Here is a 72,089-nt window from a genome sequence, read left to right on the forward strand (position 1 = left end):
GAGATCTCTCATGTCTCTCATTAAATTTATTCCTAAGCATTTTATTGTTTTTGCTGCTATTGTGAATAGAAATATTTTCCTTTATTCTTTTTCAGATGTTTCATTGTTAGTGTACAGAAACATAACTCATTTCTGTATGTTGATTTTGTATTTCGGAAACTTGCTGAATCCACTGATTAACCACTCTAACCATATTTTGGTGGTGCATTTAGGATTTTCTATATGTAAGGCACATCACCTGCAAATAAAGGAAATTTTACTTCTCCCTTTCCAATTTGAATGCCTATTATTTCTTCATCTTTTCTGATTGCCCTGACTAGAACTTCCAACACTATATTAAATAAAAGCAGTGAGAGTGTGAGGCTGGGCCAGTGGTGCAGCGGTTAAGTTCACACATTCCACTTCAGCATGCCAGGGTCCACCAGTTCAGATCCTGAGTGTGGACCTAAACACCACTTGTCAAGCTGTGCTGTGGCAGGCATCCCACATATAAAGTAGAGGAAGATGCACATGGATGTTAGCTCAGGGCCAGTCTTCTTCAGCAAAAATAGGAGAATTGGCAGCAAATGTTAGTTTAGGATTATTCTTCCTCAAAAAAAAAAAAAAAGGTGGAGAGAGTGGGCGGATGTCTTTTTCCTGATTTTAGAGAAAAAGCTTTCTTCTTTTCACCATTGAGTATGATATTAAGTGTGGGCTTCTTGGATTTGGCCTTTACTATGTTGAAAAATGCTCCTTTTATACTCAATTTATTGACTATTTTTATCATGAAAGGATGTTGTATTTTTCAAATGTGTTTTCTGCATCTATTGAGATGATCATATGATTCTTGACTTTCATTCTATTAATGTACTGTATCAAATTTATTGATTTGATTATGGTGAATGATATTTGTATCCCAGATACAAACTCACCTGATCATAGTGTGTGATCCTTTTAATATGCTGTTGAATTTGGTTTGCTCATATTTTGTTGGGAATTTTGCTGCTGTAGTTGAGGGATATTGGTCTGTAGTTTTCTTTTCTCCACTGACTGGATAATTTCAAACGACTTGTCTTGGAGTTCACAGGTTCTTTCTCCTGCTTGATTGAAACTGCTGTTGATGATCTTTGTTCATTTTTTATTTAGTTCACTGTATTCTTTAGCTCTAAGAATTCTGTTTCTTTGGTTGTCCTCATCTAAACAAAATAGTTTCTTAAATTTTTTTTCAGCTTTATGTTTGATTCTTTCCATGATTTCTGTCTGTGTTGAACTCCCATTTTGTACATATATTGTTTTCGTGATTTCATTGACTTGTCTGTGTTCGTTGATAGCTCACTCAGCTTCCTGTAAACAATCTAATTTAAATCCTTTTCAGACAATTCATAGATTTTTTACTACTTTGCTGTTCGTTGCTGGAAAGTTATTTTGTTCCTTTGGTGGTGTCATATTTCCTTGATTTTTCATGTTCCTTGAAGTCTTGGATTGGTGTTCATATTTAAAGAAGCAATCACCTCCTTCAGTCTTTACTGAATGGCTTTGGGAGAGAGATAGCTTTGTCTGTCAGTCTGACTGGGAATTCTGAACCTTCTCAGAACTTTTTTAAGGATATCTCTGCTCCACACATCTTGTTCCCACTTGAGGGAATTTTGTTCAGATTATATATCATCTTCTCTTGATCTCACAAAGCCAGACTTAGTTTTGAGAGTCTCCCATTTGCTTTCCCTAGGGCGGAGGCTTGAAATGTGTCAGTTTATGAGAATTCTCCTAAACTCACAGATTAGATCCAGTATTTTACATTTGCTCAATAGATGTCTGCAAACGATCGCTCTCACCATCAATGGGACTGCACATCTGGAGCCATCAGGGTAATGAGAGTGAAGTGCCTGTAGCATGGGGCATCTTTCTGTCACTGGGGGTGGTCTGCAGGCAAAGTGTCCTCAGTGGCTTGTGGGAAAGCTTTCTACTGGAATACTCAAACGGTTTAGTAGGAAGAACCATGAAGTGGTTTGTAGCAACACTTTGATGAGTTCTGAGCTCTGGCTGTGATCCTAGGTTCTTCTAGCCCCTCAGCCTCACAGATCTCCTCAGTAATCTGAGTAAAGCAGAAAGAAATGGGCCTCTCGGGCAGCATCCTGCATGACTGGAGAAGCGAGATGCTCAGTTACATGATCACTCTTCCTGCCATAGTAGAAATCACAGGTCAATTTGCTCTCTCTTGGCACTGAGTTATGCTGCGTTGGGGGAGGAGGAACACAGACAAAATGAAACTGTTCCTTTTACCCTCTTTGATGCATCTATTCTTGGAATTATTTTTCCCATGGTCAGTTGAATCTTCTCCATTGGAGTCCCGGATTCCCAAAGGTACTCTCATTCCTTGGTGGCTGTCAAAATCAATTTTCTTTGGAGGTGATGATAGTAGAGAACTCCTAGGCTGCAATCTACTGATGTCACTCCAGAAAAGAATTTCTTATGATCAAAAAGCTCAAAGGGACCTGATAATGATTAGTGGAGGAAATTGGAACAACATAAGAGTAGAAATCTAGTCAGGATCTTGGGGTCCATGTCAGGCAGTGTAGATTTTAACGTACTGAAAAAGAAAGTTACTAAGTATTTTGTTCAAGAATGTCATTCTTTGAAGTAAACTTTTTTGAAAATCAGAAAATTCATATGTGGAATCTGTGTTGCAGGTGTGCAAAAGTGAAAACAGGAAGATCAGAAGGCTGTTGCGGTTACTCTAAGTTAGATAAAAAACAGCTAGGTTTTGATTCATGATAATGAAGACTGATAAAGGAGAACAGATTGATTTTTATTTGGGCATAGAATTTATAGATATGATGATCAATTGAATAATTACTTAATCCTATATTTTATTATCCAGTTATTCTTATAATGATAAAAATGATAGTGTTAACATCATATATTCCTACTGATTAATTACTTGAGGAAAAAAATCAACCTTTTAAGCAAATGTTTATACATGAATTTATTGTAGCAGATATATTTGATCCATTTCTACATGCGACAGTGGCTTCCAGGTGTGGGAATCAAAGCGAAATAAAATAAGTTTACATTATAAAAGCTCTCTTCAGTTTAGAAAGCAAAGAAAATAGAATGGATATTCTGGAAAGAAAGGTAAGATTATTGTTATCTTCTTCATGTCCTGCTTTTTCTACTCTAAGATACCTCTTCTCAACATAACATTAATCTAAGCTAGAATCAGAACTTGAACTCATACCTGCAGTAATTTAAAAAAAATTCTTCTTTTTCTCTGTAAGATAAATGTGACTTAGCACAAAGAGCGCCTCATTTAGCAATAGTATATTTGGATTTAAATCTTCTCTCTGCCTTAACACCTCTTACAGTGCACATATTATCTCCAGGCAGTAGATGATAGCATTCTTCGTGTCTAGAATATCTAGTAAAGTTACGCATAAGAGAAATTCTAGAGAGACAATTATGTTCAAATGAACGTCAAATAAAACCAGAGAAAAAGATACAGAAAGCCCAATCTTAATTAAATATGCATCATATGATGATGCTTTAGAAATTATTTTAGATTTGTGTTTAACTTTAAGCCTCTTTATTTTCATATCCACTAAGAGAAGTGATGAAACATTGATTATGAATATTTCCTTCCTAACTCATTTTATTGACATTATCAATATTTTCTTTATCAAAGCAGTTGTTTTTAATTGTAGTGAATAATACAAAGTACGCTGGTCAAAGTTCAGCCCAAGCTACTATAAATGGTTGAGATAGTCAAGGAAGAGCTCTTTGCTTTGTGAACTTCACGCACTTGGTTTAAGCCCAGGTTTTGTTAGAGCAGGAGCTGATCATGAAGACTGTACAAGGTTTATGTGTCCTTTTCATGCTTAACCTGTGTTTCCTCGACTCTGGAAGGACTGGGAAAGTACTTGTATGGCCCATGGATTTTAGTCATTGGATTAATTTGAAAGTCATTCTGGAAGAACTCCATCTTCGTGGGCACGAAATAACCATCCTGGTACCTTCACCCAGCCTTATGATGGATCATACCAAGATTCCCTTTAATGTAGAGGTCCTTCAACTTTCAGTAACTAAAGAAGTTCTCATGGAAGAGTTCAATACTGATCTCTATTCAGTTATTTTTGAACTTCCAAGACTTTCATGGTGGGACATGCTAACAAAACTGGCAGAAATGAACGAGAGATTTTTCAGGACACTCAAAAGAGTATGTGACAGTGCTATCACAAATAAGGAGTTACTCAGCAGGCTACAGGCAGCTAAGTTTGATATCTGCATTTCTGATCCTTTAAGTTTTTGTGGGGAGTTGTTGGCTGAGCTTCTCAATATTCCATTTATATACTCTTTTAGGTTTTCTGAGGGGAATGTCATTGAAAGACTGTGTGGTGGACTTCCCACCCCTTCTTCATATGTTCCTGGCAGCACAACAGGACTGACAGACAACATGACTTTTGTACAGAGGCTGGAGAACTGGTTATTTTACACACTGAATGATATGATGTTTTTATATTTTCTTTTTCCAGAATGGGATGACTATTATAGCAAGGTTTTAGGTAAGAAAAATCTGCTTGCAATACGGATTCTTATTTCACATGTAAAATGTAAATATTTATCTGAGTGTATACAAACTTTAAAAAGGCAGTTTTAAGTGAGGACCCAAATTCCTGTAGGTCTTGGAGTAGTGAAATTGTGACTAAGCAGTGTCTTAGTTGTTGCAAGTGGAAAAAATATCATTCTTTTGTTTGTTTGTTTTAGATGATTTAATACTTACAACATATCACAGAAGGAATATTCTTTATGTTTATACATAAATCCTACTTGCTGCTACTAATTTTTTTGAGTATCTGGAAAACCCCCATCTAACAGTGTGCTTTATTTCCAACACCTTGGACTTTTTCTCTCCCGTTTACTTCTCTTATACACTCTATTTTCTTTCTGATTAACTTGCTATTTCTTAGCCTTTCTGTTTGCATCCTATCTAGGCTTAGTTTCACATTTGCAGGGCTTGTCATATGGTGAGCACAAAACTAGAAAATAAATATATCTTGGTTTCATCTGCTCTTTTCTCCCAAAGAGGAAAAACATGGAAGATATTTCTGTGAATGACCTTGTTTCCAGATTTTTTAACTTATCTCACTCTTTTGTTGTTCTTGCTCTACTCAAACATGCAACAAATATGAACTAATGAGCTTTAACCTCAAGTGTAATGTGTCTCATTATTTCAGCAAGTCTGTTTACTCTTTCCTTTTGCATAATTGGGTATTTTATTTAAAAAAATTGTTCATATAGTTGTGTTAAGAATGATGCTGCATAAGATATTATTTATCTTTGAGGAAGCAGTACCCTGATTACATTATTTAGAGGGGTTTTTTGAGATATAATTGACATAAAACATTACATTAATTTCAGGTGTACAACATAGTGATTTAATATTTGCATATATTGTGAAACGATCACTGCAATAAGTCTAGTTAACGTGCATCAACCAGAGTTACAATATTTTTTTCTTGAGATGAGGACTTTTAAGATCAACTTTCTTAGCCACTTTCAAGTAGTGACCATGCTGTACATTACATCCCCAGGACTTACCTATTTTAGAAATGAAAGTTTGTATCTTTTGAACAACTTCATCTTGTGCTAAGACTCCAACCCCTACATCTGACAACCACCAATCTCTTCTCTGTATCTATCAGTTTGGGTGGTTTATATTGTTTTTTTTTAGACTCCACACACAAGTGATATCAAACAGTAATTGTCTTTCTGTTTCTTACTTACTGCACTTAACATAATTCCATCAAGGTTCACCCATATTGAGGTAAAAGGCAGGATTTCCTTTTGGCTCATGGCAGAATAACATTCCACTATGTGTATATATATATATATATATATATATATATATATATATATATACATACACACACACACACACACTCACATATATATAAGGTATTAGAGGTATATATATAATATCTTATATAAATAATATATTATATAAATGTAATACTATATATAATATAAATATTCTATATATAATTATATAGAATATACATATTATATATATATATAACCACATTTTCTTTATCTATTCATCCATCAGTGTACACTTAAGTTGTTTCCTTATCATAGTTATTTTCTTTTCTTTGGATATATACCCAGAAATGGAATCACTGGATCATATGGTAGTTCTTTGTTTAATTATATGCAGAAGCTCCATACTGTTTTCCACAGTGGTTGCACCAATTTACATTCCCACCGACACTGCATAAGGGTTTCTTTATCTTCTCATTCTTCTCATCATTTGTTATCTTTTGTCTTTTTGATGATAGCCATCCTAACAGGTGTGAGGTGATATCTCATTGTGGTTTTGGTTTGCTTTTTGCTGACGATTAGTAATTTCAGAATCTTTTCATGTACTTGCTGGTCATTTGAATATCTTCTTTGGATAAATATCTATTCAGATCTTTTTCTCATCTTTCATTTGGATTATTTTTTTATTTGCTGTTTAGTTGTATGACTTTCTTATATTTTGGATATTAAATACTTATCAGATATGTGGTTTGCAAATATTTTCTCCCATTTCCTAGGTTGTCTTTTCATTTTGTTGATCGTTTGTTTTGGTATGCAGAACCTTTATAGTTTGATGTAGTCCCATTTGTTGATTTTTAATTTTTCTTTCTTCTGCTTTATGCAACATATCCAAATAATTATTGTCAAGAGTGACATCAAGAAGGCTTTTCCCTATATTTACTTCTAGGTGTTGTATAGTTTCAAGTCTTACATTTGAGTCTTTAATCTATTTTGAATTAATTTTTGTGAGTGGAATAAGATTGGGTCTAGTTTCATTCTTTTGCATCTGATATCCAATTTTCCAAGCACTATTTACTGAAGAGAGTATTTTTTCCATTGAGTATTCTTGGTTTACTTGTGAATTATTAGTTAACTGTATATACATGCATTTATTTGGGGGCTCTGGATTCTGTTCCATTGGACTGTGTCTGTTTTTATGCCAGTATCATATGGTTTCGATTACTATATCTTTATAACATAGCTGAAATCAGGAAGTGTGATTCCTTCAGCTTTATTATTCTTTCTCAATCTGGCTCTGGCAATTCAGAGTCTTTTGTGGTTTCTTATGAATTTTAGGATTATTTTCCTTGTTACTATTTAACAAAGTATCTCTAATACCTTATCATTACTAAAGTTTAAGTGTATTCTTAAAAAATATTAAAGAGCCAGCCCTGATTGCCTAGTGGTTAAAGCTCAGTGCACTGTGCTTTGCTGGCCCAGGTTCTGTTCCTGGCTTGGAACCACACCACTCATCTGGCAGGAGCCATGTTACGTTGGTGGCTCACAAAGAAGAACTAGCAGGTCTTGCAACTAGAACATACCACTGTCTACTGGGGCTTTAGGGAGGAAAAAAAAGAGGAAGACTGTGAACAGATGTTAGTTCAGGGCGAATCCTTCCCAGAAAGAAAACAAATACATCAAATTTTCCTTTATACTTGTGATCTCTTAAAAGAAGCAACATCCTTTTTCCTTTTTCCTGGTATCTGTTCTAAATTTTTTATGAGAAACTATTTCCTCACCAACTCACAAAATCTATGAGTGTTTGTAATGAAGTATGCTGCCTACCAAGATCCCAGATGTTAAGGGAGGCATACGGCCTATTGAAGGCCAAAACATTGCATTGAGACTTTTTCTGGATTTTCTGTGACAGAAGCAGGTACTTATTTCTTCTAGACTTGACCCTAAAAAAAAATGTGAGCAGAAATTCTTGCACCCATCACTTATGCATGGTCAGAGTTCAAGCAGCAAAGGAAAAACTGAGAAAAGATAACTTAGAATTTCATCTTGGAGACATTTTCTGAGTCAAGGATTAGGCTGTGGCTCTTCTACCACTGGATCTAAATTGTTTATTTACTTCTGATTCCAGCAGTTTCATAGTCACTTTGGGAACCTCTTACATAGTGAAGCATTAATGATAGGATATGACTCTGTCTCTGAGTCTTTCCTCACTCTTAGGACCCTATAAATATTCTTTCTAAGAATATATCAATAATCTAGGACAAAGGGAGTCTTGATAAACAGAAGGAAAACATTTATTTTAACTCTCATAAGTTTAAAAATGCTTTTAGCTATAGATTATCATTTGGCTATTGAGAATTTAGGATCTTCATTTTATAATGTGTTCTAGTATATTTTCCAAATTTTTAAAAATGTAACTCACAACTCTTATAGAATTAGTAAGAGAAACATACTATAGATAAATTCAAATCATCCAGGAGGGAATCATTAAGATCGCAAATCTGGTTCAAAAAATATTTGGAGAAACTATTTATAAACACTTTGGGGATAAAACAGTAATGTTAAGATAATACTGCTAGGTTAGACACAATACTGGTTAATGTCTTACAGGGCCATAAAATTATCGTTTGGGGTGTGATCTTTTCTACCAGACAGAAATATTCAAGTTAACACTTAATGTCATTGTATTTAGACTCAAAAGTCCATGGTAAATCAGTAATAAATAACAAAGTAAAACATAGGCACATTCTCCTAAAGAATTAAGTAATCCTCCATTCGTTATTCCACTATAACCCAGTATGCTATCAAAAGAGCATGCTGTAGTTTCCTTTGATTTCCAAATTTGGAACATTTTCTTGTAATCTCTGTGAAAATCCATTGTTCTTCACTCTTCTTGTACTCTATTGTCTTCATTTCAATAAGGTGCATTAAGCACACTAGATTATTATCTAAGGAGGAGAGATTTAACAGGAAAAAGATATTATCTTTTTATGAAAGAGAGTGAATCAACCATATGACTCTGTAATTTTACTCCTAGGTATATATCAAAGATAAGTGAAAATATATGTACATGTATACTCATAGGAGCATTATTCATAGTAGCCAAAAAATGGAAGCAACCCAAATGTTCACTAACTGATGTATGGCTAAACAAAATGAAGTATATCCATACAAAGAAATATTATTCAGAAATAAAAAGTAATGAAGCACTAGGGCAGGCCCAGGAGCATAGAAGTCAAGCTCAGCCATGCTGCTTCAGCTGCCTGGAGTTCACTGGATCTGATCCTGGATGTAGACCATCACTCTGCTTATCGTGCCATGCTATAGCAGGCATCCCACATATAAAATGCAGGAAGATGGGCACAGATGTCAGCTCAGGGCCAATCTTCCTCAGCAAAAAGAGAAGGACCAGTGGAGGATAGGATAGGAGTAGCTCAGGACTAATCTTCCTCAAAAGAAAAGAACAAAACAGTAACACAGTGCTGATATTTACTACAACATGGATGAACTTTAAAAATCTTAGACTAAGTGAAAGAAGGTAGCATATAAGACCATATAGTGTATGATTTCATTTATATGAAATGAAATAAGATTATTTTGGAATAGGGAAATAGCAAAAGAAAGTAGATTACTGCTTTTCAGGTGCTGGGAAAAGGGAGAAATAGAGAATGACTGTCAATGGATATGGGATTTCTTCTGGGAGTAATGAAAATATTCTAAAATTAAATAGTAGTGATGGCTACATAGCTTTGCAAACATACTAAAAATTACTCAACTGTGTATTTAAAAGGAAGACGTGTGTGGTATATAAATTATATCTTAATAAAAATTCCGTAAAAATGAAGAGGTAGTGAAGCATCACGCAAAGAGAACAAGATTATACTCATCGCTGGCACCAATAAGACACCAAAATGTGATATGTTCTGCATATAAAACTGGGAATTGCATACCATTGTAATTCCCTGATTCAAACTCATAAAGTATTGATATTTGCTTGTGATGTCTTATACAGATAAAATGTGCTGGTCCGTTCAAAATCCCTCATATATTCTGATCAAAACCTCAGTGCATTTAGGGGGCCACCTGGTGGTGCGGCACTTAAGTTCACACGTTCCACTTCTGCAGCCCCGGGTTCACCACTTGTGATCCCGGATGAGGACATGGCACTGGTTGGCAAGCCATGCTGTGGCAGGCGTCCCACATAAAATAGAGGATGATGGGCATGGACTTTAGTTAAGGGTGAGTCTTCCTCAGCAAAAAGAGGAGGATTGGCAGCAGATGTTAGCTCAGGGCTAATTTTCCTTAAAAAAAACCAAAACAACACAAACTTTAGTGCATTTAGGACATCAAGGAGAATATGCAAAAAGCCGTAATATAAAAAACCATGTAGTAGTTATATTTCCTTATTTCGGGAATACTGAATGGATATTTCGAATGACACCAAACCTCTGGATAAGCTTTCATGTACCATAGTAACTAAATGGAATTTTAAAAAGAGGCTCTGTCTCCAAACTACAGGAAAAAGATTTAATTCAGAGTCACTAATTTGAGTTCTCTTTCTGTTAATGTTTAATGGCTGCCTCTTCAGTTGAAAGGTACCCGTTTTGTACCGTGTGCCAACTAAAAGTGTCAGAATAGCAAATATTTTGCCCCCAGATTGTTATGCAGTGCTATATCTTCACCAAAGAGGACAAAGTCTTGTGAAACAGGAACTTTCATTTTGCATAGCAAAGTAGATAATCACCTTTTAAAAACTTATTAAAAGATTTCCATTCCTGGTAGGATGTAATTAATTATGGAAGCACACTTGAAAACATTAGAAAAAGATGGGAAAATTACAAAGGTCATTTTTCAAAGATATCAAAAGTCTTTCGGAGGAACAAGGGTGAGATAAATTGGAATTCCAGAAGTGGAGGAGACACTGACATTGTGAGCTGAGGATCACTGCCTGAGATCCCTGTTCCTGCTGGGAGCATTTGCCAAATCTGAGCAGGGACTAGGGCTCAGGCTTAGCACAAGCAGAGAGACTGTATTGTCTGCAGGCTTTGGCCTTGGTCTAGACTGAAATCCTTGTTTGGTTATTCATAATCTCACTATGGTATAGTCTTGGTTGAGGGAAGGCCAGTTGATTTCACATGTGTTACATAGGACTAAAATTGGTTCTTTAAGAATTTTCTTAGAAAATTGGATAGTAAAATATTTTCCACTTACTCTATCTTTGCTTTTCCCCTATCATCCTTCATTTTTCTTCAGGAAAACCCACCACGTTATGTGAGATTATGGGGAAAGCTGAAATGTGGTTGATTCGAACTTCCTGGGAATTTGAATTTCCTTACCCTTATTTACCTCACTTTGAATTTGTTGGAGGACTACACTGCAAGCCTGCAAAGCCCCTCCCGAAGGTAATTAAATGTCCTCATGTTTGCTTCCTCAAGTATTTGTCTTTTGGAATGATTTCTGGTTTCTTATTTATAATATTTAGCCATCAAAGTGAAAACTTGAACACAGGAATTAATGGTCATTATCCTCTTAGACTATCATACCGCCATAAGTAACTTGTAACATTATCATGACAATAATTAGTGATATTCATCAAGTATGCCACATATTTGATAGGAATGAAATCCCTAGCCCTGAGTTAGTGGAATCATAAAGTATTCTCTGGGCAACGACTATGAACTAAAGTGTCATGGAGCACTTCCAGGCTCAACACTTAATTGTCAAGTCCAGAGACTCCAGAATTCTCTTTTCCTTTGTTATGTCAACAAGTTGTGTTCCAAATATTGGCTACTCTGCCAATCTTAATTCTCGATTAAAGAATATATGTAGGAAGTGCTGCTTAATAGATGGTATTATGGCATAAAAAAGAAATAAACTGTTCTTTTAATCGACTGAGATTATGTAGATGCATGTTATTTAGCATCTCCTCATCATAGAAATGAACAATAGTGAGGAAATTATAATAATTTGAGAATCCATCAAATAGAGATATGACGGTCTATCCAAAAATTTTTGGCAGAAGTTTAGTAATGATGAACTATTTGATTTGAATAGAGGAGAGTAATTAGATTAGAGAGAGAATGGGGAAATAGGTTAAGAAAAACCAAATGGGTAATACTGAGTATTCTTTGCTTCAAATTTAAGGGCAATGAAGGATCAATGCACGATTTTTAATCAGTAATGTGATATAGCTTACCCTGTCATAAATATTGGCTATTGAATTTTTTGGAATGGACCAAGGTTTAAAGCAGGGAAATGAGGTAATACAGTTGCAACAGTTCCTGCATGAGATTACAGAGATACGAAGTATAGGATGTTAGTGATTATGAGCAGAAGTGCAGAGATTTAAAAGGCATTTACAAAGAAAGTCAATAGCATTTTTGACTGGCTGGAGGTGGATGTGAAGAGAGAGACTTCAAGAGTGAATGCTTTGCTGTATGTTTCTTTGTATGTCTTTCCTTTATTGTTTTTTTGCATGGGCATTTAAATTTTGACAAGTTAAATAATACTGGAAATCCATTCTATATTGTTCTAAACCATTGCTTCTGCTCAGAAATAGTCACTTAAATATTCTGGGCCTTCTTCACATTATTTCATACTTTTGGATGAAAGATCCATACACTGCAAAGATTCAATTCTAAAAACATAGAAGTCACCAATTGGGACAGTGTTAGACTTACATATATGCATATTTGATATATTTTAATAATTCAAATATATTTGGAACCCTCCTATTGCATTATTATTGATCCAATAGCACCCTTATATGTATTTGTACATTTATGCATTTATTTGTTTCACCAACAGTGTCTCATGAAGAATCTATCTGATGTTTTTCGTATGACCTTTAAGAATACTCAGAAAGGGTCAGAATTGTATAGTATTTACCATGGAATCTTATTTCCCCTGTCTCCTCCTGCCAAACCACAGTAGGGCCTTGGGGACACTACAAAAACACAATCACAATCTTTATTCAAATAATGCACAGGCTTTTGTGCTCATGAAAAAATTGATTCCTGAGTCTATGATGGCAGTAAAGATTCTCTAATATGGTAAATTGTTTCATGACATTTAATTTTTTGAATAATTCCTGTTAAATTTTGGTATCAGAATATTTCAGGATTTTCAATAATATTCCTAATTATAAAAATCTGATTAAGAACACTAAATCTACATGTTACATACAACCTCAAGAGGCAAAGTGAGTGTGCAAAGTAACCCATAGTGAGGGTGACAGTTAAAGTAATCATCAGGTTTGAGGCTTTAATAGACAGAAACATGATGGGAGAACCTGGTAAAACTTGAATCTTTCCACAAACAATAACCATATTTGTGTGCTGTGTTGGAGTTAGTGTACGAACAATGGAAAAATGACTAATAAGTGGGAGCCCTTTTGTTAACTGTATTTGTGCCTTACTCTCTATGCAGTAAATTAGTCTGGATCATTTTTTTAGACTCAACTGTCCATAGCTTCTGCTTCCTTTGAGTCAAAACCCTACAGATAACCAGGCAGCTATGTCAGAGTAATATCAATTTAAAGATGAAAGAAGAAAACAGTATGCAAGGCCTGTCTTTGGAACAGGTTCTTTTCTTTTAAAACTTTTAATCTCATGTACAGAAGAAGTAGGGAAAGAGCCACACTAACCCATGTCTATGTGTTCTTATCACGCTCAATAAAGTAATCTCCCAGTAAATGTGACCCAATCAGGGTTCTGAAGAAAGACTCAAACAGAACTTCACCTCTTCCTTCTAAGGAAAAAAATAGGAAAAGGTTGGGAAGAAGAGGGAAAAATTCCCCTCCCACTAAAGCATGATAAAAAATGGCAATTTAATTTTGAATGCTAAAACATATGTTTGTGGAAATATGGAATTTATGTATTGTTTTCATTTGCTTTGTTTGAACCTCAGGTCCTCAGAATGTGTTAATCGTAATCTCAACTCACCCCATTCCATAATCAGCGCGTATCCTCTTCTCTTCCATTACTCGACAACCAGTAGACACCTAGTCAAGTGTGCATAATATTTGTGCTCTCATTCCAATTTACAGAGACATCTGGATCTTTGAACAACAGATAGCATTGATTTGAGTTTAATTATGTAAATGGAGTTATGCTATAGCTCAAGTTTTCTTTCTTTTATTACTTTATTTTTTAATATGTGTCCAAGTTTCTATTTCTAAATATATTTCATTTATTCTGACAGTTGCGGAGAATTTTGCTGTATGTATTTACCATATTTTGTGTGTTTATTTCATAAAGGACAATTAGTTGTCTCCAGCTCTATCCTGCAACAAAGAATATTGTGAAGAAAAATTTGAAACGTATTTCTTTATGGACGTTTACATAAATTTGTGTTATATATCCAATAGTGGGGTTGTAGGGTCATGGGGTACATGCATGCCTTATTTCATTGTGCACTTAACCTTACTGAAAATCTGTACAAATATATAGTTTCATCAGGAATGCTTAAATGGTCCCATCTTCCACATCGTATCTAGCCCTCAATAGTATTCTACTTTCTAATACATGTCAGTTTAATAAAGGTAAAGTGGTATCATATTGGTATATTTTATTGGTAATCTAAATTAACAGCAAAGTTGAACATCTTTTCAGAAACTTACCAGTTATTCTCATTTTCTCCCTGTTAAAGTTACATACTTGGTATATTTTTCTTTTGGATAACCTCCTTTTATTTTTTTGTCAAGCAATACAAATTTTTTCCATAATCTAGAATATCTGGGTATTAATCCTTATTTTAGCCATTGCAAATATCTTCATTTATGAATTCGTATATCTGTTAACATTATCCCTTATTTCCTTCTTTCAGGGATACATAAAGTACTAAATTTGATGCAATCAATTCCATCCTTTTCTACCTTATGGTTTGTAATTTTCAAAGTCTCATTTAAAATATTTTCTCATTTCTATGATTATAAAGCTCCTCTTTTATATTTTATTTGAAAAGTTATAATATTTTACTTTAATACGGATTCTTTTAATCCATTTAAATTTTATACTAATGTATAATATGAGGTAAGGATTCACTTTTCTCTTTTGTCTAGGTAGTGAATATATTTTTATAGCACCACCTAATAGTAAATAATCTACTCAGTGTGAATTTTTCTTTCCGATTGTATCAATTACTTGTGATATCGCCTTTATATATAGCAGGCTTTTACATACTCATTCTTCTTTTTCTGGTCTCACTGTTTTGTTGTGTTGTTCACTTTGTCTGTTAGGAGGTTAGTTGCACTCATTTTGTATTATTTATGATTATCTGATTTAAGAAGCTCCCAATATTTCCTTTTCTTTTTCAAAAAGTTAATTACTTATTTATAAAAAGAGTGTTCTATATAAATTTAAAAATATTTGTCAATTTCTCAAGAAAACTATATCATAATGGAAAATTAATTTTAAAAGATTGATGGCTTTTACATATTGAGTCACTCCATCTACAATCACAATGTGATGGTTAATTTTATGTGTCAACTTGTCTTGGCTTGTACCCAGATATTTAGTCAAAAATTTCTGGATGTTCCTCCAAAGTTGTTTTTGGATGGGATTAACATTCAAATAGTGGACTTTGAGTAAAGCAAATTGCTTTCCATTATGTGCCTGAGCCTCACTCAGTTAGATGAAAGCATGAAGAAAACAAAAGACTTACTTCTCCCAAGTAAAAGCAAAGTCTGATAGCAGAAGGCCTTCACACTTGAACAACATTGGCTCTTCTCAGGATCTCCAGCCTGATGGCCTACCCTGCAGATTTTGGAATTGTCAGGCTCCATAATCTCATGAGCCTTTTCCTTAAAATAAATCTGTCTCTACAGATAGATAGATAGATAGATAGATAGATAGATAGATAGATAGATGGATTGATATAGATACATAGATACAGATACACATCTTATTCGTTCTGTTTCTCTGGAGAACACTAATACACACAATACATTTATCTATTAGGGTCTTTTTCCATTTCATTTGCTAGAATTTGAAACTTCTTTCAATGAAAGCACATGTGTTACTACTCTTAAACAGTTTATATTTTCAATTACTACAGTGAAAGACGATTCATTTTAAAAGTTCAGGTTGGATATTGCTGTTGTGAAGAAATATTGTTTTGTGTAATGATTATGAATATGACCAACTATTATTTATAATGATCTGGTTATTGGTTATCTTTGTTTCCCCAATATTGTCATTTACATGTTTACAAAATTTATGTCTTCTCCTTTAGATCCTCACACATTTTTTTTTTGTCTTATTTGGTTCTTTTAGTTTGATTAGTACTTAATCATAGGGTGAAAAGATTTCTTTTTACTTCAACATGATTAAATATGCTATTTTTATTTTGAATGAAAAGCTGTACATTTCCATATTACTGTTCTCTCCAGAGCATGCATTACAGGTGTTTCTATATTACTTATTTGGTCAGAAAGTTGTAAGGCTACCTCATTCCTAGATGTGTTTGGGGAAGCTTATATGAAGTATGAATGGAACCAAAATAAAAGAAAATTTAAAAAACAGTAAAACAAAGTAAATAAACCATTAGCATGTCATTATGCTGACTGATACAGCATAAAAGTTAAGGACAATCTTCACATTATCCAAGACCAAATATGATTTGAAGAACCAGAGCTATATGTCTTAGAGTGCCACTCAAATCTTCTCCATTTGGAGTATTGTGGAGAGGATGTTGGAAGGCAGTAGAGAGTATTAGATATGGTCATTGGCTTTATAATCTACAAGCTTAATTTAGAAATTTGGTTCTGCCACCTAATGCTGTGTAGCCTTGAACAAAGTACTTAATCTCTCTGAGACAGCTTTCTCATCTGCATATGTATACATATCTCTTCAGATCATCATATACTTAAGCTAAATGAGACCTGTAAAGAGCTGAGCACCTTGAAGAAAATAACAAGTAATCAAAAATTTGTTAAAACAAACACACACACAAACACACCTCAGAAATGTTTAGAACAATCTGGATGGAAACCTTCAATTTAAATCATTTTAATTTGCCTAATAACCAGTGATTTCAGATCATGTTTCATACTGTAAAATGGTTTATGTATGAAAAGTCAGAACTGTTTTAATAATTCAGACACATTGAGAAAAGTGTGTGACTGTTTTATTCTTCAAACTCTAGACTTTCATATTACAAAGACTGTTTTCTTTACAGGAGTTAGATGAGTTTGTCCAGAGTTCAGGCAAAGATGGAGTTGTGGTATTTACTCTGGGGTCAATGATCCAAAACCTCACAGAAGAAAAGTCTAACATGATTGCATCAGCCCTCGCCCAGATTCCACAGAAGGTCAGATAATCTTATTCTTTGAAGGGTAGCTATTTTAAAATCCATGAAAGTCTCGTTGAAAGTGTACTTTACAAATGTAGAAAAAGCTATTGGTACTGTTATTGTCAATTTGAGCCTTAAAGAAATATTGAATGTTAGAAGATATTAGCTAAAAAAATTTGACTGCTCTCTTGCTTTAAAACTGGCATTACTTTCAGGCAAGCATTTTGCAGTATTTACTTTAAATAATGAACTAAAACTAAATCATTCACTGGTCTTAAACAATCTGTCAACTTTATGGGTAGGTTTTAAGACTTCCCTGTAAGCTAATCCTGTTTTGCGGTGTTTCTTTGCTTTTTAAATCTGAGGCATGCATATCAGGTACAGCTAACATAAAGGAAAAGATATTCAAAAACACGACCTCAATTCACAATGTCCCTTGGGACCATATTTCCTTATAATTTATGGTTTTGGATCAGACCCAGCTTGCACCTGGAACTGACAGCTACGATTCCTGGAGTACTTCTAAATAATGATTCTTCTATTTAAACAGTTAAAATTGTTAGTAATATAGTAAAAGATTTGTGCAGTTCACTCTATGATGTTACTACAAAATGTGATGTTATTTATTAACATCATTCTAAATTATAATTGAGTAATGTTGTTTTTATACTGCCAGGAATATTTTTCCTCTCTAGCTTTAGATAAAATAGACAAATAAAAGTCATGCTAACTTCTAAATGATCATAACAATACTTGTATTTATAACCAAATTTCTTTGAAAAGTCGTTTGTGGCAGCAGTATGCATTTAAATATTTAATCTAAAACGATCATCCTAAAAATATTGATTTTTATATTCCATTAAAATAAAATGCTTAACGGTGACATCAGGATGGTGTAGAAAGCACCAAGGATATGCGTTTTAACCTAAAACAATTGTGCTGGCAGAAACTCTCTGAAGTCACTCTACTGGAACTCTGAAGTCCATCAGAGCACTCACAACTTCCAGGGTAAAGCTTGGCTGGTACACAGCAATTAATTAAAATTGGTCAATTTCAGTCTTTAGCAGAGCAGCAGCTTCAAATCCTCCATCTTCCAGACCCCGTCAGGTAAAATGCCTGTATTCCTGGTATAACTGGGTAGAGCCAGAGTTGGCAATAATGACCACATCCTCCAGACATTGGGCTTCTGTATTCTAATTCTTGACTGCTGGCTTAATCACCAAGGTAGAGGAATGAAATTTGGCCACGGTTGTTTCAAATCTCACTAGAAAAAGCAAGTTTCAGGAGATTTGAAGGAGCAATACTTTTTTTTTTCATTTATCCATTTTCTCCACTTGGGAGAAACAGTCCACTTTAAAGCATCTGCACATAAAGTTGAATTTAGAAAGCCATGTGCATATCTAGAGAGAGATACAGAGAGGCTCAGAAAAGATTTGCGAACAGTTAAAGTCTCATGTCAGCTTGATTCTTGCAAAGAGACACCCTTCAATAACCGAAAAAAAGAAAAACCACAAGGAAAGAAGAGAATCTGATTTTCAGGGTTAATACATTATGAGAATCAAATGTCCAGGTCTCTACAAAAATCACAGGGCATACAAAGATAGATGAAAGCATGGCTCACTCAAAGGGTCAAAATAAATTGAGAGAAAGCATCCCTGAGGAATCTTAGAGGTTGGAATTACTAGAAAAAACTTTAGAACAATTATCTAAGGATGATCAAAGAACTAAAAGAAGATACTGATAAAGAGAAGTCACAATGAAAGAACAAAATGAAAATATCAAAGAGACAGAAATTATAAAAAGAACAAAAATAAATCTGGAGCTGAGGATTACCATAGCTGAGATGAAAAATTCATCTCAGTGACTGAAAAGCAGATATGAACAGGTGGAAGAAAGAACTGGCAAACTTGAAGAAAGGATGATTGACATTATTGAGTCAGAGGCACAGAAAGAAAAATAAATGAAGAAAAGTGAACAAAGCCTAAGAGACTTGTGAGACATCATTAAGCAGAGAAAAACATATGCTGTGGGAGCCCCAGAAAGAAAAAAAAGGGGCAAAATAATATTTGAAGTAATAATGGCTGCAACTTTCCCAAATTTCAAGGGAGAAATGAATCTATAAATCCAAGAAGATTAACAAACTTTAAGTAAGATAAACTCCCTCAACAAGACACATTATAATCAAGCTGTGGAATAGCAAAGACAATAAGAGAATCTTGAAAACAGCAAGAGAGAAGCCATTCATCACATACATGATCAATAAGATGATCAGCCAATTTCTCATGAGAAAACTTGGAGACCAGACGGCAGTTGGTTGATATTCTCAAAGTGGTGAAAGTGAAAATTCTCAACTGAAGATCTTATGTCATGCAAGAATTTCCTCAAAAATGAAGTATAAATTAAAACATTCCCAGGTAAACAACAGTTGGGGAGATCATTACCACTAGACCTGCCTTAGAAGAAATGAAAAAGAGATTCTTTCAGGTTGAAATAAAAGGCTGCCTGACTGTAACACAAAACATAAGAACTAAAGATCTATAGTAAAGGTAACTACGAAGGTAATTATAAAAGGTACGATTACTGCACTTTTGAATATAACTCCACTTTTTTGTTGCTGTTTCTTTTTGGGGTTTGTTCTTTTTTTTTTTTCGAGGAAGATTAACCCTGAGATAACTACTGCCAATCCTCCTCTTTTTGCTGAGAAAGACTGGCCATGAGCTAACATCCATACCCATCTTCCTCTACTTTATACATGGGACGCCTACCACAGCATGGCTTTTGCCAAGCTGTGCCATGTCCGCACCTGGGATCCAAACCGGTGAAACCCAGGCCACCGAGAAGCAGAATGTGCAAACTTAACTACTATTCCACCGGGCCAGCCGCTAACACCACATTTTTACATTCTCACTGACTGAAAAGAGAAAGTTATGAAAAACCATTATTAATTGACATTATTAGAAAAACAATGTATAAATACGTAATTTGTGACATCATTAACAGAAGGAGGGATGGCGATAAAAGGAGTAGAGTTTTTGTATGCTACTGAAGTTAAGAACCGGAGAGTCAAAGAATAAATCACAAGGACAATTAAAAAACACTTTAAAATCAATGAAAGTGGAACAGACTGAAACTGATGAGATGCAGTGAAAGTAGTTCTCAGAGGGCAATTTATAGCTGGAAATGCCTACACTGGAAAAGAAGAAAGATATGAAATCAATAGCCTAATTTATATCTTAAAGAATTAGAAAAAGAAGCCAAAATAAACCCAAAGCAAGCAGAAAGAAGGAAATAATGAAGACTAGAGAAAAGACAAATAAAACACACAACAGAAAAACAATAGAGAAAATTAATGAAACCAAAAGTTAGTTCTTGGAAAAGATCAACAAAATTATCAAACCTTTAACCAGAGTGGCAAAGAGAAAAAAGCAGATGTGAATGACTAAAATCAGTAGAACATGGAGAGAACACTGCTGACTTTACAGAGATAAAAAGGATTATAAGAAGGATATTATGAACGATTGTACTCCAAACAGTTAGACAACCTAGAGAAATAGATACATTCCTTGAAACGCATAAGTTTTTTAATCTGATTGGAGAAGAAATAGAACACATCAACAGACTTATAACAAAATAAGGGATTGAATTACTAATAAAAATCTCTCAACAAGGAAATGTCCTGAATCACATAGTTTCACTGGTAAATTATATTAAACATTTAAAGAAGAATTAAAGAATTAAACTAACCCTTTTCAAAGTCCTCCAAAAATTTGTAGAAGAGGGAACACTTCCTAAATTTTTCTGTGAGGACCCTTTACCCAGATAGAGATGCCAGATGAGGACTTCACGAGAAAATAAAATTACAGTACAAGGTCCCTTGTAAATATAGATGTAAAAAAACCTAAAAAATGTATTAGCACATCAAATCCAACAGAATACTGAAAGAAGTATTCACCATAATAAAATGCAATTTATCCCAGGAATTCAAGAGTGGGTCAACATGTGAAATTAGTGTAACATATTACGTTAATAGAATGAAGTAAAAAAAATGATCATTTCCACTTACACACAAAAGCAACATTTGACAAAATCCAATATTCATTCTTGATAAGACTAGAAATAGAGGGAAAATTCCTCAATATGCTAAATGATATTTTTTAAGACCCACAGCTAACATCTTACTCCATAGTGGAAACTAAAAGCTTTCCTCCTAATGTAAGGAAAGACACAAGGATGTCTGCTTTTACTGTTGCTATTTAGCATTGGACCAGAAGTTATAGCTCAGGATATTACACAAGAAAAGAAATAAAAGGCATTCAAACGGGAAAAGAAAAGGTAAAACTTTTTCTATTTGCAGATATCAGAATTCTATATCCAGAAAATCACCAAGAATCTGCAAAAAGCTACCAGAACCAGTAACCAAATTCAACAAAGTTGCAGGATACAGGATCCACACGCAAAAATCAGTTGTGCATATATGCACCATCAATGAACAATCTGAACATGAAATTAAGAAAGCAATTCCATTTAAAAGAACAACTAAATGAATTAAATGCTTAAGAATAAATCTAAACAAGAAGGTGAAATGTTTGTATGCTGAAAACTACAAAACAACATTACTTCATGGAATTAAAAAAGACCTACGTAAATGAAAAGCCATCACATGTTCATGGATAGGAATACTTAACATGGGTAAGATGTCAACACTGAACAAAGAAATCTACAGACTCAATACAATGCCTATGAAAATTACATCAGAATTTTTGTAGAAATGGAAAATATAATCCTCCACATCATATGGAACTGCAAGAGCCACAAATAGAGAAAAAATAATCTTGAAAAAGAATAAATTAGATGACTCACACTTTCTATCTTTGAAATTTACTATGAAACTACAATAAGTTATACAGTGTAGTGCTGGCATATAAACAGATATATAAACCAATTGAATACAAGATAGAGTCAGAAATCAACCCTCACATATATAGTCAGTTGATTTTCAGCAAAGGTTTAAAACCCTTCAATGGAGAAAGAACAGTCTCTTCAAAATAGTGCTGGTTAAATCTTGGTAGCCACATGCAAAAGAATGAAATTGGACCCTTAGTTTATTCTAGATAAATAAATTAACTCAAAATGAACCAAAGACCTAGACTGTAGAGGTAAAACTATGAAACTGTCAAAAGAAGGTATTGGAGAAAAATCTTTCTCACATTGAGTTTGGCTATTATTTCACAGATAATGACACCAAAAGCACAGGCAAGAAAAGAAACAGCAGATAAACTGGACTTCAACTACTTGAGAGAACTTCTGTGCATCAAAAGATCCTATTAACATAGCAAAACACAGTGTCTACAGATTGTTAAAAATATTTGCAAATCGTGTGTCTGATAAGGGATTAATATCCACAATACATAAATAACTCCTACAACTCAACAACAACAAAAACCCAGTTAAAAAATGAGAATGAACTTGAATAGACATATGTTCATAGAAGATATACAAATGGTCAACAAGTGCATAAAGAGAGACTCAACATCATTAATCATTAGGGAAATACAAATCAAAAGCACGATGAGATACCACTCCACACTCATTAGGATGATTATTTTCAAAAAATGGAAAATAACAAGTGTGAGTAGGATGTGGAGAAATTGCAACTGTTGGGCATTGCTGGTAGGAGTGAAAAATGATGCAGCCACTGTGGAAAACAGTTTTGCAGTTCCTTAAAACATGAGAACATAGAACTACCTTATGATGCAATAACTCTAATTTTAGCTATATATACAAAAGAATTGAAAGCATAAACTTGAATAAGTTTTTGTACACAATAATCATAAGAACATCATTCACAATAACCAAATGAATGGATAAACAAAATGTAGTATGTGCACACAATGCAATATTATTAAGTCTTAAAAAGGAAGGAAATTCTAATACATCGTAATATGGATGAACCATCAGGACACAATGCTGGGTGAAATAAACCAGTCAGAACAAGAAAAATACTGTATGATTTCACTTTTATGAGGTACCTGGAGTAATCACATTCTTAGAGACAGAAAGTAAAATAGATGTCATCAGGGACTGGAGCGCAGGGCAAGAGGGAGTTACTGTTTAATTAGGCAGTGTTTAAGTGTGGGATGATGAAAACTGTGGAGGTGTAGATAGTGGTGATAGTTACACAACATTGTGGATATAATTAATGCCACCAAATTGTATACTTGCAAGAGATTAAAATAACAAATATCATTATGCATATTTTTCCATAATAAAAAAAGACAATGCTTGCTTCTAGTTACTGCCAAATAAGTAAGAAAAGTTCAAAACACTAACAAATTCTTAAAGTGAATTTAAGCAACATCCTTCCCTTTGCTTCATAAAACTCCATTTAAAACTTCCCTTTACCAGAATGGCCTAGTAATACCAATATATAATTATTTCAGATACAGATTGTTTTGTTTTTCTCATCTGCCAAGTGAGAAATGTCCTATTGATGGCAGCCTATCTGTTAGGACTATTGCAAGCATTTGAAGGGTAGCTCCAGTTTCAAAGGTTTAAAAACACCAATTACTTATTTACTTAGGGCCTCAGTTTGCTCACCTTTTACATGGAAGCATTGAACTAGATTGATTCTAAGAACTGAATAATGTGATTCTGAAAATCTAATAAAGGAATTTATCATAACAGGTTCTCTGGAGATACACAGGAAAGAAACCAGATACATTAGGACCCAATACACAGCTATATGACTGGATTCCACAGAATGATCTTCTTGGTAAGATCAAAGAGAAGCAAAACTAAACAAAGTTGAATGAGGATTTAATCTGAATGATTACTCAACAACAGATATATACAACAAATTTGTATTCAAAACCAGCAAAAAAAAAAAAAAAACCCACTTCATGTCTTCTTTACATTTTTTCTGAAGTTTCTTAAAGAAACAATTTTCCATGATACTTGCTAAGGACTGTAAGGCACACTTTGTTGAAGACCATCACTGAAGTGGACTTTTGCAGTGAGACAGAGAGACTGGACTCAGCTCTGAGAACAAAAAGGAAAAGTAGGGATTTTATAGCCAAGGAACAGAGTAGCAGGGCAGATGGGGAGGGGAGGAGGTGTCACTGGATGGAAAATTACACTTGGGAAACCTCAAGGGCATGGGGAGACCCTGGCTAAACTGACCTACCCAGATTCTTGCTGAAGGCAGATCAGGGTGATCAGACATCACCTGTGGTGTGCTGATGGATTAGGAAACTGATCAGATATAAATGGTGACCAGATATTGAGTCTGGGAGAGTCTTACTAAACTGACTTAGCTGGATTCTTGCTAAAATTAGACATGCAGAGACAACATACAGAAGCCCAAAATTCAGGGTCTAGTTGAAAAGAAAGTTCAGAAGAGCCTGACTAGAGTTTGGTCAAGGAGAGTCTTTGTCAGGTTTCAACATGAATATGGAAGTTATAATTCTCCCATTTATGACACGATCTCTCCATCCTCAGAATCAGAGTCAACACACCTTTAAATCAGGGTCTCATTAACTTTGACATAGAATATTGCAGTATCTCCTGAGTCTCTGTATCCATTTTCAACAACCTCTCTTCTCTCTTCCCCACTATAACTATTTGAAAATAAAATTCTGGTAATTCTATTCATCATTTCTAATATTATAAATGGCTCCATATTACTATAAAGTCAAGTGCAAAATTCCATTATCTTAAACAGAGTACTTCATGAACTCGCCCTATCTTTCTAGCTTGTTAGTACAACGTTCTCCCATTGAAACCCTGCACATCCTGCTTCCCCTTCCCCATCCACACAAGAGTTTCATTTCTTCAATCTTTCCATTGTTTTTGTTAATGTATTCCTTACCCCCAGAAATTGTCGACCTGACAACTATTCTCCATCATTTAGACTCCACAGAAACCTTCTCACAGGTATATGGAATGGATTAATTGCTGGAATAACTAATTGCTGCTTTCTTTACAGTTTATAGGACTTTATATATGACCTCATAGCACAGAATTGTATAGAAGATGTTGCCTAATTGAATCAATGTTTGTACACCTACCATGATTTTCTGTTTATGAAACTATCTCAGATTAGAATAATGGTATATTTTTTCCTGTTAGGTCATCCCCAAACCAGAGCTTTTATCACTCACTGTGGAACAAATGGAATCTATGAAGCTATTTACCACGGAGTACCAATGGTGGGAATTCCCGTATTCAGTGATCAGTTTGGCAATATTGCTCGTGTGAAGGCCAAAGGGGCAGCTGTTGAAGTAGACTTGCATGTGATGACCACTTCCGATCTGCTTAACGCTTTGAAGGCAGTTATTAACAACCCTTCGTGAGTATAGAATATATTCTTTACTGAGAAGCATCTAGTGTTTTAAAAGAAATAAATTGTTTTATTCAACTTTAAATTGGTTACTTTTAAATAATCACCAGCACATAATTAATATAAAATACAATTATCTTATACCACTCGAATTCTGTGGTGGCATTTTGAATCACCTACAGTTAATGGGTGATAGATCAACCTCAAAGAAACACTAAATTAATGTAAATAAAATAAGCTTGCTAAAGAGATGCAAATCTTTATTTATTATTTACAATAACTACTGTTAATTTCTCACAAATTGCAGATATTACTGCTATAAAGAATTTAGGTAATATAACAAAAACATAGAGAAACAAAAATTAAAAATCACTTAACTCTCCTCTTGAAGCTCTAACTAATTACCAATAGAGAAGTATTACTTCAGATATTTTCTTTTGCTAATTTATAAAGGATAAAGAAAAAGAGAAATTATTTTATAAAATTGCATCCTGCTAGTTTTTAACAAAAAAAAATTCTATATTGCAATATTTTAATTTAGAACAAGAGAAAGGAAACAGGGGTCACCCCCAAGGTCAAGTGGTTAAGTTCACGCACACGGCTTCAGCAGCCCAGAGTTCACTGGTTTGGATCCTGGGCTTGGACCTACACACCACTCATCAAGCTATACTGCGGTGGCATCCCACATAGATGAGCTAGAATCAATTAGAACTAGGATATGCAAGTAGCTTCTGGGGTTGGGGAGAAAAAGGAAAATAAAGAGGAAGATTGGCAACAGATGTTAGCTCAGTGCTAATCTCCCTCCCTCCAAAAACAAATAAATTAAATAAATAAATAAATGAAAGCCTAAGAAAATAAAGTAAAATTGAGAGGTCCAAATGGCAACACAGAAGTCCCAGCTTTTCCATCTCTGGACAAAAATCAATAATTAGATAGTTATCCATGAACAAAATCAGCTTTGGGAGACCTCAAGATTCTGCTCAACAAATTTTAGCAACACAGTGAAACAAAAACAGAACAATTGCTCAAGAACAGAAGGGCAAGAGCTTCTTTTTGCCAGCATCATCCCCTCCCGAAGCATTGCTCAGTGCCAGGAGGGAGCTTCCCAACTAGAAATAGTTCCTCATCAGGAAAGGTGAAGATCGGGTTAAGTGATAATGTCCGTAAGCCTTTTGGGGCACAGAAATGGAAAAGAACAATTCTAAATTTATATGGAGCCACGAAAGACCCCAAATAGCCAAAGCAGTCTCCTCAATAAATGATGCTGGGAAAACTGGATATCACGTGCAGGAGAATGAAACAGTACCACTATCTTACACCACTCACAAAAATTAACTGGAAATGGATTAATGACTTAAATGTAAGACCTGAAACCATAAAATTCATAGAAGAAAACCTAGAGGAAAGGTCCCTTTATATAAGTCTTGCCAATGATTTTTTGGATATGACATCAACAGCACGAGGAACAAAGGCAAAGATCAACAAGTGGGAGTACAACAAACTTAAAGGATTCTATATGCAAAAGAAAGCATCACCCAAATGAAAGGCAACTTGTGGAATGGGAGAAAATATTTGCAAATTATATATCTGATAAGGCGTTAATATCTAAAAAATATAAAAAACTCATATAACCCAATAGGAAAACAAAGAAAACCAAGTAGATAAAAAAATGAGGAGTATTGAATGGACATTTTTCCAAAGAAGACATACAAATGGCCAAGAGGTACATGAAAAGTGGCTCAACATCACTAATTATCAGGAAATGCAATCAAAACCACAATGAGATATCACCTCACACCTGACAGAATGGCTGTCATGAAAAGACAAGGTAGAAGAAGTGCTGGTGATGATGTGGAGAAAAGGGAACATACACTCACTTTTGCTGGGAATGTAAATTGGTACAGCCACTATGGAAGACGGTAAGGAGTTTCCTCAAGCTATGAAAAATAGAATTACTGCATGATTCAGCAATCCCACTCCTTGTATACATCCAACTGAAATGAAAAAGGATATGGAAAAGTTATCTGCACTCCCATGTTCTTTGCAGCATTATTCACAATGGCCAAGATATGGATGCAACCTAAATGGCTGTGAATGGATGAATGGATAAAGCAGATGTTGTGTATGTATACAATGGAATATTATTCAACCATGGGAAAGAAGGAAATCCTGCCATTGGTGACAACATGGATGTTCTTCAAGGCATTATGCTAAGTGACATGTCAGACAGAGAAAGGCGGATACTTTATGGAATCACTTATATGTGTAACCCAAAAAGCCAAACTAACAGAAACAGAGAGTAGACACTGGTGTTTACCAAGGCCTAGGGATTCAGAGGGTGGAGATATATAGGTTAAAGGGTACAAACTTACCTGTAAAGAATGAATATGTACCAGGGATCTTTGTAAAGCGTGGTAATTATAGTTAATAATACTGTATTACATACTTGAGAGTTGCTAAGTGAGTAGATCCTAAATGTTCTCACCACAAAAAAAAAAAAAACATGGTAATTATATGATGTGATAGAGTTATTAGATAATGCTAAAGTGGTGAACATATTGCAACGTATAAGTGTATGAAGATACAGGTCATACACCTTAAACTTATACATTGTTATATTTCAATTATACCTAAGTAAAGCTGAAAAATCCTTTCATTTTGATGTTTCTTGGTAATATTATTTAATTTCAAATAAACGTAACTGTGCTCATAAATAGACACATAATTTCTCAACAATAAATGATTACATTAATCATGTTGTTTTATTTGAAATAAATCCAGTAAATATATTCAGAGAGTGAAAGAAACCATAATCAAATTAAAAGAATGGCCAGGATTTGGATAAATATTCTTTAACACATTAAGCTCTAAAATTACATATAAACCTATGAACTAATATTGACAAGATTAGGAAAAATGTTTTTAAAATGTTTCCAATTTGGTCAACATATAATGACTGCTCACTCTAAAGTCACTTCTCAACCTCTCATGCTTGTCTCTTAAACCTCACATCCTAATTTTTGTTTGATGTATTATCATTACTTCATTGCTAAGGCTTACAACATATACATCTTGTCTATGCCCATAATTTCCACTATTGCTTAACCCTAGTTTGGTATTTATATGGATTTAATAGTCTCATTCGTGTTTTACCTCAGTCTTTCTATTCCTGAGTTGTTTCGGTTTTCTTAATTTGTTCTCTAACAAATATTTTACTTTCGTGTCTTGGAGCTTTTGTTGTTGTTTCTTTTTTTTCCTGACATATATCCATAGGAACTTATGCCTTAAATTCTTGCATTTTAAGGAAAGCCTGTCTTCTTGTTTTAAAAGCAAAGCGCAACAGGGCTTTGCATAATTTTTCTGATTCCCCATTCTCTTCCTCAGAACTTTCTACATGTTGTTCCAGTATTTTCTACAATTCAATGTTCTATATTCTCCTGAAATGATGATTGCACTTCAGTGTGGAAGAATTACCTCCTTCCTTCAACTCCTTCACAAATTCAAGGAAATCCTTCTTCTAGGTCAGCCATCCAAATCTTAAACCAAAACTCTGGCCTAGTCTTTTGTTCCTTGAGTGAAGTTAGAAGGATTTGTGTTCTCACTATTGCCATTGTCCCTTCTCAACACTGACTTCTGTAGCTTGCAGCAAAGATCTCAGCCTCTACTTACTCTCAGGCCCTACTTTTTGCCCATAGGGTCACATTAAGCTTTTTGGTTCAGTCTGAAATGTCAGAGGCAGGTGGGTCATAAACAAAAACCATTACCTGCTACTGTTGAAGACTAACTTTTTGTCAACACTTACACTCCAGACCAAACATGTAGAGGGAGAAGGGAGTCTCTTCATCATAGATCTGCCCCTCAGTGATCCTTCCTTTCACTGTCTTGTTCCTAAAACCACACTTAACAAATTAGATTAAAATTCTGTATTCTTAACAGACATAGTCTGCATTCTTATTTCTGAACTTTTCAAATCCTGTTTCCAATCAGAAATTATTTTCTCCCCTACCTCCCATTATTACTTAGACTTTGAAATATTGAATAATTCCAACCGATAGGTCACCATATCTAGAAGTTTCTCATGAGAAAATAAATTGTCATATGCATTCTAGGTTCTTGGTGCTATCATCAACGAGAAGTTTATTATATAGTTACATAGTAACTGTTAAGAACATAACATAATTAAGCATATCATGTTCTTCATGAATTTTTCAAGTTGCTATCTATGCATCCAATCTTTAGCTATAAAGAGAATGCTATGAGGTTATCAAGAATTCACCATGATCAGCCTATGAAGCCCCTGGATCGAGCAGTCTTCTGGATTCAGTTTGTCATGCGCCACAAAGGAGCCAAACACCTGCGGCCAGCCTCCTACGATCTCACCTGGTACCAGTACCGTTCTTTGGATGTGATTGGGTTCCTGCTGGCCTGTGTGGCAACTATTATGTTTCTGGTCACAAAATGTTGCCTGTTCTGTTGCTGGAAGTTTGGGAAGACAGGAAAGAAGAAAAAGAGAGAATAATTTTCTTTGTGTTTGGCTGGAAGTCTTGATAGGGTCCACCCAATTAATCCAGCTACTGATTTGAAGAGACTCTTCTCCTACTCTTCCAAGCTCTTGTGCATCCCTCAGCTTATCAAGTGAGAGATTAAAATCTCTTCCATTGAGTTGGGTACAAGATTTAGAATTAAGGTGTTAAGTAATCTAGTCTTTAAAAAGAGAAGACAAATATATAAGAACATGGAAGTTGCTACTATTGAAATCTTAGTGCTCTAGTTGATTCATTTGTTTCAGTTCAAGAAATTGAGATGCTGTTTGAGGCCTTAGGAACATAATGATTAATTCTATATTCAGTGTCAATCATATTGAACGTTTTCTAAATATTTGACATCATTTTTGTTCCCGTATGTTATAATTACTGCATATTCTCTAAAGCTACTAGACAAGAAGTAGGATGGAACACGCTATAGCCAGAGCTTCCCTTTCAATTAGAAATATCAGGAGACTGTCAGGATTTCTACACTTCTGTGAAGCATGTTTATACCATCCGTTTCCTTTCATGCGACACATCTGACTTTCTCCTCCTTGCAATACAAAGACTATTTTTTGTGTTTGATTTGAGGGTTGTCTTGCTTTGGAAATTAATATTGATAACACCTATTTGTATTGTAATGCTCTGGCTTCAGAGAACTAGTGGGAGAACTTGATTTTGACAAGTTTGCATGATTGGTGGTATGGTGGAGATAAGTACATGATTGGAATTTAATGCCTATCCCTTTAGGTAATTTAAATTTTTTTTAAAAAATTCTTTCTTGTGTTAATTTTACTTATCCATATTTGGAAAGAAGAGGCAAACCTATTTAGCTACACTTCAGATACTTTGAGGTGGGCAATGCATTTCTCAGAAATGCTATTTGCTATGGGGGTAATTTCTACATCTATTCAGAAACTCAATTACTTTGCCCATTTCTTCTTCCTTTCCTCCATCACTTCTCCTGGTTCTCACATAAACTGTACCGTGATGACTATACTAGGCACAAGTACTTAAGATTCTTGTTACCTAGCATTGGCCAGAAATCTGCAGTAAACTTGAAGATGTAGGTTGAATTTTAATAGAAGTAAGGCTTTCTCTTCTTTTCTTTTCCAAAAAGTCTCTTCTAATATATTTGCTAATTCCTTGTCCGTAAGGTCAAAGAATTACTCAACCTAACTGTGATAACTTTGTCTATTATACAAGTTTAGTAAATGATTCAGCACAGAGTTTGATATTTATAACCCAAGCTTAAGAGGCGTAAAAGTATGACTTTGAGAACAATACAAATCATTAGGGTGATATCTGTTTTTTACAGGAATAGTAAACAAGAGGAAGGTAAACAATTAATCCTTAGAGGGGAAGTTAATTTAAAAGATATATAGGAGAAAAAAGATATCATCTCAATTTTATGAGATTTCGAAATAATTAATTATAATGATTTAAGATGTAGAATTTAAAAATGTAAACACTAAAGCAGCTTGGTTTAAGATCTGCTTAATGTAATCAGAGCAATAATTTACAATGGTGCTGATTTGTTGATTCCGGCAATAAAATGATGCTCTTTCCTATCATAGTCTTTAAAAGCATAGTTTAATCTTTGATCATTTTATGTCAAAGTCATGATATCTCTTCACTTTTCAATATTATGTAACATGAGTTGTTAAACTACACTCAAGATTTGATACTTTGTCACCAGTTTCTATTTATTCAAAAGAATTACCCTGACAAATAGATGAATATATTCTATCTTGTAAAGACGACTGCTTTTCTTAAAAACAAAGATTTATCTATTCAAATCACCTGTAGATCATTATATCATTATATTAAGTATATAAAACATTCATTAATAATTTTCTGTTTGCAGAGGCTAAACATATGTAACTTACTGTTTTTTTTTTTTTTCGGGGTTAAGTTTCAATAAGAATACATTTGTCAGGAGTTTAATGATTTCTGACTTTGTTACTCATTTAAAATCACATTTTAAAATACTTTATTGTAAAACTATATACAACACATGTGTGACTGTGTTATGAAAATCTGCTCAATTTTCTTCTGGACTATAGCTTAAATGAAATTCTAATAGGTAGATGCAAATATTTTGTGCATATTCACATGCATATATATGTGAACAAAACACTATGTTCTATATGTTCTAAAGAAAAAGTGATTCATAGTGTTGTATGTTTTGATTTTTGAAGTTGCTTGCCTTTTACAATGAGGGAAATGTTTGTTTCTGTGAAGTTTTACGTATTTTACCAAAAATGATGATTCACCTGCAGACCAGATCTACCACACTTCAGAAATTAATGGAACAGTATCCATGATGTTTAAACTGTTAGACAGCTGGGACTGAGAACAGTCTTCTGTGTAAGGAACAGAGAACCTAAGTTCTGCAATGCATACTGAAACACTGCCTGCCGTCCACTCCTATTTTCATTTTCCCCCATGATCCTTGACTTCTAAATCACACTCCAGTTCTGTCATTGTTCTGGATTCTGGGTGAAAACCCAGGTAAAGAAGCTGAAATCCTAATCTCGCCCTCTCGTTTTCTGCCATTCATTTCCCTCATTCAGAGATGGACCTTTCATCAATTCAGATGAAAGCCCTCATATAGGATACCAATTAATCCATATGACACCACGACATGCATCCACCTATCTTTCACTCTTAAAGCAATTGTCGTTTCATAAAATCATGATTGTACCATGAAAACAAAACAACCCTACTGTCCTGGAGATCCTTGGCCCTAATTAGCATTCCTCCTTAAGAATTCCTCTCTCTTTTCCAGGAACTGCTAGACATAAGGTCTCATCACCCAGGTAATGATGAGGGTGGGGGTCCTAAAAATCCTGTAGAGTTTAGAATAAACTAGATCTTTCTTCCTTTATTGATATAAAACTGCTATTGCATCAATAACTAGTTGACATTGAAGGAAGACTCACATTCTAGGTGTCTTAATGGTATCATATTGCTTGCGTGAAAGGTAGAAGAAACCACCTCTGTTAGTATTACTTCTGCACCATCCCTTTGTAATGAGTGGTGAGCTTCCATTCCAGATCTTCACAAGACCCAATGCCATACACCTGGAGAATCCTAAAATTCAAAATGTGAGTTCACCTGTTACTTTTGTATATTTGCTAATCTTAAAGACTCACAGAAATTAGTTGAGTACATTTTCTGCCAGAGTTTATTACAGAGCAATGGTCCCACTACCCAGTCATGACAATCCCAGAAGAATTATGAACATGGACTTGATCATGGACCTGTTCCTCATTACTGGGTCCAGATGATAGGTTGCTATGAAGTGCTATTCATTTTTTTCTTCTTACTCGAAAATATAATGCAATCTTGACCCACATATTCTGAACTCTTCCTCTGAGCATTTCTTCTGACATCTTTCTTCTGATTGCTTAGCTCCTTTGTGATGAAGCAATTTATCTCAAACCTAAATCAGAATTAATTCTGATTCCAATTCCAGGTTAGATCTCTTTATTAGATTAAATTACATAGAGTGTATTTACAGTGGTAGTTGTATTCAGGAGAAAGAGAAATATCTAGATCTTCTAGATATTATTTGATAATCACTTTGAACTGACACTAATCTCTGGAGACCCAAAACACCATTATGGTACAAAAGTAAGAGTGAGAGTTCACAAAGGTCAAATTATAGGTAAAGATGTGCCCTCAGTTCTTCTTGCAATGCATCCAGTATGATCACAGACTCATCTTGTTTATTTCTGTGAAACCAAAATGTGGATAACTTAGTAACTGACAGAATTTCCATTTGAATCACCTCACCTGGACTGTGACAGGCTCATGGTTATCTTTGTGGAACTCTAGATTCTAGTATCAATTCTGGGCCAAGATAAAGATGTATGACTAACTAATTGTTTAGATTTGGTGTTTAAGTTTGAAAGTCTTCCTCCCCTTTTCCCATTAGCCTCCAAGGCCACTTGTTTATTGATGGCTTACAACTGATGTGACCCATGAGACAGGCTGGCTTAGTTAAAGGACTAGAGGAGCACAGAGGACCCCATTAATCATTTTTATATTTACAACCAATCAAAATTCATTGCACAAATCTCGATGGTTCATTTCCTGAGACAAAGTCTATCCTGTATAAACAAGAAAGTACCCTGGGAATCTGTGCCTGGAAGTCATTTGGACCCTTGGTGCTCTCCTTTACTCTCTTTCTCCTACTTTAACTCCACAAGCTCTAATTTTCCTGTATTAAAACCATTTCATGAGTATTCTGTATGGAGTCTGTGCGTCCTTTCAATCACCCAAACTAGAGATCTTCACAACAGGCCAAGTGGAAGCCACTGAAATTGCCTGCTCCTCACCTTCCAACAAGATAATGCATCACAAGCACTGTCATAACTCTGGGGGATTTCCAGATATCCACGTACTGTCAAAGACTTGGGGGGCTGGCCCCGTGGCCGTGTGGTTAAGTCTGTGCGCTCCGCTGCAGGCGGCCCAGTGTTTCGTTGGTTCGAATCCTGGGCACGGACATGGCACTGCTCATCAAACCACGCTGAGGCAGCGTCCCACATGCTACAACTAGAAGGACCCACAACGAAGAATATACAACTATGCACTGGGGGGCTTTGGGGAGAAAAAGGAAAAAATAAAAAATCTTTAAAAAAAAGAAAAAAAAAGACTTGGAAGATACAGAGGTGATGATTCCTATCACAACCTCATTTAACACATCTCTTTGGAGTACTAAAAGGTGGGTCATAGAAATGACTATAATTTATCACAAACTAATTTATAAACCTAATCATAGGTTCAGATATGATATCTTAAGTGAAGCAAATCAACACATCCCCTGACATCGGGTACTCAGTTGTTAATCTGGAAAATGCTTTTGTCCTCTATCCCTACCAACAAAAAGAATAAGAGTCTGGATTTACTGTGGCAATAGACACTGTATACTGTTCAGAGTTTGAAGATATTTGTGATCCATGGAACACTTATCAGAGGACATCCACTACAAAAGAAACTCAGTGACTACAACATGAAAACCCATCCCATGCATTTTAGTCGACTTCTTTCCCCATCCTCCTTGTTTCTTGTGAATAGGCCCACATATAAAATGGCCTTGGAAGCATGGACTGCAAAATATGTAATTTCCCCTTTCACGACTGAACAAGTTGCTGTCATTGCATACGTTTAATATTCTAATCGTTAAGATCAATGTTGAGACCCCAGTTTTGAACATCATTTTCTGAGCAATGCAATTGGTATCAAAATTATGCATAGGACTCTTTCCACTAAGGAAGGTGCAGGTTTTGGTCTTCACAGGGTGATACATATTCAGACTACATATTTGCCCTTCTCTGCCTTCAGATTTTCCTCCAGGCCCACTATTTATGAATTCAGTGACTGCCTTTTCTCTTGTGATGTTATACCACACATCACCTCTGATTAGGCAGCACAATTTACAACAAAGGAAGCATGGAAATGGACTAGGTGGTCTGAATATATGTATTGTATTGAGGTTTCAATGTTAGTTTTACACAGGTTGAAGCAAAAAATCAATTAATTTCCTGAGGCAGCATGTCTAAGTGACAAGACAAACCACATAATGAGCACTAACAGTTTAAAAATTTATTTCCTTAGAAAGCTAAGTTGTTAAATAAATGAAAAATACAGGATAGGGGTTTAGGACTCAAATCTCCAAATTTCTCTCTCTGCTTCGACTGACCCCAGGTGTCCTGTGCTTACTGATAGTTCTTGGAGGTACAGAGGGAGCCAAGTGCACGGATCGCTCAATGGGAATAGGTTGATGACATTGTGTCAGATTGGCTTCTCATACTAGTTAGGCACTGGATGTTGTTGTAACATCTCACATTCTCTGGTTCATAGTTTTTAATTGGGTTACCTCATTAAAGTTGCATCATTATTCTTAAATGCACCTGTGCTTGTTGTATTCTTAAATGTCCAGTGAGAGGTGGGCATCTATTTGTTGGGATAGTCAGATCACCTGGGGTGATGTAAATCAGTAAATGAACTTAAGATCTAGTTAAGTTGAATCCTAAGCAATCTTTCACATAGGGCAGTTATAAATACATGATGACAAGCAAATAGGATGAGTCATCTTTGCAATATTTTGAAACACACATACCATGATATGTCCATTACCTTAAAACAATTGACAATATGTTCTTGGACAGGTCAGTTAAAAGTGGAAATATGGCATCTTCTGGAGGCCCGTCATACATGAAAGCTGAGCCTGTTCTCTGCCTTCTGCCAGAACTAATAGACAGAGAAGGGAAATTAGGATGATACTTAGCAATGAACAAGGAGCACTATTTTGAAAATCCTGAAAATACACTGGGATGCCTCTTAATACTACCAGGCCCAATAGCACTTGCCAATGAGAACCTGCAGCACCCAATAAGGACAGTACCACTAAGAACTGGGCTCTGATAACCACAAAGCTCTCATGCCTTTTAGATGTGGGTTGGTAATAGCACTTTCTGTTGCTAGCCCAAAATTCTAAATTATTCTTTGACAATTCCCCTAAATCCTGCTTCTATGTCCAGAAATAGTTACATAATTAATATTAAACTTTTGATCAAGTACATTTGCAATCAGAGTACTGAAAAGAAGAAAATACGGAAGAAGGCGTTCCTGTACTATGTGAGCTTATGTCCTTTACACAAAATGTGTATCTATAGCTAAAAATTCTACTGTAGATAATCATGTGTCTAGTGCCCTGTTCAATACTAGTAGGACCCAAGTATGACTAGTTAATGCAACAAGCCCCAAATCTAACCCTGAACCACAAATATTGCCTTGTGAGCATAGGGAATGTCAAGGCAATATGCACAAGAAAAAACAGTAAAATTAAAAAGAAGAAAGATCACTAGATGTGTTTTTACTTAGAAACCCAAATATACAGCTCTATATGAAAATGACTGCCTTTAGTCCAGCTGTAACTGCTTCTCACACTCCCCAACATACATCCAAATTGACTACCAGAGACCAAGGTACTGAACACATCTGTGGTGGTGGTAACATCAATGAATGTGTTTGTTAGTAGTTATTTAGCTGTAGACACATATGGGTATATTTTATAGTTTGTAAATTGTAATTGAACAAAGATAATATAAAAAGAAAAAATGCATGAATTAAAAATTATTACCATGTATGCTTGTAAAATCCATAATAGTTCTTTAAGCTTTAGCCTACACAATCTCACCTGCCAAACTTGGAAACATATAATGTTTATAGCCTTTGTGGAAGAAATGTCTAGTTAAATATTACATTGACTATAAAGGTGGATCTTAAGTGAGAAGTAAGATGTGGATTTCCTTTAAATTTGTCTTCTAAACTCATATTAGTCCACAGGTAAAGTTGTCTAGATGATTTGCCCAGTAATTGATACCAAAGGAGTAAAATCCACCATCCTGATGACCTATGGACAAAATGTGTCAATCATCCACAAGCAAAGGTCTCAGTTCCCAGGTAATAATTAGACCATCCTTGAGATATATGGTCAAGTTGTTATCTCATTAGTGATCTGAATGAAACAAACTGCTGTGTTGTTAAAAACGTTTGCCAAATATGAAGCTGTTATTAAACAGCATATCCATTTTTAACTCTTCCACCTGCATAAAAATCATTTTCAAAATTTTATGTCTCTTTAAGAAAATTGATGTCTTGTCATAAGGAAATAGTTAGCGAATTGAACTCTTAACAGACATAAATTCAAGGTGTTTCATGTACCAGTAATGTGGAAATTTGAAACATAAGGTAGAGCATTGTGAATCAGGTTCTTATTTATGTGCATCAGAGTGATTTAACAAAGCTACTTCTCTTCTTAAAGCAAAGCAAAGCGATGTAAACTCTCTGGTTTTGGTTACTTGGAAAAATAGGTAAGAACTACTCAGTAAAAAGCATCCTGAAAGTCTACCCAGAAGAAAAATGAATCAGTAATAATAATTCTATCAGACATAGAAGGGTATACAAGTGAACCTAGGGGCCAGAATTTGGACAATCTCTTGTTCCTGCTTTTAAGCACCTAGAACTCATCTTTATCAATTCTGGTTTATCAAATCTGGTTCATTTCCCTGACTTTTCCACTAGTCATGTTTATCTATATTTAAAGGGATAGAGATTTTATATCAGCCATTTCAACTGAAGGTGTCCAATTGTTTGGAAAGTTAGAAGGCAGCAATTTATTATCAATTTATCTCCATTTTCAATTGTAGGCACCAATTTAAAAAAAATATCTCTAACGCATTTCTTATCTGGATGAGCAAACTTTTTCTTTACAGGAAATGGAAGAATTTGTGCAGAACTTTGGAGAATATGGTATTCTGGTGTTTTCATTGTGATCAATCATCAAAAATCTAACAGAAAAATATACAAACATGGTCACAGTGGCCCTTCCCCACATCCAACAGAGAGTTAGATAAACTTTAAACTCTTTATAATGTTTATCAATTACTTTTGAAAAGAGGAGATAAAATTTCAAAATACATGTGTAGCCAAAGATCTCCCTGTTTCCATTTTGCATTATTTTCATACATTGCTTAAATCTTGGAAAGCTTGCTTTGCATTGCTTTCAGAAAGTTATATGAATATAAATTAAGGATGAAATTTGGATATTACGGGCAAGGATAAAACAATTTCTAGATTCATTCATCAACCAGGATTTATTCCACTGCATTTTCTAAATAAGGTGTGGCACCTGAAGCAGCATCAGATGGAGTCACGCTATCATTCCAAACACTTGTTACTCAGTATAGAATTGGTAAAATGTTGAGTTGACAAGATGTGACTCTAGGTATAAAATGAGCTCCAACTCCGATCCCTTCTCTTATTCCCTCTTTTTCCCAACTGAGTACAGTGAACAATTTGGGTATAGCATACTTACAGTATCTCCCGAGAAAGATTGCACAGGCCACCATGAATCCTCTTTTACTCTGGTTCTACAGCAGAAGAGAGAGACCAAAATCCTTTCCAAAACTAGCTACTACTTTTTCTGGTTTCAATTTGGAAACAGCAACAGAAGTGTTGTGACATGGGTTCCTAAATTTAATGTCTCTTTGCTTGCCCATTCAGAATCTGACTTAATCACTGTAATTGTTTCTGAATAATCAGATTAAGAAAATTCCAACTTTCTCAGGTGGGTAGGAATAGGCAAGTATAAATTTGGGAAAAAAGTAGGCAGAATCAAGTCTAACCTTGAAAAAAGTAAGTAAATCCCCTTTTGTAAAAATTTTTCTAAAACTATATGATCAGCCCTGCATTGCTTTGAGCTACAGCCCAGGTTCATGCCTGATCAGAACTTCTTCTGAGCAATCTACACTACTTTTATCACAGTGTTATTGGAGAACTGACCTGGCATATAGCATATAGCAACCTGCCATAAAGAAAAATATTCCAGTGGCCAGCCCTATGGCCTAGTGTTTAAGTTCGCATCCCCTGCTTCGGTGGCCCAGGGTTTCACCTGTTAGGATCCTGGAGGCAGATCTAGCACGACTCACCAAGCCATGCTGAGGCGGCGTCCCACATAGCAGAACTAGAAGGACCTACAAGTATGTACTGGGGACTTTGAGGCCATGAAGAAGAAAAAAAAAAACTTTGGCAACAGATGTTATTTCGGGGCCAATCATTTAAAAAATTCTGGGATTCCTTGGAATTTATTCCATGGATATGATTACAGAGTCAAGCTCTAGTTAAAGCCATGATCTACTCAATATTTCTGTATTATAAAGTGAAATTAGGTCATCTAATAGGAGAAGCTGATAATTTTCACATTTTAGCTAATGATGGTCAATTGACTATAATGTGAGCTCCTCTTTCTTGTGGACATGTAAATGATAATATTATGATTTCTGACGTTTCTATGGGCTTTTCTTCTTCCTACATCAAAACCACAGAAAACAAGTGACTAGGTATCTAGTGTCAAAAAAGCATTAGACTCAAGTCAATGGCTTTTGTCTACAATATTCTAGGACACAATGTTTCCCTCCAACTGTGTAACAAAAACTAAGTTCTTTCTGTTTCTCTAAGAAGAATACATGTTAGGAGTTTTCTTACTCCTAAGTCACTGACATTATGTTATTAACTACATAACACAGAAAGACATAAATCTTCAGCTAAATATCCATGGATAATAAAATATAAGCAAATCATCCCTTACTTCCTTCAAAAAAACGTAGGAGCACGGATTGTGGTTTAGAAAACTAAACTGTTTTAGAGAATACCAAAGTCACGAAAAAGACTGTAAACAGAAATATAGGCAGTAACGTTGCTGCCAGTGAAGGCTCACGAGGTAATGATAAATATCTTATTGGAAACTGAAGGAAAAGGAATTCTTGGTCTACAGAGTGAGAAAGCTTTGGGGAATTGCGTCCCATGATGACATGGTAAGCAGGATTTCCAAGTGATGAACTTATATGTTTACCTGAGGATATTTCCCAGCAAAATTTCAAGAGACTACCTGGGATTTCTTCTGCTGCTTATAGTAAAGTGTGAAAAGAGAGATAAATTGATGGAAGAACTATAAAACAAAAAGGAAAATGGGCTTGAAGATATGTAAAATTCATAGTCTGTCCAAATTGCTAAAGAAGCTTATGAGATTCACTGTGAGAAAAACATGCTCTAGAGGAAAAACCAAGGGTGCGACTTTGAAACATTTTACTAACACTCCAGAAAAATCAAAAGGTTAGAGTATTCAGTCACACAAAAGACTGTTGGAAGATATCAAAGGGTACATCTCAATAGATCCAGACAACACCTGGGAAGATACTCCTCAGTCATCTCAGTAAAAGTCGACAGAGAGAGGATTAGCTGAGAAAGATCTATCTGAGAAGGAATGAGCCTGTTACCTAAGGAAGTGTATCTCCATGACTTACACAGGAGACCCACAGAGTTATTGAAGATTTTATGCCCACAGAGACACTCTCAGCTTCAACCAAAAGACAGTAGAAAATGAAAGAAAGCTGCCTGATGTCCAAATTTCTGCATGCAGGAAATGGGCTAGTAAAACTACTTGGTTGCAAATACTTGCTATCTTCCATGAAAAAGACAACATGGCCCAGAAGGGAGAGTCACAAGGTCAGAGGACAGTGCCATGAAGTACAAATGATCATCCTCAGTTCCTGAAATCTAGTAGCATTTTCCCAGGTGGATTTTGCAATGACTTGAACCATCAACTCTGTTTTTTGGCTTTGTTTTGAGGAAGATTATCTCTGAGCTAACATCTGTTGCCAATCTTCCTCTTTTTTTACTTGAGGAAGATTGCATCTGAGCTAACATCTGTGCAAATCTTCTTCTATTTTATGTGTGATGCCACCACAGCATGGCTTGATGAGTTGTGCTAGGTCTACATCCATGATCTAAACTGACAAACCCCAGGACGCCAAAGTTTTTTAAAATTTTCTCCTCTTTTGAATCAAAATGTCTATAACTGTTATCCTGGATCTATCACTATCATATTTTGGGAGCAGACAAATTATTCTTTAGTTACGCATAAAAGAAATTTCTCTCCAAAATGCGTCATACCAAGAGCCTCTCCTATACCTGATCTAGATGACATAGATGATGAGATTTGGGACTTTTTTTTTTAACATATGCTTTTCGGTGAGGCAGATTGTCCCTGAGCTAACATCTGTTGCCAATTTTCCCCTTGTTTTGTTTTTTTCTTGCCCAAAGCCCCAGTACATAGTCATATATCCTAGTTGTAGGTCATTTCAGTTCTTCTATGCGGGATGCTGCCACAGCATGGCCTGAAACAGTATGTAGATCTGCACCCATAATCCAAACAGATGAACCCCGGTCTGCCGAAGTGGAGCAAGTGAATTAATCTGCTTGGTCATGGGCCCAGCCCCCGGAATAGGGACTTTTGAGCTGATGTTTGGACTTTGACTAGATGTTTCAATGGTGGAAACTTTGAGGGATGTTAGGGTGTAGTGAACATATTTTGCATGGGTGATGGACATGAATCTTGGGGCCTGGAGGACGGACTGTTATAAACAGAATAATGGCTGTTGAATATAGCCAGGTGCTAATCCTCAGAATCTGTGAACATGTTTGCATCCATGCCAAGAGAAACTTTACAAGTGTTATTACTGATTTCTTATAACATACCATTGTAGTGAGAAAAGAAGGTTGGAACTATTTCAGTCTTCTTAAATTGCTAAGACTTGTTTTGTGGACAATCATATGATCTATCCTGGGAATGTTCATGTTCACTTAAGAATGTGTATTCTGCTGCTATTGGATGGAATGTTCTATATATGTTTGTTAGATCCATTTGGTCTAATGTATAGTTCAATTTCAACGTTTTCTTGTTGATTTTCAGTCTGAAGGATCTATCCATAGCAGAACGTGGGCTATTGAAATCCCTTACTATTTTTGTGTTGTCCATTTCTTCCTTCAGATCTGTCAGTGTTTACTTAATATATTTAGGTCCTCTGTTGTTCCGGCATATATATTTACAATTGTTTTATCTTCTGGGTTAGCCAACCCCTTTATCACTATATAATGACCTTCTTTTTCTCTTATTGGCTTAAAATCTATTTTGTCTGATATATAGCTACTCGTGCTCTCTTTTAGTTTCCACTCGCATTGAATATCTTTTCCATCCCTTTACTTTGAGCCCACATGTGTCCTTAAAGCTAAAGTGAATCGCTTGTGAGCAGATAGACCTAGGTCTTATTTTGCTTTTAATCCATCCACCCACTCCGTGTCTTTGACTGGATAATTCAATCCATTTACATTTAGAGGATGTTTCGATATATAGAGACTTAGCAATGTCATAATGCCATCTTATTAATTGCTTTCTCACTGTTTTTTAGTTCCATTGAATCTTTTTTCCTTGTGTTCTATCTTTGTGAATTGGTGAGTTTACATGATGGTGTGCTCTGATTCCCTTCTCTTCATGTTTTCTGAATCTACCAGAGGTTTCTGTTTTGTTGTTACTATGAGGCTTCCATAAAATATCTTACAGATAAAATAGTTCCTCTAAACTGATAGCAGGTTGACTTTGATTGCATACAAGTCTCTATACTTTTAGACCCCCGTTTATGTTTTCATGTCACAATTTCTCTCTTTTTATATTGTATCTTGTTAACAAACTATAGTAGCTGTATTTTATTTAATTCTCTTTTCCTTTAACATTATCCTATAGTAAAATGGTAAACATAGTATCATATTACAGAATTGACGTTTTCCAAAATCTAACTGTATATTTACATTTACCAGAGTGTTGTATATTTTCAACTGATTTCATGTTACTAATTAATCTTTCTCTCTCTCTCTCTCTCTCTGTGTTTTTTTTTTTTTTTTTTTTGGTGAGGAAGATTGGCCCTGAGATAACATCTGCTGCCTGTCTTCTGGTTTTTGTTATAGGAAGATTGTCACTAACTAACACCTATGCCAATCCTCCTCTATTTCGCATGTGCAATGCCACCACAGTGTGGCTTGATGAGCAGTGTGTAGGTGCACTCCCAGGATTGGAACTCATGAACCCTAGGCAGCTGGAGCAGAGCACACCAACTTAACCAGTACACCACCAGGCCAGCACATAATTAGTCTCTTTCTATTTCAGCAAAAGAAATCCTTTCAGAATGTTTTGTAAGGTAGGTTTGGGGTAATAAATGCCCTTAGCTTTTATTTGTCTAGGGAAGTCTTTATTTCCCCTTCATTTCTGAAGGATAACTTTCCAGTGAGAGTATTGTTGGCTGGCAATGTTTTTCTTTCACCACTCTGAATATATCATTCCACTCTCTCCTGGACTGTAAAGTTTCTGCTGACAAATCTGCCAAGAGCCTAATGAGACTTCCTTTGTAGATTACAATTGTCTTCTCCATTGATGCTTTTAGGATTCTTGCTTTGTTCTTGATTTTTGATGGTTTCTTTAAAATATGTTATGGAGTAGATTGTTTTGAATTTCAGGATTGCAGTGATCTGTTAGCTTTGTTAATTTGGATATCCAAATTTCTCCCGAGGTTTGGGAAGGTCTAGGCTATTATTTCTTAAAATAAACTTTCTACCTCCTTTTCCCTCTTCTCTTTCTGGAACGCTGGTGATTCAGATATTGTTTTCTTGATGTCCCAGGGATCACAACCTCTTTCTTCACTCTTTTTTATTTTTTTTCTTTCTTCTTCTCAGGTGGAGTTATTTCAAAATTTATTTGCTCTAACTCACTTATTCCGTCTTATGTTTGGTCTATTCTACTTTTGATTCTATTGCATTTTTCATTTTATTTATAGAATTCTTAAGCTCCAGAGTTTCTGTTTGGTTCTTTGTTATGATTTCTGCCTTTTTATTAAATTTATTTTTTTGTTCATGCTTTGCTTTCCTAATTTTACTGAATTATCTTTCTGTCCATTCTTGTAGCTCACTGAGTTTCCTCAAAACAACCATTTTGAATCCCTTATTGGGTAAATCACAGAATTCTGAGTCTTTGGTTTGCACTTGAGGATTATTGTTATCTTTTAGTGATCTCATGTTTCCCTGATTCTTCATGTTTCTTGGAGTTTTGTATTGCTGTTTTTGCATTTGAAGTTTTGGTCTCCTCCTCAAATCTATACAGCTGCCTACAGGTAGGAAATACTTTTCATTTGTCCTACTTAGATCTGGGGCTTTCTCAAGCTTGTATAGATGCACCTGCTTCAAACTTTTTGCTCCCTTTTGTGGCAGAAAGCTGATATTTGTATGTATTCTATTGATCTTAAAACTCACAAGACCTGCTTTGTGAAACCTCTCTTTTGTTTTCCAGAAGGTGGCACTGCTGCTCAGGTTTTTGGTTTCTCTTTCGTCCATAGTCCCTGGCCCGTTTTCTGCATACAGTCTTTGTCTACCAGAAATCTCTCTCACTCTTACCTTCAGGAGCGTGCACGGGGAGCTCATTGTAGAGTTCAGAAGGGTGGATGGTTGGCACTTGGAGCATTAGAAACCAAACTAAAAAGAAATGAATGAAAGGATCTCAAGGTGGAACTTGTCTTGATTATTGAAGTATAAACACTCTAATTAGTTTAACAGTATTTGTTGGCAAATGTTTGAGATATTTGAATTAATTTTGCTTCACTTCCTATAGTTTCATCGAATCTATAAATAGAAGATTTTCTATATTTGAGTGTTAGAGTCCAGCTTCCGTTAGGTTTAGAGAGATTCATGGTACTACATCCATCCTTAGAATCACTCTTCATCCCTGCAAATTCCTTCAAAGGAAATGGCCAGAATTTTGTGTTTCAAGAAGAAATCACCTCCTACAAAAATTTATATTATATTTTACATTTTATTATGATATGTGGCTGCTTTTTACAACAAAATAGAGCTATTTGAGAAAGTCACTTGTTTCACAACTTAAAGTAATTTTTCCTATGGCTTTAAAGGTCCTTTACTTTGATGTTCTCCCTCTGTCCATCACCTTTGATTGTGCACGTTCTGAAATGCGGTTTATCTTATGAGCTTAACATCTTTGAACGTTTATTCTTTCAAAATATATGTGTACTTATATCTTCCCATACTGGAACAAGAGAAATGTCTAGCTTCTTTAAGATTGGCTGTGGTACTGAAAGTGTTTTAGAAAGACAGACATATATGAAGCTATTGTTTCACATAAATAACTTTAGATCATCTTTTCTTGTACTTTCTATATCTTCTCAAAGGCATTTCTTTCTTCTCTCTCATGACTTTAATACATAAACATTGAGTCCTTCAGCAGAGGTGATATTAATAATATCTTTTCCTCTACATTTTAAGATTAGGTAACAAATATCTGTAATCAATGAAAAAACAGAAAATTATAAATGAAGATTACCAGTATTGGGAAAAATTAGGAACCATTTCACAAAGTTTTAACAATTCTTCACAAAAATCATTTTATGATAAGAGAGATCTATGATGAGAAAAATGTAAATATCTCAATTGATCGAGAAATTTTTAATCTAAAATCTAGACTAGCAAAATTGTCTTCATCTCACAGCCCAATTCATTTAAAATACAACACTAACAAGATGTATCAGCCTGGAAACTTAACAACGGGATTTGTATGAGTTCATCGTAAAATTATAGGATAATTTTAGAGTAAAATAACATCTGTAAACTGAAAAATATGATGATATATTTCCTAATTAAAATTATCAGTAAAAATTATTTTGTTCAAACATAAACTAAAATAAAATCCATAAGATACAGGACAGTTTCTTAATATTTTCTTTGCAATTAAGATCATTAAAGATCTTTCCAATAATTATGCTTAAGAATGTCTTCTAAATGTCAAATTGGACTATCTTAACTAGTCATCTTTTAACATTTCTTGTCTTTCTAAAGTGATGATGCATTTGGCAAAATTCCAATTCCATGCTTTAAGAAATTGTTTTGATTGAGACATATATGCAAAATTATTTACGTTATTAAAGAATATAAACTCCAAAATCAAAGGAACCAGCACATTTAATGAAAGATGTATTCACACTTAAAGATAACTGACCTAAGATTTTCCATACACTAGAGACAACAAAATAGGCATAAAACTCAGAAAAAATAAAGCACCCTATTTATCTCTGTCCAACTACACACACACACACATACACACATACACACACATCACTACATGATATTGTGGTTTTCATTTCTTTGTCTTAGTCAGATAACCTGAAAAGCTCTAGAGGACCATGACTATGTATCTTACTGACCAGCCCACATCTGACATATCATAGCACAGTACCCTAAAACTGGGTTAAAAATGTGAAACAATTATTACTCTAATAGTCAAGTGAAGCATTTCAAATCACCTAGTTTGCTTTTCCAACTTTGTGCTTTTGCTCACATAATTTTTTTGCTGTTAGAAAAAGTTTGTTTCTCTATTAATATACAGTACTGCCTCCTCTATCAGGAAAAGGTGCTAAAATCATTCAAGAAAAAAACTCATCTTTTTCTTCTTTCATGTTTATATGTCTTAGTTTGTGCCATCTGAAAATTATATGTAATGAAGAAGAAGAAAACAATGTATTTCTTTCTATGTACATTTTCCTTATTTTAAAATAATGCTACTGTCTTACTTTAAAAGACCCCTAAATCAAGCATTTTTCTGGATTATATTTGTTATGAACCACAGAAGGGCTAAAGACATTTGACCCATGACAAGTAAATTCAATCATTGTCAATAACAGTCTCTGAATGTTATTGGGTGCTTCCTGGCCAGCGTTTTAGTCATTTTGCTCTTTGTTAGAAAGAAAAAGGCGTTTATTTTATTGTCTTTATTTTAATAATTTGGAAAAACAAGAGGGTGTAGTTTCTCTGAGATACAAGTTCAGTTAGTCACTAAACTTGTCTATTAAGAAGATTCCTTTCTTGCTACAAGTTTGTTCATTTTCTGCCTTAATTTTTCTATTAAAAAATATTCCAAGATGTTTGAACTGCTTCAGAGTTAGATGTTGACTTCCATTTCTGGTCCTCATGGAGTAACTGTGGTCGGTTTAGCCCTCTACCATAAACAACTAGAAAACTGGACAAATTGTATATAACAACTATCTTGAGACATCGAACGTTAGGCATCACAAGAGTGTCATAGCTAAGAGACAGGAAATTGATAAGGTTAACCCTAAGATCACTCCAGCTTTCTGAGTATAGCCAGTTTCCAGATTACATTGCAAGGAACAGAATCTCCATCAAAAACTGGGGTTATCACTGCATAATGGGAAAAAAAAATGTGGAATTTGAGGAAACTAGATATTTGGTATTGAATGTGCATAGTTTGGAATCTCAAAATAGCCCACGTTATTTTCTACTGTAAATTTAGCTTCTCAGAGAAGCATTTGTTTTGTCCTACTAAAATCAATTTTCATATCTGGCCTTAAACTATCTTGATTTTAAGATCAATTTTATATCTCTCAGATTTCTCAACTGTCCAAACTGCTAAAATTCTAGGTTAATGGAATGTGACCTTTTCTTTCTTATCTACATATCTGATTTATGCACATAAGAAACATAACAGGATTCCCAGTATATGTAGCTAATCCTGTCAGAGTATATAGCCAGATGGAAGGGATCCAATTTGGGAAACTGGCCCCCAAGTGTCCAGTTGTTCTACTCAAACAGTGATGCTGTATCAGGGACACAGTGTTCGGTTCTATTGCTAGCAGATTTGATACTCTTGATATTTAGTTTAAGCAGTAGTTAGATCACCTTTGTTAAACAAGAGGACATACATTCGGGCCCCTACATAGCTTGGCTCTCTGTTACTTGGCCACTTTGCTAATTTGCTCTTGGGGTCTGAACTGGGATAGCTGATGATAGAGGTGACTGATGTCACCTGGCTGAGTTATTTTGCCTACTTTATTGTTTAGCACCTATTGGTAGATGTTCTCTGGGGAGCATTAACACAATGTTTCATGATCAAGTGTTCCATCTGTAACAGGGCCCTGAAGCATGCCAGGATTTGTTTTTCCAAATCCATGTAATTCTTCAGTCTATGTAGCATCATCTTGCTGTGTTGTCATTCTCCCATTAGGCTTGCCAGAGATTCCATGCAGCTAGTATATGTTGTGTAATGCCCTTTTTTCGTGGCTTACTTTTTCCCTAGGGCTGCCTGTTCTATAACCATATCCATAGCTTTTCATGAGTTAGGCCTGCTGGCTGCAAACCTGATCTTATTGTTCTCTGTGACTGTTGTGACCACCTGATTTCTGATGATTGATCACCATCATTTGGTCTCTTTTATTTTTGTATTTGATTATGATTAATATCAGTAAGCTGAGTTTTATAACTACCTAAAAGCCTGTCTCTCAGAGGACAGCGACACTGAGCACTTCTTATAACTTCAGTAAACAATCACCTTTTGCATTTTCCAGATCTACATACCTATCTTAACATATGCACTGCTAAGCCTGTTGATTGTTTCTCCCACTGTTTGCCATGGCACTTCCAGCCCACCAGTTTCACTCTGTATGGGCCATCACTTTTCCACTATTCAACAACATCCTAGTAGTCTGTTACTCCAAGCTCCTGGAGTCTGAACACTGGTATTAAAGCCTATGTCCTGAGAGACTTCTCCAAAATAAAACTATGCTTCCTTATGGAACTCTATGTTCTATTTTTCATAATTCAGTTCCTCAGTGTACAGTTCCCTATAGAATCTCTCAGTTCTTGTTGTTAAATATTGGCTAGATCATTCAGCTCCTTGAGTTTTAACATCTTTCCTCCCTTGTTAAAACAACTTATATCTGCCTGTATTAGACTGTGACTAAACACTGGTTATTGGCCTATGTCCAAGAAGGGAGATAAGAGCAGATCCTGAGAGGGGCACACGATGTCCTGTGCGAAGAAGACCCTACACCATCCTCAAACAATGGAGAAGTGCTCTCCCTTAACAGAGAGGAATGGGCCACTTCCGAGGACTCAGAGGGTTCAGACAAATCTGGGATTTCAAAATTGTCATGTATAATTTATTATTTACAAGACCTCATGGGATTCTGCTCTTTCTCAACTAGCGTCCTGACCTTGGTAAGAGATCAGACTAGGTTGGGAATTTAAGTGGAACCGGAAATGTTTTACTTTTAGAACGATACAGAAATTTTTTGGCCTCTGAAAAGGATGAGAATCTCTTTCTTGCTGTGAAGAAGTCCTCTCTGGCTTTCATGATTAGCCTTAATTTGAAGGATAATAGCTGCCATGTTTACATTGTAGTCTTCAAAATTTGAAATCAGCAAAAATAAAAATCCAGCCCCATTGTCATCATAATTTCTACTCTTCCCATATTTATCAAATACCTTATATATCACACCACGGCAGAATTCCCTTTCAACACTATATGGTCCCAATTCACCATCACTGAAACTAGTAAAAACTTCAGTTACCACACTTCCAAGGCTATTTGTATCCCATCTACCACCAGTGATGGGGTCATTACAGCTGGTGTTGAATGATCCAACTCTGAAATCTGATCTCATGGTGTACTCTCTCCTTGGTATCCATTATCAGAGGTTGAATGCTGCCAGGAAGCAGAGTCTGAGCTGGATATGAGCTTGCAGGGAGATTACTAAGGAGTGTTGTTGGAAACAAAGTCTATGAGTGTGAAGGGTAGGAAACAAGATTGGATAGTGAAAAAAATAGGGACATAATAATGCTTCAGCATGGGCCTCACCATCCCACTGAGAGCTCTGAAGCTAACATCACCTTTAAGAGTTGGCCCAAATTGAAATGAGGAGACCAGGCATTGGATATGGGCTTCCCTGGGAAGGAGACATCACTTTAGACTAGATAGTTCTCTTCAGCATAGGCAGCCCTCAAAGAAAGCAGGTAGAAGAGGGGTGCCAGCTGATAATCTTCAGATCAGCTGGGGAATAATTTCTACATTGCCAAGAGGACAATCTGGGTAACACATCAAAACATCCACCAAAAGGCATTACCAAGATCGAAGGATATTTCAATTCTGCTGGTAAGGTTTTGCTTAGAATCGATGTTCAAATTCGTTTTCAGAGAGATCCACCTCTCATTTCAGGTCAACAGATTATTAACAGCATGAAATTAATAAATTATTAATTGTATAAATTCTATCCCGTAACATGCATCTTTCCCTTCCTACTTCTAATTTGATGGGCATTCTTGGTAGGATTTTTTTCCTAAATACAATTTACGTGGATTACAAAGGCAATCTTAAAAATAAAGTTCAAAGGATGGTACTTAGAAGATAAATGACTTCTAAGAGTAAGTACTTAGGATGGAAGAGTAACATAAGGAATATTGCAAATGTTTAGAAAATAAAAAATTAATAATTTAAAGGCAATTTTTTCAAATAAAAGAAAGAAAGTAAAGTGGTATTCAACAGTCACCCACATTTGGATATAAATGAAAAAAAACAGAGGGAGTATCTACAGTCAGAAAAACAAAGGCAAGAGAAAGTAAATGGAGCTAACATAACAGATGTGAATACATGGAGGAGGAAATTTAGAAAGCCTGCCTGGAAATGCTCAAATAAATCAGAATATATTTGTGTTGACACAATACTACTTTCTTAACAGGAGACTCCCTACATGAAAGGTAATGTCCTCTTAGCCTAGAGGCAATATTGTTTATAATGATCCTGGGATTTATTATAAGCATATACAAGCACAAGATCATTTACTTTATTTGCTTTCCAAAACCAGTGCTTTGAGCTCTTTTAATCATTGTGAACTTGATATGTGCCAGTTATATTTTAACTACTTAAGTTATTCTTTCCTGGATATAAATGAGAGCCACATCAAATTTAAAAGAAGTTTATAGAGAGATTGAATTTTACCAGGATGTCTAAGAAATGGGCCTCTCTTCTTGCACTGTATTGTTATTTGAGCTGTGAGTTCTGTGGACAGGTGCTCGTGTAGCCAATGGAATACAAACATTGGATGAATTGAAAAATTATGCTGGACAACTTGCTTAGAAGGGCCATGAGGTGACTGTTCTGGTATCTTCAGCATCCAACATTGTGGATCCCAACAAACAATTTGCTTTTAAATTTGAGGTTTATCCTACATCCTTTACTGATGAACTTGATTTGCTTTTCATGAAATGGATTGAGATGTGGTCATATGAGTTACCAAAGAACACGTTGTGGACATATGATTCAAAGATGCAAAAAATATATTATGAATTTCTGATCTATTCAAAAGCTCTAGGAGGATGCAGTTTTGAAAAAGAAACTAATGAAAGAACTGCAAGAATCCAAATTTAATGTTTTTCTTGTTAATGTTTTTCTCCTTGTGGTGAGCTGCTGTCTGAAATACTTAACCTACTTCGCTCTGCAGTCTTTGATTTACCACCAGCAATACATACAAAAAACTCTGTGGAGGGCTTACATTACCTTTTTCCTATGTAACTGTTGTCACATCCGACCTGAGTGTCAAAATGACATTTATAGAGATGGTGGTAAATGTGTCGTATTTCCTATACTTTGACTTTGCGTTTGAGACCTTTAACGAGAAGAAGTGGGATAAATTTTACAGTGAGGTATTAGGTAAATCAGTGGTTTTCATCATATACACCATATGTGTATATACATATACGTAAGTATATGTTTATATATGCATGTATATGTATATATATACACATATATATGTATACACATACACAAAATTAAAGAGTATTTATATTCTCTTAGATTTACTGTAAAAATAGACAAAAGATAATTTTTTTGTCAAAATCTACCAATCTTTCAAAAAATTTATAGAAATTATTCTCAAATTCTGTGGCACTGGAGCTATAACTCCATTTTACTTTGGTCTACCATATTAATATTCTTAGGGCTTCTGTATTTACAGAGCTACACATGTCCAACTTTTTTCATAAATCATAATGTCTCTGTTATTTTTTGCTGTGTAATAAACCATCCTAAAGCTCAGAGTTTAAAAGAACAACCATATTACTTCCTCATGATCTGGTGGACCAACACTTTGTGTTGAGCTCAGTGAACTGTTGCTTCTTTGGGCCTTGCTTTGGCTCACTCATCAGGCTATGGGTGGCTATCACCTTAGATGGAGCAGAATGGTCCAAGAAAGTGTCACTCACATGGCTAGTGTTTGGCAGAGTAGCTGGACAGTTTGTCTCCTTCATGTAGCCTCTCCAATAGGCAAGCTTGTGCTATTTCAGAGGACAGCAGAATCCCAGAACAGCTTGCATGAATGCTCTAGACATAGAACATGAATGCCTCCTTCCCACCTTCCACTGGCGAAAAAGGTCATGAGGCAAGTCCAAAGTCAACAGATGGAAAATTAGTCTCCACCTCTTGATAGAAGAAGTTGCAAAGAATACATAGCCATTTTTAATATACTACAGTAAGAAACTTCATTAAATATATTTAAAACTCAAGAGAAAGTCAGCCATAAGGAAATATATTTTGCCAATCTGGTTCTAGTGGAAAGGTTGCTTTATGTGTAAGAAAGTATACTTACCTGTGTAAGCTGTATATTTGCTTGTCTTTATAATTAAATATTTCTATGAGCTCATAGTTAGGTTCCTTTCAGCTTTCAGAACCAATGCCTCTGATATCTGTCTTCTAAATTCAGTTTTTCTATTATTACATCCAAATTGTCTCTTTGGTCTAATCATGTGATATCTCTAATAAGAGGAAAATCCTTAGTTACGGATGAGTTGTCCCTGACTATTATCTAGTATTACTCCTTCCTTCTCAATGGATTAAAAGTTGTCTGCTAAGTGAACCTAAATCTTTGCGAGTTACTTTGGAGTTATCAATGTCTATTTTCTTGTTCCACAATTACTACTGCCCCTTACTTTCAAAAGTAAAGAAAAATATGAGGGGCTAGTATATTTTTCATATATGAATGGCATCTAATCTTGATTCTGTGAACACATTTATTAAATAACAAATATTTATTGAGCTTCTGCTATGATTTTTGTTTCCAGGAGGCAGAAGTAAATTAGTCAACATTTATTGAGAATTTACTCTGGTCCAGGAAATCTACTACATCCTTTATATTTATTGACTCACAGAAGACACTCATAGAAATTCCTTTTGTAGGTACCATTATTATCCTCACTTTACAAATGTGAAAACTGAAGTACAGAATGTTCAGATAACTTACCCAATTTCTTGTGGGGAAGAAATGATGGGAATGGGATGATAACACAGAAGTCTGGCCCCAGGACCTAACTCCTTGGTGTATTACATTAAATGAAAGAAAAGAGAGACACTGTGATTTCAAAAATCCACACAAAACTTAAGTGAAATTGCTAAGCACCAAGTATACTACAACATAGAAGATCAAGAAAGTTAGTTTTTCTTGATCTAGGTGGCCTATTTAACAGACATTTTCCATTGCCAGTACATATCTTTCAACCATCTAAACTTAGCTTTGCCAGAGGGATGCTCCCTCATCACCATTTACTCACATATATAAAGCATCTTTTTTTGGGCACTATGGCAAATATTTTGAAATCCAGAAAAAAATCCCTTTCAAATGGAACTTAACTATACTTTGTATAAAAGTAATAATTATTTTCAATGGACAAGAGGTATGTAAGGTTAATTCAAGATTACAGAGGAAATAAAGGTCTGGGTTTTAAAACTGCAACCTTTGACAATATGTGCAATGTATGAGGGTACAGGAGGCAGTGGTTTGGAGAATAAAACCAAAGATTGAAATCTCAAAAACAAATCTGCTAAAAACTAATCAAGAATCACAGGTCATAGGAAATAAACTCTTAGACGAGATTCCAGAGCAAGCAGATGAAAAGTAATACTGAGGAAAACAAGATATCAAATGGCAAACATCAAAGAAGAAAACTGGTTGGTAAGTGTGGTGAGAGAGTGCGTAGGTCTGCCCACAATAAAAGACTAAATAAACAACAATTGAACTATCAAAATTTCTAAGATTAATCTGCTAAAAATTAATCAGGAATCACAAGTCATAAAAAATAACCTCTTAGATGAGATTCCATAGTAAGTGCATGCACAGTAATGTGAAGCAAAACAGGAATAAAATGGAAAACAATCAAAGTAGCAAGGAAACCATCAACAAAAGGAAAAGACAACCTAACAATTGCAGAAGATATTTGCAAACCATATATCAGATAAGGGTTTAATATCCAAAATATCCAAATAACTCATACATCTCACAAAAAAACCATCAACCCAATTAAAAAATGGGCAAAAGATCTGAACAGAGATTCCTCCAAAGAAGATATATGGATGGCCAATAGACATATGAAAAGATGCTCAACATCGTTAGCTATCAATGAAATGCAAATCAAAAGTACAATGAGAGATCACCTCGCTGTGGTCAGAATGTCTATAATTAACAAGACAAGATTCAACAAGTGTTGGAGATGATGTGTAGAGAAGGGAACCCTGGTACACTGCTGGTGGGAGTGCAAACTGGTGCAGTCACTATGGAGAGCAGTATGGAGTATCCTCAGAAAATTAAGAATAGACCTACCGTATGATCTAGCTATTCCACTGCTGAGTATTTATCCAAAGAACTTCAAAACACAAATGCATAAAGTTACATGTGTTGCTGACGAAATGAAGAAAGTTGGGGCCCATAAGAAGGAGACAGACACCGGTGTCGATAGTGGAGAAAAAAAGCCCCGCCTTCCACGGGCTGTTTATTTTTATATCCCCCTAGACAAAGCAGGCAACTAGCCAAAGGCAATGACTCAGCATACATGCTTCTAAGCAAGCGCGCTCACGTGCTTACACTGCTGTGTATGCTTTTTATCCCTAGGCTGAATTCCAGGATCTGAGAACACTCCTGTTTGCAGGCAATGTTCTCCCCAGAAGGGCCATAAGAGGACTGGGCAGAACATCCTGTTTGCAAGCAAGCTCAGCCACAAGTCAGCTCCATGAAATGTCCCGTATGCAAGCACATCCATGTTCTTAGGCCAGATCTCCTTCATACATGCACCCCTATGTTCATTGCAACATTATTCACAATAGCCATGGAAGCAACCTAAGCGCCCATCAAGGGATGAAAGGATAAAGAAGATGTGGTATATATACACAATGGAATACTAGCCATAAGAAATGATGAAATCCGGCCATTTGTGACACCATGGATGGACCTTGAGGGTATTATGCTAAGTGAAATGTCAGAGGGAGAAAGTCAAATACCATACGATCTCACTCATAAGTAGAAGGTAACAACAACAACAAACAAACACATAGCAACAGAGAGTGGATTGGTGGTTACCACAGGGGAAGGGGGAGGGCGAAAGGGGGGATTAGGCTCACACGTGTGGTGATGGCCTATAATCAGTTTTTGGGTTGTGAACATGATGTAATCTACACAGAATTCAAAATATATTACGATGTACACCTGAAAGCTGTATAATTTTATAATCCAATGTTACAGCAATAAAAAAATAAAATAAAAGATAAAACATTTTTAAAAAAACCCCAAAACAAAGTAGAAAGCTGGGCAGTGAAGGAGGTGGGTGAGTAGGTTGGAGGGTCAGTAAGAATAAGCCAATAATCCAAAGCCACAAAGAAATTCAAGGAACAGTTTAGGTAAATAAGGGGATACAAGTGCAAGTGCCTGATGCAAATAGACTTTTACAACAAAGTCCATTTTCCAGCCTGACTTTCCAGAAGGTTTATATCATTCCTTGAATGGATACCCATCGCAGTATTGTTGATTTATTCTAGGGCTAGAAGCTGACAAAGGAGATTCCTTTGCCAAGTTTTAAATACTTAAAAGGGAGAATTTTCAGAATTTTTGCAGATGAAGCTCCCTTATCACCAATTCCTACATGTTGTTAATGCTTACTTTAGTTTCCCATATATATAACTTTTCTGTAGACTAGAGACATAAATTAGGTATTTGAAACTACTTGATAGACTGAATGATGGGATAGTTCCTCAGGCTGCCATTCTTTCCATGCAGTTATCAAGCAGCCTTCCCTATAAGTTAAATCATAATAATCTATCCTGAGTCTTTGAGCTATGGAAGGGAAGGCTTGTTGTTTCCTGGTGAGAGCAGCATCACTAAGGAGGACTCTTGAGCGACTGGGGTTTCTCTGCTTCCTTTCTCTGGACTTCTAAAGGGTATTTAGCTTCCCATGGGTAACCTGTTTATTCTGTGGTGCAACTGGAGAAGAGATTGAGACAAGTGTGAATAATGCAAATCCTCATGCTAGAGATCCATATTTGTTGTGGAAGACCATTATGGTGTTTAGAAAACAATTTGTTATTCAACCACTTATGTTGACCTTAGGGCATTTCTTCATTTCAATGAGCATAAAATGGGTTCTGAGCCTGGCACATATCCCATGTGAAACCCTGTCACATGGGTTTTCCATGGAGACTGGGGATCATCAGTTAGAAAAGAAAATAAAACATGTCTAAAATGCCCTAGGATTCAGTACAATTGTAAGAAATCTCATAAAAGAGGAACAAACCTAATACTATGAAGATGGAAAATTGGAACATGGTCATTCAAAATGTAATATTCATCCTGTATACTTAAACGATTGCAGAGATACATTGATTTAGAAATATAAGGTATCAGTTATCTTGAATTTATAATACATGAAAAGAGGAAGGAATATTTAATTAATTTTTGAGCGGTGGGAATACTTCATTAACTATTTAACTCTCTCACGTTTTTTTTTTTTTTTCTGTTTTTTTTTCTCTCACCCTCAATTAAATTTTATTTTATTTATTTATTTTTTAACTTTTATTTTTTTCGGATGTACATCATATTTCAAATTCTGGATACATTACATCATGTTCACCACCCGAACAATAATTATAGTGCATCCCCTCACATGTGACCCTAATCACCCCTTTTGCCCTCCCCCCTCCCCCTTCCCCAATGGTAACCACCAGTCCAATCTCCAATGCTATGTGTTTTTGGGGGGGTTTTTTTGTCGTTTTTATCTTCTACTTATGAGTGAGGTCATATGGTATTTGAGTTTCTCCCTCTGACTTATTTCACTCCGCATAATACCCTCAAGGTCCATCCATGTTGTCACAAATGGCTGGATTTCGTCATTTCTTATGGCTGAGTAGTAGTTGTTGTTTAAATATTGATTAAATTTTAAAGCACTGGCATAACTTGAACAGGTTGACCCAAAGAGATCTGAAACTTTATTCTTATTTTTTCTGAGAAAAATGGATACCAATTCACAAATTTATGTATTTTCCTTTTCTTAATTTCTTTTTCAGGAAGACTCCCTGCATTGTGTGAATTGATGGGGAAAGGTGATATATGGTTGATGTGAAACTATTGGGATTTTGAATTTTCTCGTCCACTCTTACCTAATTTTGAATTTTTTGGAGGACTCCAGTGCAAATCTGCTAAACCCTTGCCTAAGATAAAACATTGATCTCTGGAAAGAATTTTTCTTTCCCAATCCAGATGTTGTCTTATAGAAACGCATGGGGCAATACCTAGAATTTCTTCACACCATTCGTGCACATATTATGTGTTTCATGTTTCATTATCACTGAAGATTCTGGGCTACACAACAGTTGTTACAAGGATGAGAGAAGTACAGGATCATGTGGATATAGCCACTATAAAACATTCTTTCAGTGTCTAACACATAAGAAAGGATAATTTTTTCAACAAAGCTATGTTTTGTGTCTACTAGATGCTAGATTCTATACTCTGCACTGAAGAAGAAGAGGTGATTGAGACAGACACAGTTAGACTCCATGAGGAACTTATAGACTAGTTGGTCAGAAAAATGATAAATGTTCAATAAATATATTCAATTACTTATAATGTAGTACAAACTATCTGATAAGTGTGATTGAGGTGGTATGGGAGCTCTTTGCTTGTGTTTTTCAAAAAAATTGCAATCAGGTATTTAAAAGAGTTAAATTCCAATAATGTTATATTAAAAGTGCAAATATGTGCCAGTATTCAAAGGTCTTGGGATGTGGTGCTTTAATGCATGGTATTATGATAGCCAGGAAATATACAAAGGCCCCATTCCTGCCAGTAATATCTTTTTTTTTCTTTTCTTTTCTTTTTTTTTTTTTTAGGAAGATTAGCCCTGAGCTAACATTTGCTGCCAGTCTACCTCTTTATGCTGAGGAAATTTGGCCCTGAGCTAACATCCATGCCCATCTTCCTCTTCTTTTTATGTGGGATGCCTGACAACATAGCCTGATAGGTGGTGCTAAGTCATATCTAGGATCTGAACCAGCAACCCCAGTCCACCAAGTGGAGTGAGCAATCTTAACCACTGCACCACCAAGCGGGCCCCCAAGTAATACTTTTTTTTCTTATAAAACATGGACATTCAAGAGAAAAGGAGAAAAAAGGAAAAAAAAACAGGTTTCGCTTACCTATTTCGTTGAATTGGTCTGAGAATAAAAAGTTCTTAAACGTTCTTTACTATATGCCACTTTATTTTCAAATTTGTCCACTCACTAAAATTTATTCATAAGCCCAAAATCCATACTTGCAGTGCCTTCATCATCATTCATGGATGTGCACAGAGTAGTAAAAAATCGATTCACCTACAGGCATGTTCCCAGCTGACGCCACACAAGGTGATGCTCTGCCTTGTGGTACGGCTCCCACACTGTAAATATCTCCCTTTCCCTGTCTATTTAATACCACATTTTTGCGGGTCTTTTGATGATTGCACTGTTTAGAATGGCCCCCCAAAATGGTGCTCAAGCGCTTTCTAGTGGTCCTCAGAGGAAGCAAGATGACTATGACACGGCTTAGGGAGAAAATATGTTTGTTAGATAAGCTTCATTCAGTTCCATGAGTTATAGCACTGTTGGCTATGAGTTCAATGCTAATGAATCAACGATATATATTAAATAAGGTGTATTTAAGCAGACACACACATAAAACAAGGGTATGTGTTGATCAGTTGATGACAAGGCTGTAATGGGAGGCTTGCAGGAAGCATCTTGTGTTTCCCCAGGGAGCAATGACTCAGTATTCGCTAATGATGTGTTTGCAAGCAACTTCACAGAACATAACTACTGGGAATAATAAGAATCAACTAAATATGGAAAGCCCTTACACGGTGCCAAGCACATAGTGCTTAATATTAGCTATTGTGATTTCAATTGAACTAGTAACAAAAGGGATTAATTTTAGAAAACAAGGTAAGCAGATGAAAATGCTAAAATCTGTTTGAAGTTTTAAGCTGTCTCACCAGTATCTAGACTGGAGGGATTCCTTCTGAGATATATAGATAAGTATGTATATATATGAGTGGATACTTGCAAACATTTCTGAATGCGCTTCACGATTTGATCTAGTCCTAGCTGGGATCACAGAACTTCATAGCGCAAAAGAGAGCAGAGATAATTGTACCCTGATAATAAAATTTGTAGAAATCAGTGTCTCTTATAAATTAGCTGTAGTAGTGTGTTAAAAATCATTCAGTGGTGGATAAATTAGATATAATTCTATCTCAAACATTAAAATTGTTTGATCTCACTAGCTGGCTATAAAACAAATATAGTAATTAAGGTCTTAGGGAGGAATTGCCTGGTTTAACATTAAGCTGCACAACAGACTACAGAGTTAGACATATAAGTGTAAGTCTTCAATAATTTTACGCTATAGTCTCCAATTAGTTCATATACACACTCATTAGATGTCTCACCTGTTAAATCAGAGTCTCAAGGAGTAAAATCTCCCCAAAATAACTAGTTTACGAGCAAAATTTGTCACATTCATTGTCAGTCAAGGCTCCAGTTCTCTTGCAATATCTAGGCCCAGATAAGAGAGTCTCTTTGATTCTATTTTGAGTACAAATTTGCACTCAAGCTTGAAACTTTCTATATAAAAATAATATCAATGCACGTTATTGCAGTTTCGTTAGGACTTTGAATGAAAATAGGAAGAAACTAATTGCAGGAAGTTTTGGAAAGCTGTTTCCTTACCATGAGATCAGATTAGTATAACACGCCCAATATTATCAGAGGTTGTGACAGAAAGAAAAAGAATATGATACTTCAAGAAAAGAAAAACTATTTCATAAACTCATAAATCTTTGTCTTTTAGTCAATTAATGTAATATCACCAGAAAAAATGGTTAATAGCTCAGAGTCTCATCTGAGGATTCACGTAGGGAGCCTTATGGCAGTGGGAACTTGAAACACCAGGAAAGTTTGGATTGTTGGACACAGTGAGGTGAAGTTTTGAATCAAGTCACTGAGAAAGCTACCAGTTTTAATAAGTACACTATAAAATAGTTAGTCATATCTTGTCACCTGGGACAAATTACTAAGCTATTACAAATTACTAAATTGAGGGTCTTATTTTTGTCCATATAGGTGATGTAATTGGAGCATTTTCTTTCTTTTACTAAAGCAAGTATATGTACCTCATAATCAGCTCATATCACATGTGACCTTCATAACCAGAAAAACCTACACAACAAAAGAGACTTCCTGAAAAACTGCCAAAAAGGAAAGTGGATCAATTCAGTAACAAACATATTGGGCATGGAGTGACACGAAATTAACGGAGGCTTTTCACTTTATTCAAGGAATTCTGTTAGGAGTTTAAATAATTTTAAATTCTTTTATTTGTTTTCTTTTTTTATTTATTTGTTTATTTTCAGATGTACATCATAATATATTTCGAAGTCTGTGTAGATTACATCATGTTCACCACCGGAAAACTAATTATTCTTCTGTTTAATTCTCAAAAGATAACCAAAAAAAAAAAAATACCTGTAGATCAAACAAAGCTAGGATTATTTGTCTTATTACAGGAAGAGGGGACAGCTCCTTGACAGGGTTTCATTACTGTTCCAGAAAAGGGAAACCAGAGGAAGATGATTCTAAGGTGTTGGGACCTGGGTTGGTGTTATCAAGGAGGGCATTGTAAAGAAGGGAACTAGTTGTAACTAAGAAAAGTTTATGAGACAAGTTTGGATTGTTGGACACAGTGAGGTGAAGTTTTGAATCAAGTCACTGAGAAAGCTACCAGTTTTAATAAGTACACTATAAAATAGTTAGTCATATCTTGTCACCTGGGACAAATTACTAAGCTATTTTTTCTGCGTTTCAGTATTACGTAACAAAAGACTAGGAGAAACATTCGTGGTCCTGGTGTTGTTTGACGCTTGGCATAGAATATATGCTTTTTTTGGACTCATTTAAGAAAATTAAACCTGTGTTTCCATAATGGTGACAGTTTATTTGATGAAGACTTTCTCTTTACTGTCATCTCTTGTTGAGAACTGATAAATCACCATACTTGTCAGGTGTTAATTATGCCTCACCTACAAATTGTCAATAGTTTCTTGATTGGTCTTCTTATCTCCATGTTCTCCTATGTCAGACTGCATTCTTCACTTCTGTCAGAGTTTTTGCTGAAGATGATATAGGATAAACCACTACTTTTCTTTGGTATAGTGTCGATTTTATAGAATTGGACCCTTTTCAAGGACAACTATTTTTTATTAAAAATATCTAGGAATAAATATATTACAATGTTTATTAAAATTTCAATAGCTGTAAAAATCTAAATTCTCATAATTCTTAACAGCTTTACTGTGTTTTTCCTGTCATATTTAATGGATTTTGTAGTAGCTTAGTGACCTCCACTGGCTTAATGTAATGTGTTATGTTTGCAGTAATTTTGAGACATGGCTACAAATACTTTGACAATCCCCCATCCTGTCTCCTAGCCTTGAACTCTGGCAGGTCTTGCAGCTGTCTCAGCAAAAAGAATGCCGTAGAAGTGATGCAGCTTACCTTCCAAGCTTGGTTATAAAATGTGATCCATTCTGTCACTGTCTCTTTCTCTCACTCTCTTTCCCTCTCTCTCTCTCTGACCACTCACTTTGGAGCCCTGTGTCATACCCGAAGTTTCTGAGACTGGTACTATATGGTGGAGAGATTGCACAGAGATGCATAAGAAGTCTTTTGTTGTTTCAGCCCCCAGCAGTATAAGTCTTCTCAAACCAATCTTAAGGGATGTCTTGCACACACACAAATCAAAACTATGAAAGGTGATAGATTAATTAAATTCTATTCAATACTTCACAATGTGTACATACATCAAATCATCACATCCTGCATTTTAAATATAGACTGTTTTATTTGTCCATTATACCTCAATAAAGGTGGAGGAGGAAAGAAATTCTTCTCTATCTCAGTACCCTTGCAGTTTCTTTTTTCTCTTTTGGTTTCTTTCTCATCTTTCCAAATTCATCTTAAATTTCACCTTCTTTGGAAGGTTTCCTCTACCTTACTGTCTAATATGGTGTTCTAGGTTGTTATTATTATTATTTTGGAGGCTAATGTCCTATGTTTATTTACATATGAAGTGTGTGTAATAGAATTATGATGAATATAGTGCATAACACCCGACAAGAGCAGGACATTTTGAGGAACTGAACATTGACACATTATATCACACAAGTATCTATACACATACAAAAGAATTCTTTGTTAAGTACACAGAAATTTTAGGGATAAATACAACATATCAAATGTAAAATAAAAAATATTCAAAAAAACCCCCCAATATAATAAAATTCTCTCAGAGAACTACCAGTGTAAGAGACAGGGGAGGATCTTTGTTGCATTTCAATAAAGTAGAACAATAAACAATAAGTATTCTAATTGAAATACCGAACTAAACCCAGTTGGCTCAGTGCTTATCTAACAGCTAATTGTTACACTGACACTGTGGCATCGTAAGTCGGTTGTTAAAGTTGTGCACACCGACTCAAAGTACCAGAATGTGTGGCAGTTGGACCCAGAAAGGAAATGCCAACTCTTTCAACCATAAAAGGTTAAGTCAGTTGTACTTTGTTTTACTGTCAAGAGTCAGAGGAATATGTGATATCGCTTATTGTTTCTCTGTAATAGCAAGTAAATTATATGACAACAACCTGCCTACACAAATTTATTGATCTAACTACATATTTGTAACTTTTACAGTAGTGTCAGCTCTTTCATAACTTTATTTCCTCATGCCCTTTAAAGCAACCTTGCAAATTTGCCAAGAAAATAACCAGTCCTCATTTTTCCTTTATACTACCATTTTCCCCCATTCCCTGAGATTAAATTAAGGAAATCTACATTCGTAACTAGATTCTTCGGTTAAATTTTTATCCACACCGGGAGAGAAACAATCTGCAAGTCTGCTTTAAGTACTGTTTTGTGTGCCTTGAAAATCACTGTGAGAAACACATCACCACAGTTGTTTCTCAAATTTTCAAGCTTTTACTTAGAGCAGGCACACTGAGCATAGTGGACAGATAATTAAAAGTTCCTACTGTTTTTGAGACCTACAGTCACCTGTATTTTATGTAGGAGACTCAAAAAATTAAAAACACTAAAAAAGGCATTATCTTAATCTGGAATTAGTTAACTCATTATTATTATTATTATTTTGTAATATACAAAATGGCTTATTTGAATATAGGAACTGCTCCTGTTATTAAAAACTCTGTCAAAAAGAAATATTAAAAAGAATAAATGAATTAACCTCCAAAACTCAAAATATCCTCCACTAAATTCTGATATGAACATGTAACAAAGACTATAAAAAGTTATTTAATTTATGCAAAACTTTTTAAACTCAAATATTGTTTTAATAATACTCATCAAGGATATATGACATGAAGAAGGTACATTGAAAGAGAATATATTGCAACAGCCTAGACAGTACTATTAATTCTATTGTGTTGCAAATGTTTTGTAACAAAAAGGCCTTTTTCATTTTCATGTGGACAGAGATTTTCCTTATGGACATCTGTAGCTGTTTCTCAGTGGAACTCATTCTTTTGGATTTAATGAAGGCCATGCCACGTGTGAATATTTAAGGCAGCTTCAGCTACAAAAGTTTCTGTGCACACTCCATTTTCTGTTTGACATCACACCATCAGATGGGTTATCCTCGTGCCTGGATTTGTTCCCCGGCTCCTTATCTTCCCCAAACCCATTCTGCTTGGACACTGGCTGAGCTCCCTTCCACTGTGTACGCTGAAGAGGTATCTGGACAGAGAAATATTGGACATATAACAGAGGCCATATTTGGGCTCTGGCGGGAAGAACCACCCGATTTGTGCTGCAGGATGTACTCATAGAACTGCAGGAGATCTTTTGTGATGAAGTTGCACACAGCACATTGGTGAATCTTAAAAACACTTCTCTTTATCTTTTCCAGAGATAGAGCAATACTTCTTCTGGGAGGTCTGAAGTCTACAACTGTTTCTTCCAGCTTCCCCTTTAGAGTGGGAAGCTTGGGATCTTTTCTTTCTGTTTTCTCCTCAGTTGTCACTTCTTTCAGTTATTATTTTTTAGAGTCTCTTGTTATAACCTCTACAAGTTCTTATCAAAATTTCTAAGTATGCAATAGAACTTTAATTTGTTTATTTAAAAATCTTTAACAGGGGCTGGACGGTGGCACAGCAGTTAAGTGCGCACGTTCTGCTTTGGTGGCCCAGGGTTTGGTGGTTCAGATCCCGGGTGTGGACATGGCACCGCTTGGCACGCCATGCTGTGGTAGGCGTCCCACATATAAAGTTGAGGAAGATGGGCGTGGATGTTAGCTCAGGGCCAGTCTTCCTCGGCAAAAAGAGGAGGACTGGCAGTAAATGTTAACTCAGGGCTAATCTTCCTCAAAAAAAAAAAACAAAACAGCTTTAACAATTATTGGCAGATGTTATATGCTGTGCTATGCACTGTTGACAGAGAGAGAGACTAGTCAGAAAGGTCCCCTACTCCTTTTGAGTTACAATCTATAAGAAGAGACAGAAAAAGGAAGCAAATAAAAACCAAAGAAAAAATGATCACAAATGCTGTAAAGGGAACAAACAGAGTTGGAGAGGTGAAACAAGTTTAGATAAAAATTGTTGAAATGGGAGTTTAGTATCTGTCATCCTCTGCCCCAAATGAATTTAGTTTCCTTGATAACAGGCATCACTACCTACCACACTGTCTGTTCCACTGTAAATGAACAATAAGTGAGTTGAATGAGTACATGAATGAATGGATGGCTTAGAAAATATCACATTTGAATATCTTCAAATTTCACTGAACTGAGTTATTTGTATTCATTATCTCACTACATACTCATAAAAACTCTAAGTCATCCATATTTTATAGGCAGTAATAACTATCTTGCCCCAAATCAGAGAACTTGTCACATGCTGAACCATCTAACTCCAGAATGGAGATATATGACCAAGATAATTAATCATTAGAGGTAGTAGTTCTATAAAGCTTGGTTTATTCAGCACATAATAAGATTCTTACTTCAATCCCTGGGCAGGCAAGACAACTCCTGGGCTATGAGTAGCAGGGGTTGGAGCAGAATCAAAGGGTTGCTTCATGACCCACAGTTGGGGTGAGGCCATTGGACATACCTTCAGGGCACAGAAGGGCATGTGTCCCACTGGGTCCTTGTGTTGGTGGGAGTGCTCTTGGACCACAACTGAGAGGGGATGGAGCTAAGATTTAGGGCTGCTTCAGGATCTGCAGTAGGGACTCAGGCCAGTGGGCCTGTTACTCAAGGCATGAGCAGGTGTGCCTCCACCCAGGTCACTTGGTAGGTTGTGCCAGTCACAGGACTAATGCAATTCAGGGCTCTAGCCAAGCCCACAGTGGTATACGGCTGTTTCTGCATCTGTAGCTGTGACTATGATCAGCCAACATGCCACCTGGGTGTGGGTCTGCCTTTTTAAAATGACTATCCTTAGTCTTGGACTCCATCAGGATTTCACGACCTCTTACCTGGGTCCCAAAGCTCCCACAAAAGCATCTTTTGTCTATGGATGGCTGTTAATTATTGTTACCGTGGGTGGACATGGGTGAGAGATCTCCTATTCTGCCATCTTGCGGACGTTTCTTGCCTTGCTATGAGCATTTTGATAACTATAAAATTTGAATTGTCTCTTCAATCATTCCTTAATATAGCAAGCAATAGTCATTCTATTCTATATTGAGCAAACTGTATCTCCAGAATCCCATTCACATTCTAAATGCAAGCATCAAGAATTATTTAAAAATAGAATTCTTTGCAGATCAATATTTCTTGCAGCAAAGAAGATTCAGAGTCAAAATTTATCTCAGATGAAAAATACTCATGGGGACATATGAGACTTTATTATGAAGAAAATAAGTGTTGATGATTGAAGTTTGAAGCTTACCTGCCATGAGGATATGTTCTAGAATGCATTTAGAGAAAAGTTTCCAACCAGCACAGAAGCACTTTATTCTCAAGCAATTTTTGTGACATTTGTGGTTTGTCAAAATAAGATTAATCTTTAAGATCACAATGGCAGTAGTAGTTGTTGGATAGGGAAATATGAGTTCAAAATGGATCTCTGTTTAAGACCTGTCAGGGCAGACAATTGTACTGTTTTATTTTATTTTTTTTTTGAAGAGTAAAATTATTGCCACAGTATAAATCTATTCATTTCTCTGGACTATAATGAAAGAGAAATATTTGGGATCCAGAAATGACCAACAACGTGAAACTAATTACAAAAATTGAGCTTTTCAGTTCTTTCTCCTGTGGTTTGGTATAAATACATTGTAATATATTATACTTATATTACTATAATTATTTTAAGATACTTAAGTATAGACATTCTGTCATTATGAATATATAAGTGTATATGTGTGTGTGAGTATGTATGTGTGTGTTACCTTTAATGGATACCCTGGCAGGAGTTATCTAACATGTCCTACCTAATTAGATTATTTACATCCTAAAGAAACTCCTAAAGTCATTTTAGTTTTTCACTTGAGAAGTTCTAGCTCTAACTAAACCTGTGCTCAAAGCAAGCACAGGAGGATCATAATCCAGAGTTATGATAAGTGTATTCCTTGCTCAACTTCTTATCCAGTTGATGGTGAATGGGGCTGAACTTTGCACAGTCTGCCCGTATGAATGGAAGAGATTTAGTGTAGCTGGTCTGCTATAAAAGGTCAATTAAATTGAGCAACATAGCTCAAACTACCGAAAGCTTCCTAAAAGCCATATTTAGAGGATGGAAATTCAAGGGCTTAAAATTGAACAGAAATCAAAGTAATTTCTAATTGAGTCTAGAAAGAGTCACCCATAATGCCTTGTGTGTTGAAATATGACGGTTTGGGTTCTTTTCTTTAGATTCATTTGAATGTTCATTTGAGCAGAATATTTTCTCTCTCTGCTGTATTTTCTTACTATTGCGGTGATGCTAAGTGTATACTTTAAGGACACATACTCTAATCTACTACTGCTTTTTTTTTGTCAAAATATATTATCTTGAGTGGCCAGCCCAGTGGTTCAGTGGTTCTGTTAGCAGCCCAGGGGTTGCCTGTTCGGACCCTAGGTGCAGACCTACGCACCACTTATCAATTCATGCTGTGGCAGTCGTCCCACATGTAAACTAGAGGAAGATGGGCACAGATGTTAGTTCAGGGCCAATCTTGCTCAGTAAAAAGAGGAGGATTGGGAGCAGATGGTAGCTCAGGGATAATCTTCCTGAAAAAAACAAAAAATATATATATATATATATATATATATATAATTTTAAAACTTTAAATGGTGGTCCTTATGGGGTGAAGTGTTGTTTCCTCCAAAATGTCCTAACACCAGTACCTCATAATGTGAATTTATTTGGAGATTGGGCAGTCAAAGAGGTAATTAAGTTAAAAGAAGGTCATATAGGGGAACCCCGTATGGAGATTAGGACATAGACACCTGCCGGGAGACCATGTGAAGACAACAGATTATGGTCATCTCTAACCTGAGAAGAGAGATCTTAGAAGAAACTCACTTTGTCGAACCTTGATCTTGGACTTCTAGCCTCCAGATTTATGAGATAATACATTTCTGTTGTTTATGCTACCCAGCTTGTAGTGCTTTGTTATGGCAGCCCTAGAAAACTTATACAGTGGTAAATCGGAATAAATTTGAATCTTGAATGTTGATGTGGTATATGAAATGAATTTTGAGAGTGTCAAGTTTGTATTAACGTAAGAAAGGAGGATTATGCACAATTTGGAAGATGGAACAGATATAGCAAGTTAGGTGTGCTTATCAAACTTGTCATTTGAGAAAAGTCCGTCAGTAATTCTCGGCATACTCAATCATCATTTTCTGGGAAATAAATTTCTATATTGAATAATTGCATCCTAGATTCTTGCTTAACTTTCATAAACTTATAATAGTAGTAAGTATTAACTTAAAATTTAACATATATTACTTTGTCAGTAATAAGAACAAGATGTTATTGTGCGTTTGGGAATACAGATACAGGTGGTTAAGATTAGGGTGATCATTTCTTGCTAGAACATATATCAGAGTTCAGAGTGAGTGAGTAAATAGGAGAGAAGGCAAAAATATAGAGAGTTAGTTAAGGAATAAAATAAGGGTAGATGGTATACACAGCATCTTGAAGGAAATGATTATTTTTGATGTTTTGGTGAAATTTAAACTAAATAATAGGCCAAGAATATTCCAATTTTTGTTTATATATTTATTTACTTGTTTGCTTTTTAACATAAAATTTACCATCTTAACCATTTTTAAGTTTACATTTCAGCAGTATTAATTATATTCAATTATTGTGCAATAGAGCTCTAGAAGTTTTTCATCTTGGAAAACTGAAACTAACCATTGAATAACTCTCCATTTCCCCATCCACCTCAGCCCTAGCTAGCACCATTAAATTTGATGTTTCTGTAAATTTGACTTCTCTAGGTACCTCATATAAGCGGAATCATTTGTCTTTGTCTTTTTAGGACAGGCTTATTTCACTTAAGATAATGTCCTCCAGGTTCATCCATGTCATCGAAAGTGACATGGTTTCCTTCTTTTTTAATTTTTAATTATTTTATTGAGGTCATATTAGCTTATAACGTTGTGTAATTTCAGGTGTACATTACTATATATCAGTTTTTCAATGGACTGCATCATGTTCACCACCAATAGTGTAGTTTTTATCAGTCACTATACATATGGGCCCCTTTACCCCATTTTCCCTCCTTCCATCCTTTTCCCCACTGGTAACCACTAATCTGTCTCCCTATCTACGTGTTTGTTTGTTTACCTTCCATGTAAGAGTGAAATCATACAGTATCTGTCTTTCACTGTCTGGCTTATTTCACTTAGCACATTACCCTCAAGTTCCACCTGTGTTTTTGCAAATGGCACAGTTCTGTCTTTTTTACAGCTGAGTAGTATTCTGCTGTGTATATATACTGCATTTTCTTTATCCATTCATCTGTTGATGGGCACCTGGGTTGCTTCCATATCTTGACTACTGTGAATAATTCTGCAATGAATGGAGGGATTTATAAATCTTTTTGAATTGTTGATTTCCTATTCTTTGGATAAATACCTAGTGGTGGGATAGATGGATCAAATGGCATTTCTATTTTTAAAATTTTGAGAAATCTCCGTACTCTTTTCCATAGGCAACAACAGTTTGCATTCCCACAAGCAGTGTATGAATGTTCTCTTTTCTTCACATCTCTCCAGCAATTCTTAATTCTTGTCTTCTTCATTACAGCCCTTCTGGATGTGTGTGAGGTGGTATCTTTTTGTAGTTTTTATTTAAATTCCCCTAATAATTGGTAATGTGGAATATCTTTTCAAATGCCTATTGGCCACCTACATATCTTCTGTGGAAAAATGTCTGTTCAAATTCTCTGCCCATATTTTTGATCGGGTTGTCCATTGTTGAGTGTTATGAGTTTTTTATCTATTTTAGGAATTAACCCCTTGAGTGATATATCATTTACACTTATTTTCTCCCAATAGGCAGGTTGTTTTCTATTTTTGTTCATGGTTACTTTCACCTTGCAGGAGATTTTTAGTCTAATGTAGTCCCATTTGTTAATTTTTTCTTTTGTTTCCTTTGCCTAAGTAGACATGGTATTCAAAAATCCGCTGCTAAGTCCGATGTCAGAGTGTACTGCCTGCATTTTCCTCTCGAGTTTCATGGTTTTAGGTCTTACATTCAAGTCTTTAGTCCATTTTGAGTTAATATTGTGTATCGTGTAAGATAATTTTCTTCTTTCATTCTTTTACATTTGGCTGTCCAAGTTTGCCAAAATCATTTACTGAAGAGACTACCCTTTTTTCATTGTATATTCTTGGCTCCTTCGTCAAAGATTAGCTGTCCATAGATGTGTGGCTTTATTTCTAGATTCTCAATTCTTTTCCATCAATCTGTGAGTCTGTTTTTCTGCTAGTACCATGCTGTTTTGGTTACTCTCTCTTTGTAGTATATTTTGAAGCCAGGGAGCATGACACCTAGAACTCTTTTATTTTTCTCAGGATTGCTTCATCTTATGTTACTTTTCCTAATTCAGTCAGATACTTCTTGAAGAACTCTTCATTAATTTAATACCTTAGTTGTCTCCCTTCCTCCACCTGAATTATTTCTAGGTTTCTATCTTCATGCCCTTAAGGCAGGCTTTTCCTAATATGCGACAATTTAAGGAATAACTACCCGTGGATATATCTCAGGTAAACAAGAAAACACCACCAACAAAATCTCCAAGACACCTAAACAAAGTATTTGTTAGAGAACAAATTAATAAAAGCAAAACCAGTCAGGAATAGCAAGACAGTGGGAAAACACAAATCATATCATTATATCCATAAAATTCCAAACTAAGCCTAAACACTACCGGAAATTGTTATCATTCATAAGATCTGTATGTTATAAGCCTTAATAGTGTAGTAGTGATAATAAGTCAAACAAAAATTAAGATGTGAGGTTTAAGCGACATGAATGAGAGGTTGAGTAGTGACTTCATAGTGAGAATGCATTCGATATTGACCAAAATTGGAAACATTTAGAAATAATCATTCTAATCTCTAATGTAAATATTTCTTCATGGATTTATATGTAAATTTTTAGTAAGTCATTTATCTATTAAAGAAATATTCACCCAAGGCCTGGCAATTCTTTCCCTGAATATATTTAATTGTTTTATTGGAAATAAATTAATGTAATAAATGTAATTATTTATTGTTGAGTATTTGTTTACATATTTATTTATGATGACAGTAATGTTTATTTGAAATAAAACAGTATTACAAAATGACATCAAAATGAAAGTTTTACTGTTATATAATTGAATATGATATCGTGTAAGTTTAAGATGTACAATGTGTAGATTTGATGTGTACACTTATGTATTGCAATATGATTAGCACTGTAGCATTAGCTGATACCTCCATCACTTCACATAATTACCATTTCCTTTTTGTGTTGAGAACATTTGGGATATACTCACTTAGCAACTTTCAAGTACGTAATAAAATACTATTAGCTTTAATCAACATGTTGTACAAAGATCACTAGAAATTACTCACCTTATAACTGGGAGTTTGAGACGAAGAAAGGGTGCTCAATCATCAGAAGTCAAGTAGTTACAATGAACAATAAAGTTGGAGCGGCAGCCAGCAAGCCAAACCCATGAAAAGCTGTGGATATAGTTATACAGCAGGCAGCCTTAAGGACAAAATGGATAAGCCACCAAAAGAGCACTGCTTAGGATATGTTATCAGAAGGGTTCAAAGATAGTCATCTGAAAGTTAAGGATAATTTCTCCCCTAAAATCAGAACAACTTGCCAGTCTTTTGGACTTGAACATTTTTAGAGCTGGAAATCATTGACTGATAAGGAGAATGGGTCCTCCCCGGGAAGAATCTTGTAACATCATACTACATGTACGTGCTTATGATTCGCTCAATTCTTTCCAAAAGAGATAGCAGCATCCTTGGAAC

The 72,089-nt window shown here is 35.4% G+C and overlaps 1 protein-coding gene and 1 long non-coding RNA gene across 2 annotated transcripts; one reads left to right on the top strand and one right to left on the bottom strand.

Moving 5' to 3' along the window:
• Positions 1–3,814: 3,814 nt before the first annotated feature.
• LOC100068012 (UDP-glucuronosyltransferase 2C1-like) lies at positions 3,815–34,194 on the top strand. The gene is made up of 6 exons (XM_070262379.1): positions 3,815–4,535; positions 11,041–11,189; positions 16,966–17,097; positions 23,764–23,851; positions 25,207–25,426; positions 29,657–34,194. Exons 1-6 carry the CDS (start codon positions 3,815–3,817, stop codon positions 29,934–29,936), a joined length of 1,590 nt encoding a protein of 529 aa, XP_070118480.1. The 3' UTR covers positions 29,937–34,194.
• Positions 34,195–44,151: 9,957 nt separating this feature from the next.
• LOC106783008 (uncharacterized) lies at positions 44,152–54,998 on the bottom strand. Its single transcript, XR_002807008.2, has 4 exons — positions 54,846–54,998; positions 53,493–53,563; positions 51,755–51,863; positions 44,152–45,691 (listed from the first exon to the last, which is right to left on the bottom strand). It is a non-coding gene; the product is annotated as an uncharacterized lncRNA (long non-coding RNA).
• Between the last annotated feature and the right edge of the window lie 17,091 nt (positions 54,999–72,089).

Source organism: Equus caballus, chromosome 3 (genome assembly GCF_041296265.1).
Source record: "Equus caballus isolate H_3958 breed thoroughbred chromosome 3, TB-T2T, whole genome shotgun sequence".
Classification (NCBI taxonomy): Eukaryota; Metazoa; Chordata; class Mammalia; order Perissodactyla; family Equidae; genus Equus; species Equus caballus.

Excerpts from the sequence above, each read along its gene's own strand:
- LOC100068012 (XM_070262379.1), top strand. The coding sequence starts at position 3,815 with ATGAAGACTGTACAAGGTTTATGTGTCCTTTTCATGCTTAACCTGTGT. Across the intron at positions 11,190-16,965 it reads CTGCAAAGCCCCTCCCGAAG|GAGTTAGATGAGTTTGTCCA; the intron begins GTAATTAAATGT and ends TTTTCTTTACAG. Across the intron at positions 23,852-25,206 it reads TCCACAGAATGATCTTCTTG|GTCATCCCCAAACCAGAGCT; the intron begins GTAAGATCAAAG and ends TTTTCCTGTTAG.